This window comes from Oncorhynchus mykiss, chromosome 17, assembly GCF_057628025.1.
Source record: "Oncorhynchus mykiss isolate SJ-2025 chromosome 17, ASM5762802v1, whole genome shotgun sequence".
In the NCBI taxonomy this organism is placed as follows: domain Eukaryota; kingdom Metazoa; phylum Chordata; class Actinopteri; order Salmoniformes; family Salmonidae; genus Oncorhynchus; species Oncorhynchus mykiss.
Window position 1 is genome coordinate 49796689 of NC_143038.1, and position 72089 is coordinate 49868777.

General features: G+C 44.3%; 1 protein-coding gene and 1 long non-coding RNA gene across 2 annotated transcripts; one reads left to right on the top strand and one right to left on the bottom strand.

The window, feature by feature from the left end:
• The first annotated feature begins 10000 nt into the window (after positions 1–10000).
• LOC149976072 (uncharacterized) lies at positions 10001–32636 on the top strand. Its single transcript, XR_016488000.1, has 3 exons — positions 10001–10064; positions 26621–26667; positions 32019–32636. It is a non-coding gene; the product is annotated as an uncharacterized LOC149976072 (long non-coding RNA).
• Positions 25233–49455, bottom strand: LOC110494416 (taste receptor type 1 member 3). The gene is made up of 8 exons (XM_021569423.3): positions 35239–49455; positions 34726–35026; positions 34114–34470; positions 33273–33695; positions 32956–33159; positions 32694–32814; positions 32032–32402; positions 25233–27191 (listed from the first exon to the last, which is right to left on the bottom strand). Exons 1-8 carry the CDS (start codon positions 35463–35465, stop codon positions 26559–26561), a joined length of 2637 nt encoding a protein of 878 aa, XP_021425098.3. The 5' UTR covers positions 35466–49455; the 3' UTR covers positions 25233–26558.
• Between the last annotated feature and the right edge of the window lie 22634 nt (positions 49456–72089).

Consider the following 72089-nt stretch of genomic DNA (forward strand, 5'->3'; position numbering starts at 1 on the left):
TAAAATTGTTTGTTGAATTGATTAAAAGAAAATGTGAAATAAAAATTTTAAGGAACATCAGACATATCATTAGATGCTGATCGGTGGATGGCCTACGTTCTCTCAGTAACAACCCCAGAACTCAAATCTTGTGTAATGGCGTCAGATGCTCAATTAAGTTCTCAGGGGAGATGTGTTAGAAAGATACCGGAACGAGGATCGGAAGCAGAGCGGTTGCCCCAGCCCCCTCTCTCTGCAAGTTTCAGCCAAGTCTATGGACCAAATGACCCCTCTCTTTCCGAAATTAGAGAGACGCAAGCACGTGCGAATCGTGATTTGTGATGAAGAATCTGGATACGGGAACAAAGTGTCTGTCCAGAAGAGATTTCCCCAAGAATAATAACAATCGAGTCACTCACTGTAGGACAACATCCATCTAACAGGACAGCTGTACTCACACTCCCTGCACATCCTCTCCTGTTTATTTGGATTCTGTTCACTACATACACTCAACATGCATGACTGTCTGTGTGTACTTGAGACAAGTTTAGCCTGAGTTGGGCTACCCTATCTCAACTGCCACGACAGACTTTTATTGGTGCTGATCTGAGGGGGGGGGGGGGGGGGGGTACTACCGTCAGTGGCAACATCACACACACACACACACACACACACACACACACACACACACACACACACACACACACACACACACACACACACACACACACACACACACACACACACACACACACACCGGCAGCAGCAGCAGTAGAGTAAGGCATTACCATAAATTCATTAGAGGACCAGGGCAGTGTTTATAAACACGTAGGGATGTTGTTTAAAATGTCTGACTGAACAGATTACTGATATAAACGTTTTTTAGAGGAAACAGCCAAGACATACTCCATGTTTACACTAGGAGATGGAGAAAGATGGAGGGAGAGAGGGAAGAGTGAGGGGTGAGTGGAGAGAGGTATAGGGAGGTGAGGGGGGAGTGGAGAGACAGATAAAGAGGTGAGAGGGGAGTGGAAAGAGAGAGGGAGAGGGGAGGGAGGAAGAGGTAGCGGGAGGGGAAGAGAGGTAGGAGGGGGTGAAGAGAGAGTGGAAGAAAAAGGGAGGGAGGGGAGAGATGGAGAGAGGGGGTAAATACGTTTGGGGAGGACAGGGGGAGGAACAGGTAGAGAGAGAGAGGGAAAAGTGGAGGAGTGAGTACACACATCCCTCCACAGGTTCCTAAGTGGCATGATTTACAGAGTGAAATAGCATCCAATAAAATAAACACCAGTGCACTCTGCTCTGCATTGCTGCTCCATGCTGGACTGGACTGGACTGGGCTGGACTGGACTGGACTAGACTGGACTGGGCTGGACTGGGCTGGGCTGGACTAGACTGGACTGGGCTGGACTGGGCTGGGCTGGACTGGACTGGGCTGGACTGGACTGGACTAGACTGGACTGGGCTGGGCTGGGCTGGGCTGGGCTGGACTGGACTGGACTGGGCTGGATTGGACTGGGCTGGACTGGACTGGACTAGACTGGACTGGGCTGGACTGGGCTGGGCTGGACTAGACTGGACTGGGCTGGACTGGACTGGGCTGGACTGGACTGGACTAGACTGGACTGGGCTGGACTGGGCTGGACTAGACTGAACTGGGCTGGATTGGACTGGGCTGGACTGGGCTGGACTGGACTAGACTAGACTGGGCTGGGCTGGGCTGGCCTGGACTGGGCTGGGCTGGACTGGGCTGCACTGGGCTGGACTAGACTGGACTGGGCTGGGCTGGACTGCACTGGGTTGGGCTGGACTGGGCTGCACTGGGCTGGGCTAGACTGGGCTGCACTGGGCTGCACTGTACATGGCTGGACTGGGATGGGCTGGGCTACACTGGGCTGCACTGGACTGGACTGGACTGGGCTGGGCTGGACTGGGCTGGACTGGACTGGGCTGGACTGGGCTGCACTGGGCTGGGCTGGGCTGGGCTGGACTGGGCTGCACTGGGCTGGACTGGACTGGGCTGCACTGGGCTGCACTGGGCTGTTCTTCACTCTGGGAGAACTCAGAAAAACAAACCTTGGTGTCTGCGTGTGTGTCTAGGGAAAAAGGTTGGATGCAGGGAGGGGGGACAAGGAGGGTTGAGTGGGGCACGAGAGATGGAGGGAGTTGGTCATTGGTTTTGAGGCACTTAGCTTTGTGTGTCTGCCTGGGGTGGGGGTGATGGGGGCGGAGGTGGCGCTGGGAGGGTTGTTGAGGGGGCGAGAGGTGCAGGCCAGGGCCGGGTGGCTGGTGGTTTTGGAGTGGAGCTCTCTGGTTTCCAGGATTCTGTCTACACGTCCTCTCATCTGTCAACCCCTCTGGTGCTGCTGGGAAAAAACACTGCTGGATGGGTTTCAAAGCTGCTTCCTTTAGTCACCACAAACACACTCATACACACACCGACAACACACAAACACACAAACAGCACACATACACAGAGACAGAGGAGGGAGAGAGAGAGAGAGAAAGAGAGAAAAAAGGGGTGAGAGAGAGGTAGGTAGGTATGAAGTTACAACACTAATGCTAGATGCCTGTAGGGCTGTGAGGAGGCCTCTTGGCCTGGTACTGAGGGAAGCATACTAAAGCAGCACTTCAGAGGGGTAATAAAACTCACACTCAATTAAGGCAAAGACATAGTTAAACACAAAGACAACACAGGGAGACAACTATAGGTGCTCCCTCAAGCTCCAATAATTTTGTATGTATCCATAGTGAAGGTGTGTGTGTGTGTGTGTGTGTGTGTGTGTGTGTGTGTGTATGTGTGTGTGTGTGTGTGTGTGTGTGTGTGTGTGTGTGTGTGTGTGTGTGTGTGTGTGTGTGCGTGCGTGCGTGTGTGCGTGTGCGTGTGTGTGCGTGTGTGTGCGTGTGCGTGTGTGTGCGTGTGTGTTTGTGTTACAGTTACTCATACGACAGCCAATACTGTCCCATACCTAACCGTAGCAGACAGGGGAGGAGGAGGAGGAGGAGAGAGGGAGATAGTGGGTTAGAGCAGAGAAAAGAGAAGAGGGAGAAAAGGGAAAAGCAGACAGGTTGTTCTGTGAGAGCACACACAGACGTACTCTGTTTAATGTCTCCCTGACATTTGTGCAGCCCCCCTCTCTCCCATCTCCCTCGCTCTATGGAGACGGATGGGCAGAAAGGAAAAAGAGGAGGAAGAAAACGGTGGGGGTCCAGAAAAAGATGTGACGTGGTGTCTGTACATGAAGCAAGGTCAGGAGACCCAGACAGGGTTAGAGGTCAGGGTTCACAGCAGGGCCAGCCAATCAGAAGGCAGCGGAGAAGGTGGTATTCACTCACAGAGATGCTTTCTCCCTCTATCTTTTCTGCTCACGTACAGAATATAAACAAAAGTATGAGGACATCCCTTCAAATTAGAGGATTTGGCTATTTCAGCCATACCCATTGCTGACAGGTCTATAAAATCGACCACACAGCCATGCAATCTCCATAGACAAACATTGGAAGTAGAATGGCCTTAATGTAGAGCTCAGTGACTTTCAACGTGGCCCAGTCATAAGATTCCACCTTTCCAACAACTCAGTTCATCAAATTTCTGCCCTGCTAGAGCTGCCCTGGTCAACTGCTAGTGCTGTTCTTGTGAAGTAGAAACATCTAGGAGCAACAATGGCTCAACCGCAAAGTGGTAGGCCACACAAGTTCACAGAACAGGACCGTTGAGTTCTGAAGCTCGTAGCGCGTAAAAATGACCTGTCCTTGGTTGCAACACTCCCTATGGAGTTCCAAATTGCCTCTGGAAGCAACGTCAGCCCAAGAACTGTTCGTTGGGAGCTTCATGAAATTAGTTTTCATGGCCGAGCAGCCGCACACAAGCCTAAGATTACCATTCGCAATGCCATCTTAGCTCGCCGCCATTGATCTCTGTAGCAGTGGCATCGAGTTTGATGGAGTGAGGAATCACGCTTCACCATCTGGCAGTCAGACATGCAAATCTTGGTTCGGCAGATGCCAGGAGAACGCTACCTGCCGAATGCATATAGTGCCAACTGTAATGTTTGGTGGAAGAGGAATAATGGTCCGGGGCTGTTTTTCATGGTTTGGGCTAGGCCCCTTAGTTCCAGTGAAGGAAACTCTTAATGCTACGGCATACAATGACATTCTAGACAATTCTGTCCTTCCAACTTTGTGGCAACAGTTTGGGGAAGGCACTTTCCTGTTTCAACATGAATATGACCCCGTGCACAAAGCGAGGTCCATACAGAAATAGTTTTTGAGATTGGAGTGGAAGAACTTGACTGGCCAGCACAGAGTTGGACCTCAACCCCATCGAACACCTTTGGGATGAATTGGAACGCTGACTGCAAGCCAGGCCTTATCACCCAACATCAGTTCCCGACCTCACTAATGCTCTTTTGGCTGAATGGAAGCAAGTCCCCACAGCAACGTTCCAACATCTAGTGGAAAACCTTCCCAGGAGACTGGAGGCTGTTATATCAGCAAAGGAGGTACCAACTCCATATTAATGCCGATGATTTTGGAATGAGATGTTCGACGAGCAGATGTCCACATAATTTTGGTCATATAGTGTACTTTTCCTCTCCGACTGTCTTTCGCTCTCTTTTTATCTCCTGTTTCATTCTTCTGCTTTTCACTCTCTCTCTGACTCATCCTCACAGACTCTCTACCACCTTCTCTCCTCCTTTCTGAAGGCTACAGCGGAATTCTGAGAGGATCTTTCAGAAAGGATCTTGACCCTTGTCTACACAGGAGCGTTCCCCATAGAGAGATAGGGAATACTCCACAGCACAACAAATCCAATCGCTTCTGTAGTAGCCTGCCTTCTTCTATAAGGCAGCTTTAAGGAGAGGCTACCTAATGCTTTGCTGAAAGTCCTTGAGTAAATTCTTGGTGCATTCCGTCACTCGCTTAGCGAGGCTTGTGGACATCGCTGATTCTTTCCCCCTGCTGTCACTAATGCAAGTCTGTTGTTCATTTCACTGCTTTAAAACAAACCATCTGTGTGTCTGACTGACAGACCTCGATACACAGTAATACCTTCACATATAGCCCCTTCCAAGAGGTCACTAAAAGTTTCCCGATCAGTGGCGGGCTTAAGAGGTTAGATCCAGTGGCCTTGCATTGACAGACTATCACAGTCTGGAACATTAAACTACAGTGGTGGAATCTCGCCCCAGTGAGCAGCCGAGCTGTAGTCCTGCTGTTTTTATGGCCGCGTCCCAAACCAAACAGCTGACACTCAGAGCCTGCCCTTCTCATTGTTTACCTAGTCCCCACTCCCTACGTAGTGTACACACCTGGCCCTGTACTGGCTCTATCAATATCGGTCAGCAAAGTTTTATGAATTTGCCCTTAGATACTGACTTTAGATCAGTTTTGCATGTAATAACTTGAATGGTTAAGGTGATGATCTGTACCTGGAGCGTTCTTACCTAGCAAAGCCCTGGCGCTAGCACGCACTACACCCTCCAAACACTACTCCTACTGCAGACACTACATAACCTGATCAGCACCAAGACAAATAGAGGCCTGATTGCTTCCCCATGTTCCATCTGGGTTCCGTTAGTGGTGACAGCAGAGAGCTGGAGGATGGAGGGGGGTGGTGGATGAGGGGGTGGAAGAGGTAGATGCCGACGGCTGCTTTTAAACAGCCACTTTGCAGAGCAGGGTTTTGAAACACGCCATTGACCAGGCAGGGGCAATTACTGCCAATCGGTGCTGTCGGCGGGACCACTTTCTCCCGTCAATAAAAACATTTTGGTTGGGACGGCTCGGAACTGTGTGGAGCGGAGCTGGAGCCAGAGAGCTGCTCGTCCAGAGTTCTAACATTCCAGATCGGAAGCATGCAGCATTCCAGAGCTGGGGAATAAAGAGCCCTCTGATTTAACAGAGGAAATCCAGGAGCGGCTTGCTTAAGATATAGCCACTGTAAGAGCAAGTCAAATGTGTGTGTGTGTGTGTGTGTGTGTGTGTGTGTGTGTGTGTGTGTGTGTGTGTGTGTGTGTGCGTGCGTGCGTGCGTGCGTGTGTTGAAAGGAACACTGCTTCCGGATGCTAAACAAACTGTCCTCTTTTTCCCCTGATGGTAAAGGTTAGGATTTGGAGATGGTAAGCTGATCCTAGATCTGTGCCTGAGTACCAATTATGTACATCTGGGGCAGTAGGGAGGAGCACCTGATTTAGCCCATAACCTCTGACCCCAAACCCCTGACACCTAACCCTCCACCTGTCTGTGGGCAGTCCACAACAGCCAAGTGTTCCATGACAACAATATTCGAATTGACATTGGTAGTAGTACTGAATAGTCTTCGAGCTTTTTGAGCCAACATGGTATCCATGACAATTATGTATCTCAGTCAGAGTAATCCTAGCTCCGTACAGCTAGGGCTCTAGTCCAAACTGTAAGGGACCAATGGTACTGTGTGTGTTGGTGAGACAGTGAGTGTCTCCTTGTCTTGGTCTGTTCTGGTCTGGTCTGTGTGTCTTAATAAAGTTATATTTTAAACCATTACCTATGGGATTGTCATCATGAAGAGCACTAGTGCATTACAAACACCGAGATGGTATTTGACTGAACTCAAACTGCAACTCTGACACAAAGAATCCTTCAAAATCACTGGTATGTTAACATTAGTCCCACTCTCACACTCACCCCTCCACCTGCATACAGTCAAACTAAAGTTGGGTTAGTTAGGCCCTCCTTCCACTTTTCCTCCACTGACTCTTCACCACCACTTACCCACAGCACCACCTTCTGGCCATCATAAGCATAACAGAGCGTTATACAAAAACAGGTATTTGTGCAACCATAGCCCCCAGTCTGTTCCAGTTCAAAAGTTGAACTTAGCACTTTTCCCCCCAATACAGTATGTCATTTTTCCTTATCTGTCCAGACATGCATGCAAGAAAACATGTAGGCACAGTTGCTGTCCTCCTTCCTCTTCCTCCCATCTCTCCTTTTACCTCTTTCAACCTCTACTGTTCCTTACCCTCTTCTCTCTCTCCTCCCTCTTTTCTATTCTTCTTATCTTTTTCTCTCTCCCTCTCTCCTTCCCCCTTTCTCTCTCTCTCCCTCCCCCTCTCCTTGGTCTGTCTTCAGTTCACTGCTGCGAATCTTCCAAACAGCAGGACAATAACAACTGCTTGTTGTCACCACGGATACACACTTCCATCCCTGAGCTTCCCTAGGAGCATCTGGCTATTGTTTGCCGTAGCCTCCATCTCCCTTACCCCTGACTGCCGTGTACCCAACATGTGTGTGTCTCTGTGTGTGTTTCTTTCTTTCTATATCTCTCACCATCTCACAGATGGATAGCAAGGATTAAGGCCACACAAACACACACACACAGATCCCTGATCAGTCTCCTTCCCTTTTCTCTCTCTCCTCTGCCCCAGCCAGGCCAGATGTGGCCTCTTATCAGGAGATGGAAACCTGAGCTCTAATCATTATCATCATTTCCCCATGCTAGATTTATAGACTAGTTGGGATTTATAGTTCTGACGGGCTGGAATTGGAGAGGGGAGGAGAGAGAGACACACACCACCCTGCCCTCTCTTTCCTTTTATCGTGTGGGGCTAGCCCTGCAGGCTGTAGCCACCTGCAAATTACAACTTAGTACTCGAAGAGTTAAGACTGTGTTCTTTCAGCCCATTGTGTGTGTGTGTGTGTGTGTGTGTGTGTGTGTGTGTGTGTGTGTGTGTGTGTGTGTGTGTGTGTGTGTGTGTGTGTGTGTGTGTGTCAGGGGGAGGCTCGTACAGCCTCTAGTAGAAAGCCTTTAATCCCGGGGCTGTCAGACCCAAACCCGGCTTGACGTCCCATTGATGTGTAACAGAACAAAACACAGGGCCCCTCACTAAGCCCCCGACCCGGGCCCCTCGGCCCCCAGCATCCCCCCCCCCCCCCCCCCCCCCCCCCCACTGACACTACAGGGAAGGGCATTCTGAGGCCGTACACACACACACAAATGGACGTGCACACAGGCGTGCACACACACACACAAAGGGGAGGGCATTCCTCAGCCACTAAGGGCCTCGTCTTAAAGACGAAAACGCAATCACTAAACAACAAACACTCAGAGTTAATTCAGCACTCTATACAACAACAACTAAACAACACAATATTATTCCTCAATGAAGGACTTCCATAACAATTCATTTTTTCCTCATATAATTTGTTTATAAATTCTCCACTGACAATGAAAGCATAAACAATAAAGCTAACCCTTAGTTGTTTTGGTAATGAAAAGGTGAGAAAGTTGTACTAATCAAAGTAAGGTATTTATTCTAAGTTATAAGTACTTAAGTTATATTCTTTACAATATTCTTCACAATTATGAACTTTGAGTACTGAGTAGGCATTAGCTTCGAGAAGTGTTGTGGTATATTTTTGTATTTATTAGGATCCCATTAGCTGACACGAAGGGTAACAGCTAGTCTTGCTGGGGTTCGACAAGTAATGACTAAGACATTACAGAGAAAATACTTTTTATAAATGTGCATACATTTAAAAACATTTAACATGTAGTGTGTGCCTGTGCATCTTTCAGTTACACATATTGTACATGTCAGTACATATACACATCAAGGAGGTCACATGGGGGAGAATCCTCAAACTCAACTCCGGACCTCAAAGCCAGTCCCACTGCAATTGTTCCCCTTAATTGCACCCACCATGTGAAACCAGCAAGAAAACCTGGTCCTTTCACAATACATTTTATGGTAAATGTGAAAGCGACTCATTTCTCTGAAAAGGGGAAAAAGACATTTGATTAGCTTAATAATTTCTCAGATATCAAATTACATTTCAACTAAATAATGTTGCATGAATGCTAATCTTATCTGTTTCTAACTACAGAAAGGATTTCAGAACAATCGGTCATGGTGGGTGTTGAAATCCTCTCTCTTGTGCTTTTTGAGGTAGAACCACCCGAAAGGGAAAACCAAAGGCTTCACTGTATTTGTATGTGTGTGTGTGTGTGTGTGTGTGTGTCACACTGACCATCCATTAACAACACAGCTCCACCTTAAATCTTGCATATTCATGAGACACATATTCAAATGCACAGGCATGACCCCTGTAGATCACACACACCTCTCGTTTGCTCTTTCTCTCTCTCCATCCATCTGTCTCTCACTCACACACACAGCCACTCAATCAGTACAAATTAAAACTAGGCCTTGGGTCAACGTAGTGCTGGAGCTTGGAGTATGCTAATGAGAGAGCAGAAAAACAGGTAGAGAGGGGATGGAACTGTGGTGCCATTGAGGAGTCAGGTTGAATAGACATGCACAAATACATACACATTATGTGTAGAGTTTCTATGGTGTTGAGAAGCAGCAGGGCTTTGACTGGATGAGAAAAAGAGAGAGACCTCTGTCTATGGTTAAGCTCTCCTGTTTGCAGCACTTATGATCCTTTTAACCTTGACTGTGCCTCAGTCCTTAGGTTTTACTAGGCAGACACAGGCTACATCCCAATTATCTCTCCTCCCTCCCAAAGTGTGCACTTGTTCCCCTCCAATTACTGGTATAAGAAATATGGTGAAAATGCACTCTAGCCCATGCCTCCACCAATCCAATGTGTTTCGTCAGTCCACTTCACTCTCTCAACAGCCATATTGTTCTTAGTTCCGGCCTTGCACACAGTTTGGTCATTTCATGAATTCATGTTCCCCCTTATTGCATGGATTGTATTATTTCCCTGTAATCAAATGCATGGCTACATGTTAGCTATCAGTACTGTGCTGTACAATTAAGTAACTTCATTTTCAGCCATTTTCTGGTATTCATGTTAGGCTACAATGTTTGGTTGGTTTCACCATAATGCTCTCACACAATCATTTGGTTTATGAAACTTTATTTGGCACTTAGTCTACATGGTCTGCTAAATATTATGCATTTTGCAGTCATTAAAAGTCATGAATTACTCACTGTAAAGACTGGACTAGAATGAATGGCACTTATCAAACATATGGAAACCACATTTGACTCTGTTCCATTGATTCCATTCCAGCCATTGAAGTGAACCTGTCCTCCTGTAGCTCCTCCCACCAGCCTCCTATAGACCGAGTCCAGGTAGGAGGGTTACCAAAAGGTGTTTATTCCAGTCTGTTTTAGACCTTTTGTGAATTGCAAATCTACTGCTGAACACAACAGACCTGAAAGATGGTTGTCCAGCACTTTCCTGCCATCTCCCCCTGGCCTGACACACATTAGGCTACTTTATCACTCATTTTTGTTCAGATAATGATCTAGGCCTACATTAGATTTTATTAAATTACTTAAATGTAGCCTAATTAACATAAACCCGAAATTAACCACATATTTCATTTGTGTCTCGATTTGTTTGATAGGCCAACTTGGCGATATCATGTCCCAAACTGTGAGGAATTATTTAGAGGAAGCATCAGGTTATGCTTCCAAACTTAATAGCTTGTAGTATTGTATGACTGTTATCAATAATGTAGCAAAATGATTTTGAGTCTGAGGGAGGTTATTGCTAGAGAGAGAGAGAGAGAGAGAGACTCTCCCTAACCTCTGTCTACTCCGTGGAACCTCCTGTGTGATGACTATCACTATAACAAGAGTCCAGACAGCTCCACCCAATATGGACGTGATGGAATTTATTTTCTCTTCAGGGCTCTTACTAACCTTAACCCCTCGGCAGCAGCCAGATGTTACCGGGAGACTGAAGAAAGATATTTCTTATTGCATAAAGGCATTTTTTTGTTTTCACAAATGTAAAACAAATGAATAGCCTACTTCTAAATTCTCCGTTTTGTGAACATTTAGGGGCTATATTTTCATGATTCATAATTTTTGTAGGTGTGTTATATGAGACTGCCACGATTTAATTTCTGTAACATTTAGGCTACCTGAACTGATAGAGGAATTGATTATAGATAACATGTCATTCTTGTTTCAATAACTGACTAAACTACTTTTAATCTAGACAAATTAATGATAGGCTATTTGTAGGACTAATCTAATAATCCACTAAATCGAATATAAATATACTTTTTTCAATAAATGCTCATTTAAAATACCTGATGAAATGTTTAAAACCCTGAAGAAATAATTGAGCTGATATCCTCCATTTTTGAGTTTCTCTTTATTGGCAAATAGTCTGTGCCATCTTGTGGGGTTCAAGAAATAGTTAAGTATTCAAACAATTAAACATTATTGTCGACTCTCTGCTGAAATATCCGAAACGTCTACTTTGAGTATTTCCCGTTAAAAACTTGTTAACAAAAGCCGTGTACCATCCTTACTCCGTCTCTGCGCTCACATTAACAATAGCCGTCTGGGCTACAATGGCCATAAATTAAATCCTCCATTTTGGCAAGTGTCCACACTTAGCGTTTCATTCTTGCCTGTTTCAGAAGTTGATAACGAAAATTAAGCTGCGGCTCGTGATTAAATAATTGCGATGAAAATGGCCATACATTCTGCCCAGACAAAAATCGCCTTTAGTTTGGAGGATTATTATTAAAACTTGAAACAGTAAAACAAGCTTTAAACACGCCAGAGGCAATGAGTGTAAAGAGAGGGAGAGAGGGCACGAGGATCTTTGGTCGCGCGGTTCTCCCGCTGCTGCACCCGTTCCCCGGTGGCTGGTGGTTCATGCCTCCACCGGACTTCCCTACTCATGATAAACACATTTGATGCCGGTTGTTTCCCAATAAAACCAAGCCTTTAGTAATCAGGGCGTTAAGGGACCGCATTAGAGCTGCGCTGCTCTATCCCTAATGGCTTCATTAGTGCTCTCCGATTCCCCACATTATTGTCGAAACAACTTTTATCCCGCGCAGTAATCAGCCTGCCCAGAAGAATAGAACGCACGGACTATGTAGTGAGGTTTTTCATTTCGTCTTGTCTCGTTGGGTAACAATAGACAGCTCACTTCAATACCAGACTTCATCACACAGTCATACCTGTAGCCATTTGGTAAATAGCCTAGTCTTAATCTTCAATCCAAAACTCCCATTCTGAAATTAGTTGATGCTTTTATGAAGCGGGGTGAAGACCAACATGTTGTTTTTATCATTCTTAATATAAGGGAATACAGTTTTCCAATGCCTAAAGGTGAATGCTTTCGTACAAACCACTACATGTTGTGCTTCATGTTTAAGTGATCATATTATCCCTATTAAAATGTTAAATTATTCTGAAGAGAACTCAAGCACCGACCTCAATGAAAGTTTCATTTTTTCAAACGCAGTAAAAAAAAAAGTGCTTATTATTCCAAATTGCTCAAGAAATTGGATTCATTGAGTGAATCTTTATCATGCATTAACGCTGTTAGATATTAGCCTACTATGCACATTAGGCAGCATATGACAGACGGACACTGTAGCCTAAATATATTAATGGACAATTATTAAGAGCGGGTCATGTTCGAGGGCACCGGATTTCAGGTTAACGCAGCTTCCACATCCATGTAATGTGTCATAGAGGTGACTTATCGATGTTAATAACCAGAGGATATATCCGTATTTAGTTTCAGCTAACCATGTAGGACAGGTCTACCGGACTATAGCGCATAGGTTCATTACATCGGCCTGCCTTTCAACAACAGAAAACGTAAAGTTGAGCACGACATTGCAGAATTGAGGGAAAAAATAATCAAATGCTTATAGTGTTATGATTTATAGTTGACGGATTTGGTTTTTCATTTTGGTTCAGCATTTTACCGTTTAAATCTTCAAACTCATAGGTTGAAATAGACATAGAAAAGGTCAAACATGCCAGAGGCTAACAGCAGATTAACCACAACAATTTAGTGGGCTGTATTAAACATCTTCCGTATTCAATTATCTGTTGCTTAATTCACTCAGATGTACATATAGCTTAGGCCTATCACATCACTCAATTGATTCTTAACACAAATGATTCATCAAAAGTGCAATAGGCACTTCATAGCTGCATCACATCGTTATAGTATTTAGTGAAATATTGTGTATTTTCACGAATAGGATGATCACACCAACCCATTATAATGGAATCAGATGTTTTATTGTAAAAGTCATTAGACATAAACTATTCAGCTAAATCCACACTGACCCTAAGATTTTCCCTAATGTCTTTTTGTCTGTTTATGGCTGATAAATTGTCTGATTGCGTCCTCTGGTGGGTGACCTAGCAAACTACATCACTGATCATCTCTGGCAAATGCAGTAAGCCTGTTTTACACCTCATAGCGCATCATCTGGTTGAACACCACTTCCTCCTTTACATGCACGTGCACAGATAGGGCTCCACCTGTGTTGTGGTCCACCCCCCCCCCCCCCCCCCCCCTCCATTTATTTTGTATAAATGTTTTGTCATTGTTGTACTGGACCCACTACCCCCAAGTTATCGACCACCCACCCCATCCGTTGATCTGCCCTGTACGGATTACGCTGGCGCCCAGTTGCGCCTTTCCCCCAAATATAGGGTCCAAGTGTGGTTGACTGCATAGTTAAAGTCTGTCTGAAATGGGGCATTTCAAAAGAAGTGGGAGGCTCAACAGCGATGGGTGTAACATCAACACTGCATTATTGGTTAAACCAGCCATAGACAGGTGCTCCTCTGGTCAGCTTAATGTGTTCATGGCAGGGTAAGAGAACTAATGTACCAGGTTAACGGAATTAACATAGCAGGTTAGGATAATTACTGCGGTAGGTTAGGAGAAAGAGGCTAAGGTTAAGAAAAAGGTTAGTGTTAGCTAAAATGCTACAGTTGTCAACAATGGCTGGTTGTGCAGCTCAATCAGCCTCGCAAAACGGTCTTGAGTGGCACAAATCTGGCCAATTAGCTGATTCGCGTTCCATACACCCACAGTTACCCATGACTCTGCCCTGTATAGAGTACCACAGTACGAGTCATAATACCCGTAAAACCTTACATAAGGGCTGTGTTTCGTGTAGGCTTACCCTGGCGTGACATTTTGATAACCGTATAAGTCTCTCTAGAACTAGGTGAATTGTATCAATATATTCGCCTGTATTAACCCCCCAAAATGAAACGCTAATTAGCTGCTAATGTGGCTATCATAAAGAACTACAAATGCCATGATGATCTGGACGAGACTGCCGAAACAAGGCAGATGTACATTTAGTAATTCATGAATTGGCTACATTTCTTTAAATTGACAATTCTGTGAACTGTCTTGTGCTAGTTTTAAATTGACACGATGCTGTTAGCAAAGATGTAAACTACGTGCAGGAGATTGCAGGGATTTGTAGTCTTGCATGATGTTTACTTTGATGCCAATTAGGGACAGATCGAAATTTACTGGGGGGAGGGGCTGGTCCAACTCAAGGTGTCATAAAAATAAATGTACCAATATTTTTTTTTTTTTACATGACCCTCCTTTTGTATTGTAAAATACATTTTGGATGGCACACAGAGCTATGGGCCAGAAGGAGTTTTCACTGACCACCACATACGAGCTACCTCTCCCTGCCTGTTTCATTACATTACGATCAGAGCCGGCAGCAGATAATGATCAGCTTGGGGGAAATGAGATTTTCAACATTTTGATGCCAAATTTTCCACCAACAGGTTTCTGTGCCAATGCATGACACACCCAATAAACAAAGCATACCGACTTTGGGTACTTCAATATCATGGTATGTGTTTTCAACACCACAATAATTAGACTATGTCAATCTCCACAAACAGAAAATACATCCCTCCCTACCTTGTAGGCTTCTCCAGTACCAAAGGCTTGGCTTGACAATCTCTGAATGTCATTAAACTTGTTGGTGTTTTGTAACTGTTGTCTCTTTCCATTCATCTATTGGCTGCTGCACAGTTTGGATTGATCGATTGACTGATTTATTTTGTCAGTTAAAAAAACTCATATTCAGTGCATCCTGAAAGTATTCAGACCCCTTGACTTTTTCTACATTTTGTTAGGTTACAGCCTTATTCCAAAATGTATTAAAAATACTTTTACCTCATCAGTCTTCACACAATACCCCATAATGACAAAGCAAAGCAAAAGGTTGAAATGTCACATTTGCATAAGTATTCATACCCCTCACTCAGTACTTTGTTCAAGCACCTTTGGCAGCAATTACAGCCTCAAGTCTTCTTGGGTATGTTGCTGGGCCACCCAAGGACATTCACAGACCTGTCCCGAAGCCATTCCCGTGTTGTCTTGGCTGTGTGCTTAGGGTCGTTGTCCTGTTGGAAGGTGAACCTTCAAATGAAATGGAATCAATTTTTATTTGTCACATACACATGGTTAGCAGATGTTAATGCGAGTGTAGCGAAATGCTTGTGCATTCCGACAATGCAATAATAACCAACGAGTAATCTAACCTAACAATTCCACAACTACTACCTTATACACACAAGTGTAAAGGGATAAAGAATATGTACATAAAGATATATGAATGAGTGATGGTACAGAACGGCATAGGCAAGATGCAGTAGATGGTATTGAGTACAGTATATACATATGAGATGAGAAATGTAGGGTATGTAAACATAAAAGTGGCATAGTTTAAAGTGGCTAGTGATACATGTATTACATAAAGATGACAAGGTGCAGTAGATGATAGAGTACAGTATATACATATGAGATGAGTAATGTAGGGTATGTATACATTATATTAAGTGGCATTGTTTAAAGTGGCTAGTGATACATTTTTTACATCAATTTCCATCCATTTCCATTATTAAAGTGAGCTGGAGTTGAGTCAGTATGTTGGCAGCAGCCACTCAATGTTAGTGGTGGCTGTTTAACAGTCTGATGGCCTTGAGATAGAAGCTGTTTTTCAGTTTCTCTGTCCCTGCTTTGATGCACCTGTACTGACCTTGCCTTCTGGATGATAGCGGGGTGAACAGGCAGTGGCTCGGATGGTTGTTGTACTTGATGATCTTTATGGCCTTCCTGTGACATCGGGTGGTGTAGGTGTCCTGGAGGGCAGATAGTTTGCCCCTGGTGATGCGTTGTGCAGACCTCTCTACCCTCTGGAGAGCCTTACGGTTGTGGGCGGAGCAGTTACCGTACCAGATTGTGATACAGCCCGAGAGGATGCTCTCGATTGTGCATCTGTAGAAGTTTGTGAGGGCTTTTGGTGACAAGCCGAATTTCTTCAGCCTCCTGAGGTTGAAGAGGCACTGCTGCGCCTTCTTCACAACGCTGTCTGTGTGGGTGGACAAATTCCGTTTGTCCGTGATGTGTACTCCGTGGAACTTAACTTAATACCCTCTCCACTACTGTCCAGTCGATGTGGATAGGGGGGTGGTCCTTCTGCTGTTTCCTGAAATCCACAATCATCTCCTTTGTTTTGTTGACGTTGAGTGTGAGGTTACTTTCCTGACACCACACTTCGAGAGCCCTCACCTCCTCCCTGTAGGCCGTCTCGTCGTTGTTGGTAATCAAGCCTACCACTGTAGTGTCGTCCGAAAACTTGATGATTGAGTTGGAGGCGTGCATGGCCATGCAGTTGTGGGTGAACAGGGAATACAGGAGAGGGCTCAGAACGCACCCTTGTGGGGCCCCAGTGTTGAGGATCAGCGGGGTGGAGATGTTGTTACCTACCCTCACCACCTGGGGACAGCCCGCCAGGAAGTCCAGTACCCAGTTGCACAGGGAGGGGTCGAGACCCAGGGCCTCGAGCTTGATGACAAGTTTGGAGGGTACTATGGTGTTAAATGCTGAACTGTAGTCGATGAACAGCATTCTCACATAGGTATTCCTCTTGTCCAGATGGGTTAGGGCAGTGTGGTTGCGATTGCGTCGTCTGTGGACCTATTGGGGCGGTAAGAAAATTGGAGGTGTCTAGGGAGGTATCAGGTCTAGGGTGTCAGATAGGGTGGAGGTGATATGGTCCTTGAGTAGTCTCTCAAAGCACTTCATGATGACGGAAGTAAGTGCTACGGGGCGGTAGTTGTTTAGCTCAGTTACCTTAGCTTTCTTGGGAACAGGAACAATGGTGGCCCTCTTGACGCATGTGGGAACAGCAGACTGGGATAAGGATTGATTGAATATGTCCGTAAACACACCAGCCAGCTGGACGCGGCTGGGGATACCGTCTGGGCCTGCAGCCTTGCGAGGGTTAACACATTTAAATGTTTTACTCACATCGGCTGCAGTGAAGGAGAGTCCGCAGGTTTCGGTAGTGGGCCGTGTCAGTGGCACTTTATTGTCCTCAAAGCGAGCAAAGAAGTTATTAAGTCTGTCTGGGAGCAAGACATCCTGGTCCGCTACAGGGCTGGTTTTCTTTTTGTAATCCGTGATTGACTGTAGACCCTGCCACATACCTCTTCTGTCTGAGCCGTTGAATTGCAACTCTACTTTGTCTCTACTGACGCTTGTTTGATTGCCTTGCGGAGGGAATAGCTACACTGTTAGTATTCGGTCATGTTTCTGGTCACCTTGCCTTGGTTAAAAGCAGTGGTTTGCGCTTTCAGTTTCGCGCAAATGCTGCCATCAATCCACGGTTTCTGGTTTGGGAATGTTTTAATAATTGCTGTAGGTATGACATTGCCAAAGCACTTTCTAATGAACTCGCTCACCGAATCAGCGTATTCGTGGAATCAGATTGGTCGGACCAGCGTGAACAGACCTTCTTGTTTTAGTTTCTGTCTGTAGGCTGGAAGCAACAAAATGGAGTCGTGGTCAGCTTTTCAGAAAGGATGGCGGGGGAGGGCCTTATATGCGTCACGGAAGTTAGAATAACAATGACCAGGGTTTTACCAGCCCTGCTTGCGCAATTGATATGCTGATAGAATTTAGGGAGTCTTGTTTTCAGATTAGCCTTGTTAAAATCCCCACCTACAATGAATGCAGCCTCAGGATATGTGGTTTCCAGTTTACAAAGAGTCAAATAAAGTTTGTTCAGGGAGATCGATGTATCTGCTTGGGGGGGGGGGGGGGGGGTTATATATACGGCTGTGATTATAATCGAAGAGAATTCCCTTGGTAGATAATGCGATCAACATTGGATTGTGAGGAATTCTAAGTCAGGTGAACAGAAGGACTTGAGTTCTTATATGTTGTTATGATCACACCACGTCTCGTTAATCATAAGGCATACCCCCCCGCCCCTCTTCTTACCAGAAAGATGCTTGTTTCTGTCGGCGCGATGCATGAAGAAACCAGCTGGCTGCACCTACTCCGATAGCGTGTCTCGAGTGAGCCATGTTTCGGTGAAACAAAGAACTTTACAGTCTCTGATGTCTCTCTGGAAGGCAAACCTTGCTCGGATTTCATCAACCTTGTTGTCAAGAGACTGGACATTGGCGAGTAGTATGGTAGGGAGTGGTGCGCGAAGTGCCCGTCTCCGGAGCCTGACCAGAAGAGCGCTTCGTTTGCCCCTTTTACGGCGACGTTGTTTAGGTTCGCTGGCTGGGATCCGAGCCATTGTCCTGGGTGGAAGGCAAAACACAGGATCCGCTTCGGGAAAGTCATATTCCTGATCGTAATGATGGTGATTTGACATTGCTCTTATATTCAGTAGTTCCTCCCAACTGTATGTAATGAAACCTAAGATTACCTGGGGTACCAATGTAAGAAATAACACGTAAAAAAAACAAAATACTGCTTAGTTTCCTAGGAACGCGAATTTAGGCGGCCATCTCTGTCGGCGCCGGAAACATTGCCCCAGTCTGAGGTCCTGAGCGCTCTGGAGCAGGTTTTCATCAAGGATCACTCTGTACTTTCCCTCGATTGAGACTAGTCTCCCGGTCCGTGCCCCTGAAAATCATCCCCACAGCATGATGCTGCCACCACCATGCTTCACCGTAGAGATGGTACCAGGTTTTCTCCAGACGTTTCCGTCTGGCCACTCTACCATAAAGGCCTGATTGGTGGAGTGCTGCAGAGATGGTTGTCCTTCTGGAAGGTTATCCCATCTCCACAGAAGAAATCTGGAGCTGTCAGAGTGACCATAGGGTTCTTGGTCACCTTCCCCAGATCCGTGCCTCGACACAATCCTGTCTCAGAGTTCTACGGACAATTCCTTCGACCTCATGGCTTGGTTTTTGCTCTGACATGCACTGTCAACTGTGGGACCTTATATAGACAGGTGTGTGCCTTTCCAAATCCTGTCCAATTGATTGAATTTAACATAGGTGGTATCCAATCATGTTGTAGAAATATCTTAAGGATGATCAATGGAAACAGGATGCACCTGAGCTCCATTTTAAGTGTCATAGCAAAGGGTCTGAATACTTATGTAAATAAGGTATTTCTTGTTTTTTGTATAAATTTGCAAAAATGTCAAAAAACCTGTTTACGCTTTGTCATTATGGAGTATTGTGTGTAGATTGATGAGGGGAAAAAATGATAGTATCCATTTTAAAACGACGCTTTAATGTGGAAAAACGTGGAAAAAGTAAAACGGTCTGAATACTTTCCAAATGCACTGTATACACAAAGATTGTGACTGGGGATTGCACAATTCTCAACCTCCAATATGAGTATGAGGGGGGTGTTTAAGTACAATTCTTACAAGCTTGTTTGACTGGTAGCTTATTATTTACATGCTGGTAAACCATGGTGTGCAGGCATAATCAAAGTGACGCTGGACTAGCACACTTGCCAGTCCAGTCTTTAGGGTGTCTATAGCTAGGCTTCCATCCAATTGGTGACAGGCTTTCAATGTGAATATGCGATTTCAGAGTTTCCTTCAGGAAAATGTGGCCCCCGACAACATGAAAGGGAACAATTTTATTCGAGAAAATGTTAAGGACATCCATATGCATTAAGATCCGACCTGCCAACGCCAAATTTCCGTGTCCTTAAAAACAGCCTATAACAAATTACAAAAACACTATTTCGATGTGTAGCATATGCAAAACTGTTTTATTGTTTTTTAGGCTATTTTCCTAAAATAATAATAGTCCTCCTCATGGTTCAGCTGTCAGAGATTTGAGTGCTAAATGCATCAGGGCACTGCAAGCATAGGCCTATAGGCTTAGGTGTCCACTGTATGATATTAATATTTTTATATAATATACAGTACCTGTCAAAAATGTGTACACACCTACTTATTCAGGGGTTTTTCTTTATTTAGACATTAAAACTGTGAAATAACACATATGGAATCATGTCGTTTCCAATAAAGTGTTAAACAAATCAAAATATATTTTATATTTGAGATTCTTCAAAGTAGCCACCCTTTGCCTAGATTACACCTTTGCACACTCTTGGCATTCTCTCATCCAGCTTCATGAGGTAGTCACCTGGAATGCATTTCAATTAACAGGTGTGCTTTGTTAAAAGTTCATTTGTGGAATTTCTTTCCTTCTTACTGCGTTTGAGCCAATCAGTTGTGTTGTGACAAGGTAGGGGTGGTATACAGAAGATAGCCCTATTTGGTAAAATACCAAGTCCGTATTATGGCAACAACAATTCAAAGAACTTTGAAAGTTTCACAGAGTGAAGGAAAAGCAGCCAAAAATTGCTCAGCATATGTGGGAACTCCTTCAAGACTGTTGGAAAAGGCATTCCAGGTGACTACCTCATGAAGCTGGTTGAGAGAATGCCAAGAGTGTGCAAAGCTGTCATCAAAGCAAAGGGTGTTTACTTTGAAGAATCTCAAATATAAAATACATTTGACTTGTTTAACACTTTTTGGATACTACACTACAGTTCAAAAGTTTGGAGTCACTTAGATATGTCCTTGTTTTTCATGAAAACATACATGAAATTAGTTGCAAAATTAATAGGAAATATAGTCAAGATGTTGGCAAGGTTATAAATAATGATTTTTAATTGAAATAATAATTGTGTCCTTCAAACTTTTCTTTCATCTAAGAATCTTCCATTTGCAGCAATTACAGTCTTGCAGACCTTTAGCATAATAGATATCAATTTGCTGAGGTCATTGGAAGAGATTTCACCCCATGCTTCCTGAAGCACCTCCCACAAGTTGGATTGGCTTGATGGGCACTTCTTACGTACCATACGGTCAAGCTGCTCCCACAACAGCTCATTAGGGTTGAGATCCTGTGACTGTGCTGGCCACTCCATTATAGACAGAATACCAGCTGACTGCTTCTTCCCTAAATAGTTATTGCATAGTTTGGAGCTGTGCTGTAGGTCATTGTCCTGTTGTAGGAGGACATTGGCTCCAATTAAGCTCAGTCCTCAGGGCGTATGGCGTTGCAAAATGGAGTGATAGCCTTCCTTCTTCAAGATCCCTTTTACACTGTACAAATCTCCCACTTTAAATCAAATCAAGTCAAATGTATTTATATAGCCCTTCGTACATCAGCTGATATCTCAAAGTGCTGTACAGAAACCCAGCCTAAAACCCCAAACAGCAAGCGATGCAGGTGTAGAAGCACGGTGGCTAGGAAAAACTCCCTAGAAAGGCCAAAACCTAGGAAGAAACCTAGAGAGGAACCAGGCTATGTGGGGTGGCCAGTCCTCTTCTGGCTGTGCCGGGTGGAGATTATAACAGAACATAGCCAAGATGTTCAAATGTTCATAAATGACCAGCATGGTCAAATAATAATAATCACAGGCAGAGCAGTTGAAACTGGAGGTGGACTGGGGACAACAAGGAGTCATCATGTCAGGTAGTCCTGAGGCATGGTCCTAGGGCTCAGGTCCTCAGAGAGAGAGAAAGAAAGAGAGAAAGACAGAATTAGAGAGAGCATACTTAAATTCACACAGGACACCGGATAAGACAGGTACTCCAGATATAACAAACTGACCCTAGCCCCCGACACATAAACTACTGCAGCATAAATACTGGAAGCTGAGACAGGAGGGGTCAGGAGACACTGTGACCCCATCCGATGACTTTACCAACACCAAAGCACCCAAGACCATCACATTGCCTCCACCATGCTTGACAGATGGTGTCAAGCACTCATCCAGCATCTTTTCATTTTTGCATCTCACGAATGTTCTTTTTTGTGATCCAAACACCTCAAACTTAGATTTGTCTGTCCATAACACTTTTTTCCAATCTTCCTCTGTCCATTGTCTGTGTTCTTTTGCCAATCTTAATATTTTATTTTTATTGGCCAGTCTGAGATATGGCTTTTTCTTTGCAACTCCCACCTAGAAGGCCATCATCCTTGAGTCGTCTCTTCACTGTTGACGTTGAGACTGGTGTTTTGCTGGTACTTTTTAATGAAGCTGCCAGTTGAGGATTTGTGAGGTGTCTGTTTCTCAAACTAGACACTCTAATGTACTTGTCCTCTTGCTCAGTTGTGCACCAGGGCCTCCCACTCCTCTTTCTATTCTGGTTAGAGCCAATGTGCGCTGTTTTGTGGAGGGTGTAGTATACAGCTTTGTACGAGATCTTCAGTTTCTTGGCAATTTCTCACATGGAATAGCCTTCATTTCTCAGAGCAAGAATAGACTGACAAGTTTCAGAAGAAAGGTCTTTGTTTCTGGCCATTTTGAGCCTGTAATCGAACCCACAAATGCTTATGCTCATGATACTCAACTAGTCCAAAGAAGGCCAGTTTTATTGCTTCTTTAATCAGGACAACAGTTTTCAGCTGTGCTAACATAATTGCAAAAGGGTTTTCTAATGATCAATTAGCCTTTTAAAATGATACATTTGGATTAGCTAACACAACGTGCCGTTGGAACACAGGAGTGATGGTTGCTGATAATGGGCCTCTTTACGCCTATGTAGATATTCCATTAAAAAATCTGCCCCAAAAAATCAGCCAAAATCAGCCAAATCCAGCTACATTAGTACTACACTGGGGTGCACTGCCTTCATATCATAGGCCAGCATTAGCTAAAGCCTAATAATAGCCCCACCATACCAAACTTTCACAAATGTTTCTTAACTTTATCAGGGTGATATCAAAAGTAAGTAAAGCCAATGTTTATAGGGAAAATACAAGCAGTGTAACGTGTGTTGTTTGAAGGAGACCAAGGCGCAGCATAATTTGTGGTAATCATATTTATTTAAATGAGAACCAGCAACAAAATAACAAAGTGAAACCAAAACGAATGTACCGTTCCGTAGGATACAAGAGCTGTACAAAAACAAGATCCCACAACATAGGTGGGAAAAATACTACCTAAGTATGATTCCCAATCAGAGATAATGATAGACAGCTGCCTCTGATTGGGAACCACACTCGGCCAAACACAAAGAAATACAGAACATAGAAAGCCCACCCCTGACCTCACCAAATTGAGAAATAAAACGTCTCTCTGAGGTCAGGCCGTGACAGTACCCCCCACAAACCTGAACCTATAGGGGAGGGTCCGGGTGGGCATCTACCCTTGGCGGCGGCTCCGGTTTGGGGCGTAGACCCCGCTCCACCTCTTGCTCCCCCCACTTTGTTGGCGCCTCTGGTGCGGGGACCCTCGCCGCAGGCCCCGGACTGGGGACCCTCTCCGCAGGCCCCGGACTGGGGACCCTCTCCGCAGGCCCCGGACTGGGGACCCTCTCCGGAGGCCCCGGACTGGGGACCCTCTCCGGAGGCCCCGGACTGGGGACCCTCTCCGCAGGCCCCGGACTGGGACCGTCACCGGAGGCTCCGGACTGGGGACCCTCGCCGCGGGCCCCGGATTGGGGACCGTCGCCGGAGGCTCCGGACAGAGGATCAGCGCTGGATGCTTCGTGCCATGGATCCTCACTGCAGGCTCCGGACCATGGATCATCACTGGAGGCTCCGTGCAATGGATCATCACTGGAGGCTTTGTGCCATGGATCATCACTGGAGGCTTTGTGCCATGGATCATCACTGGAGGCTTCGTGCCATGGATCATCACTGGAGGCTTCGTGCCATGGATCATCACTGGAGGCTTCGTGCCATGGATCATCACTGGAGGCTTCGTGCCATGGATCATCACCGGAGGCTTCGTGCCATGAATCATCACTGGAGGCTTTGTGCCATGGATCATCACCGGAGGCTTCGGGCCATGGATCATCACCGGAGGCTTCGGGCCATGGATCATCACTGGAGGCTTCGTGCCATGGGATCATCACTGGAGGCTTCGTGCCATGGATCATCACTGGAGGCTTCGTGCCATGGATCATCACTGGAGGCTTCGTGCCATGGATCATCAGTAGAGGCTTCCTACGTGGAGCCGGAACAGGTTTCACTGGACTGAGGAGACGTACTGGAAGCCTGGTGCGTGGAGCTGCCACAGGGCTTACCAGGCTGGGGAGACATGCTGGAGGCCTGGTACGTGGAATCGGAACAGGTCTCACCGGACTGGGGAGATGCACTGGAAGCCTGGTGCGTGAAGCAGGCACCGGATACACTGGGCCGTGGAGGCGCACTGGAGGTCTCAAGTGTAGAGCCGGCACAACCCGTCCTGGCCTGATGGTTACTTTCGCCCGGCAAATGCGGGGAGCTAGCACAGGACGCACTGGGCTGTGCAGACGCACCTGAGACACAGTGCGCAGAGCCGGCGCAGGATATCCTGGGCCGAAGAGACGCACTGGAGGCCAGGAGAGCTGAGCCGGCACCATCCATCCTGGCTGGATGCCCACTCTAGCCCGTCCAATGCGGGGAGCTGGAATATAGCGCACTGGGCTGTGACTGCGCACTGGAGACATGGTGCACATCACCGCATAACACGGCGCCCCACGGTAAGCACGGGGAGTTGGCTCAGGTCTAAACTCTGACTCCGTCAATCTCCCCATGTGCCTCCCCCCCAAAAAAATGTTTTGGAGCTGCCTCTTGGGCTTCCGTGCCGTGACCCCTTGTATAGTTGTCGTTCCTCTAATTCCTCGTATCCTCGCCGTTCCGCTCTAGCTGCTTCTATCTCCTCCCTTGGACGGTGATACTCTCCAGCCTGCACCCAGGGACCCTTGCCTTCCAGTATCTCCTCCCATGTCCACTCCTCCAGAAAACGCTGCTGTCATGTTCATTATAAGGACCGGACAAAGGCGCAGTGTGGTATGCGTACATTCGTATTTATTTAAAGAATGAAACACTGAACAAAATAACAAAACGAAACGTGAAGCTATACAAACGAGTGCTGACAGGCATCTACACATAGACAAGATCCCACCAAACACAAAAGGGAAATGGCTACCTAAATATGATCCCCAATCAGAGACAACGATAAACAGCTGTCTCTGATTGAGAACCATATCAGGCCAACATAGAAATACAAAAACACCTAGACATACAAAAACCCTAGACAATACAAAACTAGCGTACCCACCCTAGTCACACCCTGACCTAACCAAAATATAAAGAAAACAGAGATATCTCAGGTCAGGGCGTGACAGCTGCTTGGTCTTTTTGTGGTGGGATCTTCTGTAACGTGCGTTGCATGAAGGAGACCAAGGTGCAGCGTAATTTGTGGTCATCATATTTATTTAAATGAGAACCAGCAACAAAATAACAAAGTGAAACCAAAACGAACGTACCATTCCGTAGGCTACAAGAGCTGTACAAAAACAAGATCCCACAACATAGGAGGGGAAAAGGCTACCTAAGTATGATTCCCAATCAGAGACAACGACAGCTGCCTCTGATTGGGAACCATACTCGGCCAAACACAAAGAAATACAAAACATAGAATGCTCACCCCACATCACACCCTGACCTCACCAAATAGAGAAATAAAACGGCTCTCTAAGGTCAGGGCGTGACAAGCAGAAGAGCGATTGTAAACCAGGGGAAAAAAAATTCACTACCTTCCCCAGTGACTAATAAAAAAATCACACAACCCTCCCCGCCAAAAAAACAAGTTTGACAACCCTCCCCTATTTTGGATCACCCCTCCCCCAGTAACTTACGATCTGACCCTTAGCAAGTTCGTATCTGAGAGTAAATAGAGCCTAATATATTGCTAAAAGTCCCCTTGTTCTTGAGAGATTGACATGGTTATCAAATGTCACGCCAGGGTAAGCCTACACAAAACACAGCCCTTGTTTTAAGTGATTCTAAAATTCCCTATGGGAAAAATTAATGGTGGAAAAATTATTGGATACCATTTCCCTGTTTGACCTCTAGGTTTTATGGGTATTATGACACCTCCACTGTGGGGCTCTATGGAGATTGCTCGTACCTGGTATGCAAACATGCATGGCTTGAGAGATGCGCTCACCGTTCTAGCATGTGTAGCTAACTAGCTAGTTTAAATACCAACAGTACTGCTACATAATCATAACATTTGATAAACACTTAATTTAGCCTTCATCATCATCAATATCTGGTCTGGTTGTCTGGTACACACAGTAGAGGTAGGCACAGAAAAATATAGAAAGGTAAATCACAATCACCAAAGGAAATGGAGCTACATAACTAGCATATTTACATCAATCATCAACATCAATGGTCAGCTGATAGCCCACCCTCTTTTCCCGATGTCAATCATATCTTTAGGAGGCACTGTTACTAGCTTCCTTACAGTTTGTGATGATGAGTGTGTTGTTGCAGAAATAAATAGGCCTATGCAAGAACAAAAAATTGTTAGAGATATTTGGTATGTTATTTATTTTTCATTTTGAGCACCCCCTGAAAGGTCTGTGCATGGCCCTGCTCCTTTACAGTGCGTTTACTCACAATTTCTGCAAAGATAAATAACTGAAATCATTCAAACTAGTATACATGCACATGAAATGTATAACATGCTAAATTAAATTGTATATATTATTGAAATATTAAACATAATACATTTCACTGTCCCTGTGCCTCCCCTGATACCTGTCCCTTCCCTGATACTTGTCCCTCCCCTGCAGGTCCCTGGTCCTGTTCCTCTTGAGTTCCTGGAGCTCCCTCGAGGAAGGTACGGAAATGCTCTGCTGTGTTGAGCTCAGGTTTCTTCAGCAGCAGGTGACATTTTGGCAGATAGTAGGCTGCCATCAGCCCCATGTTACTGAGCAAACTGACAGATACATGGACAATGGAGCGTTCCTTGTCATTCAGACCAGTGTAGATGGGGATGAAGACCACCCAAACCACACAGTAGGTCAGGGTGGAGAAGGTGATATCTCTGGCCAGGTTGTATTGTCGAATGGGCTTCACAGCCATGAAGGTACACATGAAGGATATGAGGGCAAGGAGGCCATTGAAGCCCTGCATCAGGCCAAGACATAAGATGGGCTCCACAGGGCATCGTAGGAACTTTCTCACAAAGGTCACCTTTATCTTGGCCAGGTACCGGGATAAAGAGGGCCCCTCCTGGACATAATAGCCACAGATCCCTGCCTGCACACCACAGCAGGCCAGTACCAGCAGCCAGCCTCCAGGGCCTCTCAGTGTATCCAGATGAGACGGAGCCTTCTCAGGGAACTCGGTCACATACACAATCTGTCAAAAGAGGGAGGAGGATGGACTATTAGCTAATCTTTGATTCAAGATACTCTGGGTCTTCCTCACTCATATTCATTAAAATGTCTCCTGGACTGTTGGCTTTCTTTTACATCAAAGAAAACCTGTTTACACTTTACTGTATATAGAAAAGTATGTTTTAGTGGATTTGGCTATTTCAGTCACACCCATTGCTGACAGGTGTATAACATCAAGCACACAGCCATGCAACCTCCATAGACAAACATTGGCAGTAGAATGATCTTACTGCATAGCTCAGTGACTTTCAACGTGGCACCGTTATAGGATGCCACCTTTCCAACAAGTCAGTTCCTCAAATGTCTGCCATACTAGAGCTGCCCCGGTCAACTGTAAGTGCTGTTATTGTGAAGTGGAAACTTCTAGGAGCAACAAAGGCACAGCCATGAAGTTATAGGCCACACAAGTTCATCGAGCAGGCCCGCCGAGTGCTGAAGCACGTAAAAATAGTCTGTTCTCGGTTGCAAAACACACTACCAAACTGCCTCTGGAATTGCTTCTGGACTGCCTCTGGACTCAATACCAAACTGCCTCTGGAAGCAACATCAGCACAAGAACTGTTAGTCGGGAGTTTCAGGAAATGTTTCCATGGCCAAACAGCCGCACACAAGCCTAAAATCACCATGCACATTGCCAAACGTCGGGTGGAGTGGTGTAAAGCTAGCCACCATTGGACTCTGGAGCAGTGGAAAAGCATTGTCTGGAGTGATGAATCACGCTTCGCCATCTGGCAGTCCGACGGACGAATCTGGGTTTCGCGGATGCCAGGAGAACGCTACCTACCTGAATGCATAGTGCCAACTGTACAGTTTGGTGGAGGAAGAATAATATTCCCGGGCTGTTTTTCATGGTCCGGTCTAGGCCCCTTAGTTCTGGGGAAGGGAAATCTTAATGCTACAGCATACAATTTTTATTTAACCAGGTAGGCTGGTTGAGAACAAGTTTTCATTTACAACTGCGACCTGGCCAAGATAAAGCAAATTAGTGCTACACAAACAACAACACAGAGTTACACATGGAATAAACAAACATACAGTCAATAACACAATAGAAACAAAAGTATATGTACAGTGTGTGCAAATGAGGTAAGATAAGGGAGGTAAGGCAATAAAAAGGCCATAGTGTGCGAAATAATTTAAATGTACCAATTAAACACTGGAGTGATAGATGTGCAGAAGATGAATGTGCAAATAGAGATACTGGGGTGCAAAGGAGAGAAAACAAAAGAACAGTATGGGGATGAGGTAGATGGATGGGCTACTTACAGGTGCAGTGATCTGTGAGCTGCTCTGACAGCTGGTGCTTAAAGTGTTGTGGCAGAATCAGAATTATTTTGGTAGCATTGATAAATAAGATGTTTTATCAATTTTCATAAGTATGCTTATGTGGGAAAAGTTAATGGGGAACCCGTTAGTTGGCTCCACAATGTCTGTGTGCCAGTCACTTCTCTCCGTGAGCTTGTCCAGGAGGGGTTGTATTTTTGTTGGGAGTATCTAGGATTGACAATTGATATATGCCATTGGATGGGGTAATGTTTTGGTCCTAAGTGGTACCAAGAACGAGATAAGAACCTCGTCTAACAGGGCAAACTGAATTATAATTTATAGCTAATGCTGGCTGGCTATAGGATACTCCTTTTTTCTGGTAAAAGGTTCTTTGTGTAATGTTCCTAAGATCTGTTATTTGTCATGTGAGTTTTGATGGGTGTGTCTTGGCTATAAATGATACTAAGGACTGTTTTGTAAGCACTCTCAGAGAATTCATGTATGGACACTGAATTGATCTGAGAAGCTCATATAATTAAAGATGGACTTTATGATAACTCTGACTTGTGTGTGGTTTGCTCTCTCATGATTTGGTAATAGAGGAAATTTCCACGACAAAAGTTAGTGAGGGAGATATGAGCTTCAAGCTTCAGTGATTTTTGCAATTTGTTCCAGTCATTGGCAGCATCTCTGGAAGGAAAGGCGGCCAAAGGAGGAATTTGCTTTAGGGGTGACCAGTGAAATATACCTGCTGGAGCACGTGCTTTGGGTGGGTGCTGCTATGGTGACCAGTGAGCTGAGATAAGGCGGGGCTGTACCTGGCAAAGACTTATAGATGGAGCCAGTGGATTTGGCAACAGATATGAAGCGAGGGCCAGCTAACGAGAGCATACAGGTCGCTGTGGCGGGTAGTATATGGGACTTTGGTGGCAAAATGGATTGCACTGTGATAGACTGCATCCAATTTGCTGAGTAGAGTGTTGGAGGGTATTTTGTAAATGACATTGCCGAAGTCAAGGATCGGCAGGATAGTCAGTTTTACGAGGGTATGTTTGGCAGCATGAGTGAAGGATGATTTGTTGCGAAATAGAAAGCCGATTCTAGATTTAATTTTGGATTGGAGATGCTTAATGTGAGTCTGGAAGGAGAGTTTACAGTCTAACCAAACACCTAAGTATTTGTAGTTGTCCACATATTCTAAGTCAGAACCGTCCAGAGTAGTGATGCTGGACAGGCGGGCTGGTGCGGGCAGCGATTGGTTGAAGAGCATGTATTTAGTTTTACTTGCATTTAAGAGCAGTTGGAGTCCACAGAAGGAGAGTTGTATGGCATTGAAGCTCGTCTGGAGGTTAGTTAACACAGTGTCCAAAGAAGTTCCAGAAGTATACTAAATGGTGTTGTCTGCGTAGGGGTGGATCAGAGACTCACCAGCAGCAAGAGGGACATCATTGATCTATACAGAGAAAAGAGTTGGCTCAAGAATTGAACCCTGTGGCACCCCCATAGAGAATGCCAACATGCCCTCCAATTTGATACACTGAACTCTGTCTGCGAAGTAATTGGTGAACCATACGAGGCAAGTTGCTGCAGGGGGTGCTGAGATGTTGGTCGGGGAAGGGGTAGCCAGGTGGAAAGCATGGCCAGCCGTAGAAAAATGCTTATTGAAATGATAGATTATCGTAGATTTATCGGTGGTGACAGTGTTTCCTAGCCTCAGTGCAGTGGGCAGCTGGGAGGAAGTGCTCTTATTCTCCATGGACATTACAGTGCCCAAAAAGTTGGTGCTACAGGATACACATTTCTGTTTGAAAATGCTAGCCTTAGCTTTCCTAACTGACTGAGTATATTGGTTCCTGACTTTTCAGTTCCCTGGGGGCTATTCAATGCTAATGCCGTACACCACAGGATGTTTTTGTGCTGGTCAAGGGCAGTCTGGTCTGGCGTGAACCACGGGCTATATCTGTTCCTGGATCTACATTTTTTGAATGGGGCATGCATATTTAAGATTGTGAGGAAAGCACTTTTAAAGAGTAACCAGGCATCTTCTACTGACTAAATGAGGTCAATATCCTTCCAGGATACCCGGGCCAGGTCGATTAGAAAGGCCTGCTCGCTGAAGTGTTTTAGGGAGCGTTTGACAGTGATGAGGGGTGGTCGTTTGACCGCAAACCCATTACGGACGCAAGCAATGAGGCAGTGATCGCTGAGATCCTGGTTGAAGACTGCAGAGGTGTATTTGGAGGGCAGGTTGGTTAGGATGATATCTATGAGGGTGCCAGTGTTTACAGATTTGGGGTTTTACCTGGTAGGTTCATAATTTGTGTGAGATTGAGGGCATCAAGCTTAGATTGTAGGATGGCCGGGATGTTATGCATGTCCCAGTTTAGGTCACCTAACAGCACAAGCTCTGAAGATAGATGGGGGGCAATCAATTCACATATGCTGTCCAGGGACAGCTGGGGCAGAAGGTGGTCTATAGCAAGCTGCAACTGTGAGAAATTTGTTTCTGGAAAAGTGGATTTTTAAAGTAGAAACTCAAATTGTTTGGGCACAGACTCTGACAGAACTCTGTAGGCTATATCTGAGGTAGATTGCAACTCCGCCCCCTTTGGAAGTTCTATCTTGTCGGAAAATTTTATAATTAGGGATGGAAATTTCAGGGTTTTTTTGTGGCCTTCCTAAACCAGGATTCAGACACGGCTAGGACATCCGGGTTGGCAGAGTGCGCTAAAGCAGTGAATAAAACAAACTTATGGAGGAGGCTTCTAATGTTAACATGCATGAAACCAAGGCTTTTATGTTTACAGAAGTCAACAAATGAGAGCGCCTGGGGAATGGGAGTGGAGCTAGGCACTGCAGGGCCTGGATTAACCTTTACATCACCAGAGGAGCAGAGGAGGAGTATGATAAGGGTACGGCTAAGGGCTATAAGAACTGGTCGTCTAGTACGTTCGGAACAGAGAGTAAAAGGAGCAGGTTTCTGGGCGCGGTAGAATAGTGCATAATGTACAGACAAAGGTATGGTAGGATGTGAATACAGTGGAGGTAAACCTAGGCATTTAGTGACGATGAGAGAGGTATTGTCTCTAGAGACATCAATTAAACCAAGTGAGGTCACCGCATGTGTGGGAGGTAGTACAAGAGGGTTAGCTGAGGCATATTATGCAGGGCTGGAGAAATTGACTGGCCTGCACAAAGCCCTGACCTCAACCCCATCAAACACCTTTGGGATGAATTGGAACCCCGACAGCGAGCCAGGCCTAATCACCCAATGTCAGTGCCCAACCTCACTAATGCTCTTTGGCTGAATGGAAGCAAGTCCCCGCAGTAATGTTCCAACATCTAGTAGAAAGCCTTACCAGAAGAGGGGAGGCTGTTATAGAAGCAAAGGGGGAACCAATTCCGTATTAATGCCCATGATTTTGGAAGGAGATGTTCGACGGTGCAGATGTCCACATACTTTTGGTCATATAGTGTAGATGTATAATATCTCAATGATTCATGTTTTTCTGATGTTCTACAGGTCTAGGCTTTACCTGCAGTGAGAAGGCTAAGATGGTGGACAAGGTGACCGTGTGGAAGATGGAGCTGAGGGGAAGCTGCAGACGACACACCATGTCTCCTGGCCGGACCAGGAACAGCAGCAGGCAGGCACAGCCCCCCATCATGCTGAGTAGGGACACACCACCCAGGGGCCCCCCAGAGGCCCTCACCAGCGGAGAACCCCGGTGCTGCAGGAACAGGACCCCCACAGCCCCCTGACAGACCAGCAGCACCAGCATGGCCAGCAGCAGCCCCAAGGACTCAGGCTGGCCCCAGGTTAGGAAGTCAAAGGTAGGCTCGGTGCAGTTGGTGCTACGTACCAGGGACCACTGGCCCTCTAGACACTGGGTACACTGGATGTCCACTGGAGTCAGGGAGGGAGCAGAGACATGTAGTTAGAATTATAGAACCTGATAAAAGTAGAAAGTCTTAAGGCCAGTTTTATAATGCCACCGCTCACACCTTTCAGTTCGGTAGATGTATTGAGCTTTTTTTTACGTAGCATTTTTTTATGCAGCGTTTGTCAGCATGTGAGAAAAGTGTAAAGCTGATGTCCATGTCGCTAGAGAAAAACAGCAAATAAATCTACAAAACATAATCTCAACAGTTATCGAGTTTTAATGCATAGATTGATGGAAGTCTGTGAATCACCCACTTGTGCCATTCTGGAAGGTGCCCGGTAAACAGTCAATACAGTCAAAGCAGCAGGAATGGAAACCTTTCACTCTGCGCACCTGGCCAGGGCCACACTCAGAGGAACAGGTAGACTCAGGGGCCTGCAGCAGAGGTGGGGTCAGAGAGAACCACTTTGCAGAGCGTAGCTGGCACATTGAAATGTTTAGTCCCAGAGGGGAAAAATGTGAAAAGCCGATAAAGTGCAACATAATGTTTGATGAGGAGATGCGGGCGGAAATTACCTTAGCGCATACTGTATGCCATTGGATGAGGGTGTTATTGATTGACAGGTTCTCGTAGAAGGTGCCGACATCTTTGAAACTCAGACTGTTGTTTCCCCAGACCCACTGTAGTATGTTGTAGCCAATGTTTGGGTTTCCATTACTGTCAAACTCAAAATGACTTCCATTTAGACTGAAGTTAACCTCCTTGAGCACTTCCAACAGCTGCCGGGTGTCAATCAATGTGTTATTTATCTTTGTTAATTGCATGTGTAAAGTACCTTTCACAGCTTCACATAATCAATGTATGGAGAGAAAAAAACTGAGAGAGAATGTACCTGCCAGGGGTAGAGTTTGCTTTTAGTGTCCCTCAGGCAGCTCTTAGCATTGCACCTGAGCATGGTGTGCAGTGCGTGTGCAACACTGTAGATGGCAGCATAGACCCTGAAAGCTGACCTCTGCAGTATGGGCTTTGTCACTAGACTTATGTTGTCTAGGGACAGGTTCCAGCAGTCTGGGCATGGGTTCATACTATGGGTTGGCTCTGTATCTGGACCTGGTGAGGGCTGCCTGGCCCTCTCCTCTCTGATCCTGGAGAAGAGTTCCCTGGTGTAGGGTGTGAGCAGGCCCAGGATCTGGCTGTGGACTGTGAAGGCAATGATAGTGCCCACAGTGTGGATGTTTGGGAGAGTTGACACGTCACTGTTCAGGGCCCACGCATCGCTGGCCACCCAGACCCCTGTCAGATTCCTCCTGATCACCTGATCACAAACAGCATGTTGGGATCTGACGTTGTCCCAGTTCTTACAGACAAATGTATTATTCAGAGGAGGCTGGTGGGAGAAGCTATAGGAGGACGGCTCATTGCAATGGCTGGAATGCAATGAATGGAACGGTATCAAACACAACAAACATCTGGAAACCACATTTGACTCTGTTCCATTTATTCCATTCCAGCAATTACATTGAGTCTGTCCTCCCATAGCTCCTCCCACCAGCCTCCACTGGTATTAGTGTATACCTCTAATCTGAATTTAGATGCTATAAATGAATAGTATTACTGTACTTAAAAGCAGTCAAACCAACGGCTGCATAAAGCTTTTTGAAAAGCTTCTGAGAAACCTTTTACAACATTGTCAAATTCTCTAGACCTCTTGTGTGACTTGCTGTCTTACTGACCTCAGTAAAGAAGGCTCTGGCGGGCTGGGAGAGAGAGAACACCACCACCACACCCACTTTGCTCTCTATGATGCGGTCCAGCATCTCTCTGACCACAGGCTGTGGGTCTCTATAGATGGGGATTAACCCCTCGTACGCCACACAGATGGAGCTCTCTGCTGCCAGGGTAGAAAACTGGCGCTGGCCCTGACGTCCATACTCATCCTCACTGCCCACGACAGCCACCCAGTTCCACTGGAACCTGTTCATCAGACGCACCATGGCCTCCACCTGCCTCTTGTCACTGGGCACTGTGCGCAGGAACGATGGGTACAGACTCTTGTCACTGAACTTGTCACTGGTGGCACTGTAGCTGATCTACAGGGGGCACATGGTAATGAAACAGATGAAACAACAGTAGATTAAAAACAAACGGTTATGTCTATACTCATTATAGTTGTATCTCATATGTTCATCTTAGTTTCACCACAGCACACAGTTCAATCGAAATGACATTTAAGGGATTGTTGTAGAGGGGGAAAAGCTGTATTGTTAATTTTTTTATCGCCTTGTTTTTTGAGGATGTTATTGTTTGCATTGATAGACAACTTTCCAACATGTGACCAAACTAACCTGTGGCATGAGGAAGAATCCCAGTAGTTTTCCTATGACTGAGACCATCTCTGAGGTGGAAGGGCCGATGACAGCCACCACACGGGTCACGTAGTCCGTGTAGTTACACATGATGGCCAGCTCCCGGCTGGAGCCCTCTGTGAGGAAGAAGAGGGTGGGCTTCACGATGACGGCAGACTGCTTGCAGGTGTCGAAAATCTCATAGCCCAGCCTGATGCCAGGGAGTAGGGTGGAGTTGGCGTTGATCTCATCCACTGTGTACTTCATCACCAGGGCCATACCCAAACCAAACGTATTAATACTGCCATGCCAAACACAGGACAGGGACGGGCTGTTATAGTGCTCTCCATGATCAGATGATTCAAACATATTAGAAGCAAGCAATAATTAGAATGAAACATGTGGAATCTGCGAATACGATTACAGTATAAAGGCACTAGACATAGAACAAACATCATATTCAGACAAAAGTACATTAATCATTCATTATAAGGGGGTCTTGTGTTACTGTACCTGTCACAGCTAATGCTGTCCGGCTCTACTCTCTGGCTCAAGTTGCTGGTGAGATCATTGATGGGGAAGAGCCCCCCGAGGAGGATGTCTCCCGAGGAGTTGAACAGAGTTGTAGTGATGTTCTGGAACCATGGTGGAGAGCTCTGACTACACCCTGCTCCAAACAGCCAGCATAGAACCAGCAGTCTCAATGGCACTGCCATGCTGCTGAGGGCAGGAAGAGACATGTTGAGAGGACATGGCAAACATCAGAGAGTAAAAAAGGCATCAACAAATGAGAGTTTAAAGAGATGCATTGATAGAGAAATAAAGGGTGAAAGGGAGAGAGAGAAAGAAGAGACAGAGTCAGCAGCTGATGCTGTGAGAGATTGGAGATAATTATTGCCAACCAGTTACAGAGTGATGGAGAGGCTCACCTGTATGGGTACTTTCACAGCCCAGCGAGTCAATGGGGAGAACTGTTCTATCAGTCTGTCTGCACCTCCTGTGTCTCCTGTATTGTGATGAGTGGTGAACTGAATACCTGGGGTCAGGCTGTCCTGTGCCAGACTACAGGTCTCATCACAGGTGTGCAGTTGCTGTCAGCATGACTCCGGAGGTGCATTTGCATTTAAATTGATGGTGCATGTGAAGATGTTTGAAATGAGACACCAACATATGAAAATCACCAGGTGACAGGTTCTTGTCCCACACTTCCTGAGCATTTTATTGATATTTGCTTGTGGTTGGCTGATCAGGCCTCGTCAGTGTACTGCATTGTTGGGGGTTAGAAGATATCAGCACTTTAAAACCACAAACCTGATTTGCACCAATTTTATAAGATAGTAAAACCTCACTGGTGACCATGTGTGTGTTTGATGAGTCCCTCGTATCTCCATTTCATAGATCTATAATATTTAGGAAAATCAGATGTCAGGTGGCAAATCAACCTGTTCTTTTCTGCTGCCGGGGTCATTTCATGTTTTCATGTGTATCTGAACTATTGCGGTTCAGGCAGGCAGAAATACAGCCGGTATGACGAGTTTCGCATATGATGAAACAGCTCAGATACACATGAAAACATGAAATGACCCCGGGAATCGATAGAACATCGCTCAGAGATGCACCAAAATGATGTAACATTCAAAATAGGTCAACCTTTTCTTTAAGGTTGAGTTGAAGTTGCAGTTGACAGCTGAGCATTTCTATTTTCTCTCTTTAAGATTTTTGCATATTTGTATTAAGCCCGTATTAAGGTTTGTGTTTGGACACTAGTTAAAACAGGCACTGTAGTCTTTCCTCTATCTTGTCTGAGATCTTGACGTGAGCAGGTTGGCACATTGTGATGAAACTTGGTGTTTCACTTTAGTACAGGTTGTCTACTTTCCACCCACGTTTTCCCTTTCCACCTTCAGTTCATGACATCAAGTGCTCTAACACAGAGACAGTGTTTTACATTTCTGCTTGTTTGCACGTGTACACTACTGTGAGGTGGCTTTTATTGTTTGTGCATCTGTGCACAACAGGAGGTTGGTGGCATCTTAATTGGGGAGGACGAGTTCATGGAATTGGCTGGAGCGGAATTAGTGGAATTGTATCAAACACATGGTTTCCATGCATTTTATTCCATTCCAATTGCTCCGTTCCAGCCATTATTGTGAGCCATCCTCCTCTCAGCAGCCTCCACTGCTGTGCACATTGTTGATGTATTTTAGCAAGATGTTGCGCGGGCAGTAGACTCAGATAAACATCTTGTTTGTTTCTTCGGTTCTTCGGTAGCCTAAGCCATGAATCCACCCACAACCTTCCTAAAACTTTCCAGTGATAAGGTTCCAGGACACACACACACACACACATTTTCAGATGAAAGACAGATCTACTGTATATATTTTAGCACAACACAGCATACCGTTTCACCACTAGGTGTCAGGTGTGGGTTTATAACACAATGATACACCACAAAAAAACAGGAAGAATGCCTGATTTGCACTGTTTTTATAAGACAGTAAAACCTCACCGATGGCTTTGTGTGTGTTTGATGTGTCCCTGTGGTATCTCCATTTCATAGACTGGTCACACTTCATTTGGATTGTCCGGATTTTCCATATGTAGATGCTCTACTGATCAACAAATTATCTGTTTACTATCAACAAATATGTTACTATCAACAAACTGTCGGTTGATAAGCAACCGCTTGCTAAGTTTACGTTTATGGTTAGGGTTAGGTTTAGAATAAGGGTAAGGTTTAGTTTAGGATTAGGGCTAGGGTTAGGGTAAGGGTTAAGTTTAGGGTTAGGATAAGGCTTAAGGTTAAGGTTATGGTTAGAGTTAGGGTTAGTAAATAGATAGTTGAAACTTTACTGATAGTCTGTAGAGCATCTACATATGGACTATCCGTATAAAATGTTATCCATAGACAGGTGTCAGGTGGCAAATCAACAGAAGCCTATTCGTCTCTTTCCTGTCCTTTTCTGCTGCCGATACCACTCTGTTAGCACAAGCTGTTCAACATTTGCCAAAATCAATATTAGCATACTATATCTACTTCTACCATTATAATCTTAAAGTTAAGTTGGAGTTGAAGTGTGATAGTTGGGTTTGTTTTCTCTCTCTATGACTTTTGCATATTTCTATTAAGCCCTAGATACTAGTTTTACCAATGTTTTGCATTCACCTTTGCATGTCATTTTGTCTATTTTCATCTAGGCAGAACATCACATTTCCAGCTTCCTCCAGGTACTTTGCATGAAACAATAAACACCTTTTAAACTTATAGGGGCAATCTGTAGTTGCTACAATACTTTTTTGAATTATGAATTCATGTTATGTACCCATTGATTCTTGAAGAATATAACTTATAAATGCCTCATGATCTTATTTGAACTGTCGTCCCCCTTCAGAACCCAAAATATAAGCTTGTTTTACTCCAATGTTTGTAAACAAAGTAGATGTAAACAAACACTGTATAGCCTCAACACATGGTAGAACTATGATTTTGATATCATGGATCATGAATTTGCGTATGGTTACATGTATCCAGCCACATCCCTCAGTTTTTTCCTGAAACAGTGGCAGGGACCCACTTTGTTATTTCAACTGCTGATTGCCCCTGTAACACCCTTCTTTGAGACATTTTACTCACTGTAATGATCAATGTGATAACTACACCCTTTACTGTATACAATACAGCTATGCTTAAATGTACTTATTCACAGCTCTTTAATTGGGTGACAGAGGATGTCTGACAGACAATACATACATTGTTGGTGTGTGGTTGAATACTGGTTCAATCAGGTACTGTGGTCTTTCCTCTATCTTGTCCGAGATCTTGATGTGAGCTGATAAACACGCACCAATGTTTGTGATGAAACACTTGATGTTTCACTTTAGTACAGTGTGTCTACTTTCCACCCAAGTTTACATTTTTTACAGCATACTACTATTTCCTTTTTAACATCAGTTTGTGATATAAAGTGAACTATAGTGAAAATGCTATACAATATATTTCAAATCAAATCAAATCAAATTGTATTTGTCACATACACATATATGAGGTGAGTTTTATGTGTGTGCATCTGTGCACATTCTTCCTGTGTTGCAGAAAGATGTTGTGCGGGCAGTAGACTCAGAAAAACATCTTGTTTTTGAAAGGAAGCACGCACACCGTCAGAAGAAAGACAGATCTATATATTTGAACACAGCATACCCTTTCACCACTAGGTGTCAGGTGTGGGTTAATAACACACTGACACACCACAAGAAACACTAAGAACTCTACATGGGGAGAATTTCCTGTAACAACTTTTGATGTGGGCATTCTTTTTCACAAAGGTAGGATATTTATCTTATTCGTGGTGGTCAGAGCCCTGATGTGGGGAGAGAATCTGAGTTCATGTGGTGGAGGTGGAGGTTGTGGGGATTCCAGGGTTTCTGTCTGTGTGGGTAGTGTGTACACATGCTGGCTGTTTGGACAGTTGATAACAGAGGTGAGTGTACCTGCCTACTGGGAACCAATGGTTGTCTTTCCTCACTGTACAAGACTGGTTGTTCTGAACAAACATAATGGTCCTGCAAACGAAAACAACACGTTTTGATTAGTCTGTTGTTTCCCATTGGTCAACGTTACGACCTGCATAATAGGATTGTAGCTATTGGTTAATTGTAGACATGTTTTACAGATGCAGCAGAGATGACATTTGCATTGAACATAAACATAGAGGAGTGGGTACACTCTAATCAATAATTGATTGTGTGTGTTTTCACTTACATGAATAAGGTCTAAGGGCCCAGGGCTGGGTTTCTAATAAGCTAACATATGGAATTGTTTTAAGAAGGTCATTAGGATCATTTAGCTATTTTATTACAATTTTTAGGACTCCTGTAAGTGTATAAAAAAAAACATGATTTGATTAAATATTGAATTTGGCCATACTGCTATTAGCCCATAAAAGCTCATTGAATAACATATTCATACATGTCAGAACAGATCATCTAAAAATAAATCAAAAGTGTCTGTCCTGTATCTGAGAGATACACGTATAAAATATCTACACCTTTTTTTTGTCACTTTTTTGTACTTCCATATATACTTTTTAAACTGGTACCAGGCTACCTTCAGACGAGTCTTGTGAGGCTTGTGGGTGAAACAACCGACATGTACTTGTTCGTGAGAGTCTCACCTTACGATGGTGGGGTCATAAAAGTGTGAAGCCCAAACTGTTCGGACGCTACAGATGTTTTCACGAGGAGACCGATTCTCTGGATATCTCCAGATCAGACAAACATCTCTGTAGCTCTGCCACTTTCCCCCGCTGATGTGGAAGGCCGACATCGGAGGATGTGGTGGATTGAGATGCAGCCCATGCAAAAAATATATCTCTAGACTGACGATTTTGAAGAGGATTATTTTTATTTTTTTATGCGGACACCAGTTAAGATTATTGTGCTAGTAGTGTGTGCGCGTGTGCGTTCGCGCGCGCGTGTGTGTGTGTGTGTGTGTGTGTGTGTGTGTGTGTGTGTGTGTGTGTGTGTGTGTGTGTGTGTTCAAAGCAGTGTTTACATAGCTGGCCTACAGAAACTATGGAACTACTGCTTTGCGAAGGCTGAGACTGTTGCAAAACTCTCTGACCGCTCCATTCAGTCTTCTGTGAGCTGAGAGAGAAACAGGCTTAGTGCCCACCCCCTTCACTCATCCCCACCTTCCCCCCTGGCCGCAGAATGGCTGGATCAGCCTCGCTCTAATCTCCATCGTTGGCCAGAGGAACAGTGGGCCTGTTGTCGACATGCTGGCCTCGTACCCCACAGGACCTGACAAATTATTAACCAGCCATAGCAGAGCAGGCAGAGCAGAGGACAGCCGGCCCAGCCCAGCCCAGCCAGGAAGCGGAATACTAAAATGTGCTGCTGAACATGAGTTCATCTGTCTTGATCAGTGCCTGACACTGCATAGTGAAAGTGTGGGAAAGTGGGGATCCTGCTGTGCCAAAGCAGGGAGGCCAAGCAGCACCAACCCAGCTGTGCTGTAGAGTACACCATGCAGTTCACAACACACTGCTCATATTAATGACTACATCAACAACAGTAAATCAAACCAGCCCATCAGTATAGACCAGTCTGTCCTTGACAAAACAGCTTAAAATGACTTCCTTGCCTCTAAGGCTTACGACTGTGCATTTTACCTTGCCTCCAAGGGTTAAGCACACAATTCACCGTAGCGTCCTGCCCGCCTCCTTTTCAGTGGTCCAACCTGTTCTTCCGGACTTCAAAGTATGTGGGTGTGTGTGTGTGTGTGTGTGTGTGTGTGTGTGTGTGTGTGTGTGTGTGTGTGTGTGTGTGTGTGTGTGTGTGTGTGTGTGTGTGTGTGTTGGAGTTTGCATATTTATCATATATCATACAGCTGCAGTATACAAATATGTTATATGTAAATTAATGAAGCTAACTACAGTTGTAAGTTAGTTCCACATGAATGCATACCCTTGCACGGACTATTGCATAGAGTTAGAAATATACCGCGACAGGTTGATGTTTTAACCTGATGCTGAGCTGTAACCTCCATATCAGAGTAGACTGTTGTAATAACTTACCAAAACAGCAAATGAGAAAAGTAAGAGTAAACAACAGTGCCAATTAACCAAATCCTTAGAATCCACTTTATCTGATGTTGTTTTATCATGTCCATGACTTAGGACCAATCCTGTCCTAGAGTGTCTAACCAGCAGGTTGCAGGTCAGGGAGAGGTTTCCCTTGCCACTTACTTCACAACAGGGTTTGCAGTACAAGGGATATGGGATATGTGTGTGTGACTCCATCTCTGTCAGTGGCTTCTTCACTTTGTAGTCTAACACACTGGAGAAGAGGGTGAGTGAGTTTATTGACCCTTGTGGGTATGAGAGGCTGGGATACTGTAGCATGAGAGGAGGTATGCACTCTGCAATGGTAAGAAAGGAAGTGTGAGTGTCTAAAGAGATATCAGTGACAGAGTGAATGCCTGGGGAAGAGGCATGTGACAAAGTGTGTAGCTGGATGAGTGGGTATTGAATGTATGACAGTGTATGTGAGGATGAAAGAAAGGAGAGAGTGTATAAGATGGTGGAAAGGAGAGAGTGAAAGAGTGAGTGGGTTGAGAGGTCGCAGAGGGAGCAATGATTGATTGAGTTGCATGCCTGACTGTTGATACTGCATGTTGGCTGATGTTATCAGCAGCTGTGCAAACTTTGGGGACATTAGCTAAACTAGTGTTCCTTTTACTGTAGCTAGCTAATTCCTGTGACCTGCATGATGCAACACACTCCCTAACAGACTCCTTGCACAATAACACCCAGGACAGTAGACCTGTTTGCACCTGTTCTTCATTACATCAAATAGAACATGCGTTTTTCGAGAGGACGTTTACATTTACTGTCGACTTTGTTTTGACATGAAAATGATCTTTCTCATAAGTGGAGAAGGTCAGATAGTCAGAACTACTGTACAGCAGAAGTTACTCTATGGTCAAATGGATGTCATTCTCAGTGATCATTATTGGCATGTGTCTTTGTCTCTTCCCTCTTCCCTCCTAGAAACTTCCTCATCCATCCAGACCTCATATAAATCAAATCAAATTGTATTTGTCACATGCGCCGAATACAACAAGTGTAGACCTTAGTGTGAAATGCTTACTTACAAGCCCTTAACCAACAGTGCAGTTCAAGAAGAGTTAAGAAAAGATTTACCAAATAAACTAAAGTAACAAATACTAAAAATTACACAATAAAATAACAATAACGAGGCTATATACAGGGGGTACCGGTACCGAGTCAGTGTGCGGGGGTACAGGTTAGTTAGTTGAGGTCATTTGTACATGTAGGTAGGGGTGAAGTGACTTTGCATAGTCCAGTAGCCCCAAACTGAGGTAGCCCTGTTGTGAGCAGCTGGAAAAACATCCCACAAGTGGGCGGCTGGTTCTGAACTGTACCAAATTGTTGTGGCCACAGGGAAATGGGGGAGCGGGGAGCGAGCGAGTCAGTGAGTGAGCTGTGGAATTTGACCACGTCAGCCTTACGTAAGAGGCTGAGAAGCCATGGTGAAGAGGCAGGGAGGTACACTAACAGTCAGGCAGCGAGAGAGAGACAGAGCAGAGGGATACAGGTTGACAGGCAGGGAGGTACACTAACAGTCAGGCAGCGAGAGAGAGACAGAGCAGAGGGATACAGGTTGACAGGCAGGGAGGTACACTAACAGTCAGGCAGCGAGAGAGAGACAGAGCAGAGGGATACAGGTTGACAGGCATGGAGGTACACTAACAGTCAGGCAGCGAGAGAGAGACAGAGCAGAGGGATACAGATTGACAGGCAGGGAGAGAGAGACAGAGCAGAGGGATACAGGTTGACAGGCAGGGAGAGAGAGACAGAGCAGAGGGATACAGGTTGACAGGCAGGGAGAGAGAGACAGAGCAGAGGGATACAGGTTGACAGGCAGGGAGAGAGAGACAGAGCAGAGGGATACAGGTTGACAGGCAGGGAGAGAGAGACAGAGCAGAGGGATACAGGTTGACAGGCAGGGAGAGAGAGACAGAGAAGAGGGATACAGGTTGACAGGCAGGGAGAGAGAGACAGAGCAGAGGGATACAGGTTGACAGGCAGGGAGAGAGAGACAGAGCAGAGGGATACAGGTTGACAGGCAGGGAGAGAGAGAGAGACAGAGCAGAGGGATACAGGTTGACAGACAGGGAGAGAGGTATAGGAAGAGGCAAGAATGTTGAGCGGGATGAAGAGTGTTCTGTATGACCGCTCAACTTCAAAGCAGCTTTGAAAGTATAAGAGATGGTGTCTCTCTCAATAATTCACTTTTTTCTTTCTCTGTAAACCTTTCACCCTTTTCCCTCTCTCCCTCATTCCCTCTGTCCTCTCTCGCATCCTCCTTTCCTGTTCTCGATCCACACGTGAGTCAGTGACAGTCTGTCACTCAGTGGGTGATTTTATGCTGGTTTATTAGAGCGAGGAGTGCCTTTCTCTCTGACTCAAGTAATTGCCTTCCTCTGAAGACAGACAGGACTTAGCATCTGCTGTGGAGAAAAAAGGAGGAGGGGTGTCTGTTTTTAGAAACAGCCCAACTGACACAGTCTGACCCTCAGGGTGTCTGTCTCTGTCATCTCCAGTGCAGGTTGGGATCTGCCAGAACCATAACCACACTCCCAGTTATTCCTGGGTAGTTCACCTAATGCTGCCCGCCCCGTAATGCACCGCAAAGCACAGTCATTTCCTCCTTCATACTTCCCACCTCCAGCTCGTTATAAGGTAGATAGTTCATTGCAATTATTTCTTAATCACCAGGTGAGCATTTAGAAACAACACAGACACGCATTATTAAGCTCTTGCTGATTAGTTAAATGTCAAGGTTCTATTTGCCCATAAAACTAATGTAGTCTTCTAAATGGGGTAGAATATAAGGTAGATTGTATCATGTATGTGCGATGCCCCCTTTGACACAACAGCCTCTCATCAATTTTGATGTTCGTTTTGACATGGAACACCATCATTCCGGAATCCAGTCACAGGTCACAGTATCCCTTGCTGCAGGACAGAGAAGCAGTGCCATTCGCTGCATTGACTCCTATCATTACCATTGTTACTCTATCATTATAGCCCTCTTATTCCCCTGTCCATTCAAACAGACAAGGTTTTCCAGGGCCCACTGATGAAATGGAGACAAAGGCATATTTACGCAGCTTCAGCCTCTCTCATTAGGAACACTTGAGAGGGTATCACTATTTAAATGGTTTTTAGTGCTGTCGGCCCAAGGGCAGCAGAGAGAGAGAGAGAGAAAATAGGGATAGAAGGGAACAGAATATGGGAGGGAAATAATCTGTCGGAACAGGAAGATGATAAGATGAAAAGGGTGAGACTGACATGGAGAGATCTGCTCTCTCATGTGATTTAAAGTATCAACTTTCAGAGGGATTAAAACCCACTTCATGATTTACTGTATTGGTGGTGTGGGACAACCTCGTATTTTATGTAGCTTCCAGCTGACAAAATGACTGATATGGTAGATATTGCAGTGAATGCTGTGGTATTGCACCTATACCTCCTACTGTACAGTACATGCTAGTTTTTAAACTTTGTTAATGATCATAGTTTGCAAATTTGTGCAAATATTGCAGGCCATAAATTCATTTGAGAATAAGCTTGGAGAAAAATGTGGAAATATACTGCAGAATAAGACCCAATACATTTTATTAGGCATGTTCATGGGTTGCATGTCCATCACTCGGTCTCGTCGTTGCCATTGTTATCAACGTTCTACAGGTGCCGCAGCATATTGACGTCCGACTGATGCTTGATGCTCAGTCTTTCTGAACGGGAGCTAATTAATGTTTAATAAAAATTACACGGTAAGGGTCTGGAAATATGATGACATTGCTAAAGACAAATACATAATTAGTAGGAAACAATTTTGCCATCATTATGATGTGGTCAAGTTTACTAGAGAGATGGCAATGTTGCCATGAGCTAGTAAAGTTTGTCAGAAATAGCTAGCAATTCTAACGTTAGCTAGCTAAAAACGTCAGTGCTCCCCTCAATCTTAGCTAGCTAAAGTTAAACTGCATCTACTGTCAATCTGGCGACGTCACAATAATGACAAAAGCTTGTCCTACTAATTATTTGCCTCCTTTTGGAATGTCATCATGTTTCCAAGCCACAATAATACACTTTAGTCTGAGACTCCATTGAGTAGAATGCTCAGCTGGGCATCAGTCCTAAAATGAATATTCAAAACAATATTGTGAGGAAACTTGCAACCCATGAATACTTTTGACAGAGTAATGTTATTGTTCTTTGAGATTGCTCAGACTGTTTGTATAATATTGACACACTTGCGTGGGCCTTGATAAAGTATATACATTGTTTGTGAACAAAGGCATCAGCTTTAATAACAACAGATGTTGTAGGACTGTATTTCCCGTTTTACAGAGAAATATGACTCAGTTGGGCTCTTTAGACACTGAGCTTTTACGTCACTTTGGTGACCTTACAGGAAAATCCACATTGCAGTACTTACAGTAGGTGACATGAGTAGTCATCACCATTGTCATGCATAAAAAATGTATCAGGTGTTGACAACATGTGGCATTGGGACACAGGGGAGGTCACTGTAGGGAATAACAGCTAACAGCTGTAAGTCAAACCCACTTTCAGTTGGTTTCTCACCAGCTGTGTCTGTTATCCTTAACCCTAAATATTAACTCAGCAAAAAAAGAAACGTCCTCTCACTGTCAACTGCATTTATTTTCAGCAAACTTAAGCACCAGCTGTCAGAGCAGCTCACAGATTACCGCACCTGTACAAAGCCCATCTATAATTTAGCCCAAACAACTACCTCTCCCCCTACTGTATTTATTTATTTTGCTCCTTTGCACCCCATTATTTTTATTTCTACTTTGCACATTCTTCCACTGCAAATCTACCATTCCAGTGTTTTAATTGCTATATTGCATTTACTTCGCCACCATGGCCTTTTTTTTGCCTTTACCTCCCTTATCTCAACTCATTTGCTCACATTGTATATAGACTTATTTTTCTACTGTATTATTGACTGTATGTTTGTTTTACTTCATGTGTAACTCTGTGTTGTTGTATGTTTCGAACTGCTTTGCTTTATCTTGGCCAGGTCGCAATTGTAAATGAGAACTTGTTCTCAACTTGCCTACCTGGTTAAATAAAAATTAAGTTTTGTTGGCGCATTTTGTTCAGTAATCCACTGGCTCAAAGGTGGTCAAAACATACAGACGAATACATCATAATAGTAACAGTAAAGTTCGTCGAAACATGTCAAACGATGTTTATAATTAATCCTCAGGTTGTCAATTGTCTAAATAATGGATAATATTTCAATCAGACAATAGCGTATTCAATAGAAAGGAAAAACAACCACTCGTTCACGCGCGCAAACCAGCACTATATGATTCTACAGCCCACTGACAGAAAGGTCCCATTCTTCTTAATTTTTCAGAAAACAAGCCTGAAACAATGTCTAAAGACTGTTGGCATCTAGTGGAAGCTATAGGAACTGCAATCTGGGTCCGAACACATTAGATACTCTAAAAGCATTCAATTGAAATCTACCCACATCAAAAAAATGGCCCTAGCCCTCACCATCTGATCCAACAGGTCCCAGACGTGCTCAATGGGATTGAGATCCGGGCTCTTCACTGGCCATGGCAGAACATTGACATTCCTGTCTTGCAGAAAATCACGCTCAGAACGAGCAGTATGGCTGGTGGCATTGTCATGCTCGAGGGTCATGTCAGGATGAGCCTACAGGAAGGGTACCACATGAGGGAGGAGGATGTCTTCCCTGTAACGCACAGTATTGAGATTGCCTGCAATGACAACAAGCTCAGTCCGATGATGCTGTGACACAGCACCCCAGACCATGACGGACCCTCCACCTCTAAATCCATCCAGCTCCAGAGTACAGGCCTTGCTGTAACGCTCATTCCTTTGACGATAAACACAAATCCGACCATCACCCCTGGTGAGACAAAACCGCAACTCGTCAGTAGAGAGCACTTTTTGCCAGTCCTGTCTGGTCCAGCAACGGTGGGTTTGTGCACATAGGCGACGTTGTTGCCGGTGATGTCTGGTGAGGACCAGCATTACAACAGGCCTGTAAACTCAGTCCAGCCTCTCTCAGGTTATAGCGGACAGTCTGAGCACTGATGGAGGGATTGTGCGTTCCTGGTGTAACTCGGGCAGTTGTTGTTGACATCCTGTACCTGTCCCGCAGGTGTGATGTTCGGATGTACCGCTCCTGTGCAGGTGTTGTTACAAGTGGTCTGCCACTGCGAGGATATCAGCTGTCCGTCCGGTCTCCCTGTAATGCTGTCTTAGGCGTCTCACAGTACGGTCATTGCAATTTGTTGCCCTGGCCACATCTGCAGTCCTCATGCCTCCTTGCAGCATGCCTAAGGCACGTTCACGCAGATGAGCAGGGACCCTGGGCATCTAACTTTTGGTGTTTTTCAGAGTCAGTAGAAAGGCCTCTTTAGTGTCCTAAGTTTTCATAACTGTGACCTTAATTGCCTACTGTCTGTAAGCTGTTAGTGTCTTAATGACCAATCCACAGGTGCATGTTCATTAATTGTTCATGGTTCATTGAACAAGCATGGGAAACAGTGTTTAAACCTTTTATAATGAAGATCTGTGAAGTTATTTGGATTTTTAGGTTGCACCTCTGTCACTTGGTCGCGTCATGCCGTTGTTGTGAACGTTCTCAATCCGCCCTCTGCCGATAGCGTAATAATGGTTGCCTAAAGTGATGACGATCGCAGTCATTCTGGACGGAGGCTAATGACTGTTTAATCTAAGTTACAATATAGTGCCTGGAAATACCTTGACATTGCTGAAGTAGTCAAATATTTAGTAGGACACCATCTTTGCCAGCATTATCATGTCGTCAAATTTACTTTAGATAGCAATGTTGTCATTAGCTAGCAAAGTTCGTCAAAAATAGTTAGCAATGATAACGGTAGTTAGCTAAAATCCTCCCCTCAATCTTAGCTAACTAGCTAACATTATACTTCATCTAAAGTCAATCTGGCGACATCAAAATGATGACGAAAGGTTTTCCAACTAATTATTGCCGTTGTATTTCCAAGCCAATGTAATTCACTTTTGAGGAAATTGTCATCAGTGCTCATTGACGATGCTTTGAGTAAAATGATCAGTTGTGCATCATCCAAAACAAATGTTCAAAACAATATTGTGACGAAACATGCAACCATGAATAAAGCTAAAATAAGATGGAAGGTGTTCAAAGGCCTCCCTTAGTTTGCAAAACAGCTGTATCTGACTAAGCATATACTAATCATACATCTCCACACAGCACAGCAGACCACTGCCTGCCCCAAAGAGAGAGAGAGGAGAGACAGAAAGATAGTGAGAGAAGGAAATGAAAGGATAAAAAAAGAAAGGTAAGGAAATAATGATCGACAAAGGGAGAAAGAGTTCCGGAGCCTGTCTCAGCTTGAGTCACTTATTACAAGCTTAGTGATTCAATATTGATTCAATATATTTAGATATACAGTAGATGGCTACAGGCCATTACTGTCAAATTGTGTCATTCCAAAATCCATGACTGTACCGTCTGACTCATACAGTTGCTAGACCACATACAGTATAACCGGACATTAATTCATTTTGTGACAGCATAAAACGAAACATCTATTTCATGTAGCCAGGTGCAGGGCTTTGCTAACCTCCTCTCAAGATGTATGCAATGTGTGGACCACCATATTGAATGAGTCATTCCATCCACACATCCTGGAATACAGGCAAGTCACGTTGTTCAGATAAAGTCAATATTTCCTAATTACTACCTGTCTCTATGTGCTTGCCCCCATACAGGACTCCTGGTAAAAGTCTGTAGTGGATTAGACATAAGGTGGCTAACTCAGGGAGTGGTGGTTGGTCTGCCAGCAGCATCCAGACCTGACCAGTAGGCAACTGGGTTGGATATACTGTACTGTGTGTGAGGGTAGGGCTGTTACGTGACCATCTTACCACCACACCAGCGGTCATGAGTCATGACAGCAGTCAAATTTCACGTGACTGTTTAGTCAGGTAATTAGCCTTCTCTAATCTCTGACGCTGCTGATGTTCATTAGTAGCCAACCAAACGTGCTAACTGCCTGGTACTCAGCTATCTATTGTCCCTCTAACCACTCTGACATCAATGCAAATGTAATTGAAAATGTAATCAAACACTTAGTGAGAGCCCATGAGCTCATGTTGCGCAACATTTCTATAGGCCATGTAATTACATGAGAAAACAGAGTCATGGCCTCTACTAAAAAGAGGAGGATCCCATCAGTATTCTATAGACTAGGCCTATTATATTTATTTCTCAACTTTCCTAATATTAAGCACATTGCTTTACTTTACAACAGGAGTATAGCATACCTTGCTGGCATGAAAATGAACCACAGAAAAGCCTGTTCCATTTGCTATTTAAGTGCATAGATTACATGTTTTTTCCGCTGCTCCTGTTTTGAGACAGGTACATGATAATGGTCCATTCTAAATCAACACAAATTTCACACATACATGATTTAGTATATTTAAAGACAACATTAAATCAATATCAATCAATTTGGGGCGGCAGCGTAGCCTAGTGGTTAGAGCGTTGGACTAGTAAATGGAAGGTTGCAAGTTCAAATCCCTGAGCTGACAAGGTACAAATCTGTTGTTCTACCCCTGAACAGGCAGTTAACCCACTGTTCCTAGGCTGTCATTGAAAATAAAAATTTGTTCTTAACTGACTTGCCTAGTTAAATAAAGGTAAAATAAATAATAATATCTTAAGGCAAGAAACAGCACATGCTTTTTTTTCAATTATGTTTAGTATGTATCACAACTAGTGGCCAGATCATTTCTTACAATGGAGCACACTAATCCACTTTCCAACCGGTGTAGTGCCTAACTAGCATGCATATGTAGTGCGTAAGTTTCAAGTGTGGGGAGATCATTTCACCATAGAAATACACCTTTATAATAACAGCATTACTTGCATAATCACATTTGTGGTCCCTTTGAGAATGGTGTTTACCTGCTAATGGAACATTCATGCTTATAGCCTACTGTTGTGTACGCATTGCTGCGTTTATAATGTGAAGAAATAGCCTAATAGTTTATCAACGTTTTAAGCTAAATGTTCTCATCTGTTGCGTCAGGTTCATTGCTTAAAACAGTTTCTGCTAGTTGTTGTATTAATTTGGGATCTTTCACATCCCACAACTGTTTGGAATATTTATTTCTCGCACAGAATAGATCAACTTTTGTACTGTGGGGGATAGTAGATTGAGATAGGCTAGTGCTTTTTCTGTTCGTTAGGCCTAAACATCTTGTTGGCTCATGGAAAGTAAATGTGGACAGTTCTTCCTATATCTTCAATATACACCTCAGAATTGGATACGGACGCAGGCAGTTGCATCCCCGATGTATCTGTCTTTACTTGTAGCCTGTGAGAAAGACCCGATCACGTGACTGAGAGCCCTGTGAGTGAGAGGTGCTTCGGCATGCATCCAGGAGAAATCAATTATAATTATTATATTCAGCCCAAGGGCAGAACGGTCACTGTCCGCAAAAGTCATGGATTTCTTTAAGGGGCGTTAAGGCCACACAAAGGGATGCAGCCGGGAAATTTGAGGCATTATAAAGTGCTTGTCAAATTGTGAATGAGAGACTGATGAGGTGTGTACAGCCTGCATCAAAAAACAAAGCAGAGCTCATACCTTTCATGCTGCTTTTTTAAGTCATCATTAGATGCATCATGAAGCCTTAGAATGTGTAAAAAATCTCAACAAATAGCCCAATGTGTCACATCCTAACCTTAGTTCCTTTTGTATGTTTCTATTTTAGGTTGGTCAGGGCGTGAGTTGGGGTGGGCATTCAATGTTTTTGTTCTATGTTTGGTATTTCTATGTGTTTAGCCTGGTATGGTTCCCAATCAGAGGCAGCTGTCAATCGTTGTCTCTGATTGAGAACCATACTTAGATAGCCTGTTTTCCCACTCTTGTTTGTGGGTGGTTGTTTTCTGTTTAGTGTATGTCACCTCACAGAACTGTTTTCGTTTCTTCCATTTCACTTCGTTATTTTGTTTTGTGTGTTCAGTTAATAAATTAACATGGACACTTACCACGCTGCGCATTGGTCCGATATTTCATACTCGTCGTCAGACGACGAAGAGACTCGTTACAATATGTTTGTATTATGAGTGAAGTTACATAAATAACTCTAAATGAAACATATAGGAGTACCTGTTTCTTTGTTAACCTCTCATCACAGAATATCCACTGACAGAACAATGAGACAGATATTTCACCGGATGTATAAATGTGAAGCATCCGCTTGGCGTTTCCACTCCCTACCAAATATGGTAGTGAAAGGAAGCTCAGTGGTCGGCAGTGGGAGAAGATGGAACGAGATTTTGAGATTTTGACCGACATTCTGAAAATGTTCTCATCGATGAAACATTTGACCTCAATACAGTTCCCAAAACGAAAATCTGTTGCGAACAGAGTGGACAAGGTTTTGTAGACCTTACCCTTTGCCAAATTTCCCAAAAATGGCATTGTTTGTAAGCCTATAGCCTATGCTATTCTGTTCTTCTGAAATAGATTACATTTTCATCATATCATGTTTCTTTAGACCTGTCTAAAATAAAGAATGGATTGATTGTGATGGTTTAGGATATATTACATGGATTTATTAGACTTTTTAAAATGTAGATGTTCCAAAGGTCTGCTTGTAGGCTATGCGTGGAAGCCAGGAGATGCTAAACAGCCACAGCCCTATGTGAGTGCTACATTACTGTGGTCCTTCAATGATGAACAATGAGACAAATATGAAGAATGACCTGTGTCTGTGTGTGTGTGAGACTATTAAAATACAAAGAGATGTTATGCTTGTGTGAAAGAGCTTGCTTTTACTTCATGAGGTTGTTGGTGACTGGTGCTTGTAAAGGGAGAAAATGTGCAATATTGTATTTGATTTACAAGCAGGTTTCAGTTTGTGTGTTTTATAGATGTAAATGTGTAGTGTACGGTGAGAATAAAGTTGATTGTTGACGTGTGGGAGTGTGTGGCAGGCATAAAATTGATTGTGGACGTGTGTAGTAGGCCTGGGAATTGCCAGGGACTTCACAATACTATATTATCACAATACTTTTGTGCCGATACGATATTATTGCGATTTTCACGATTCTCACAATTCTACAAAATCAATACTGTGATTTTATTGCAACTCGATGTTCCAAACATTGCTCACCATATGTCTGCAAGTTTTAATCAGTCATGGAAATAAAATAAAATAAATTGGCTCCCTATTTAAAAAAGAAGATGGAAAATAAGCTATGAAGGAAAAATACTGGAGTTTTGGTGCAGGTACAGCTAACTAGCGCAAAAATAATATTGTGATACTGTAAAAACTATACGATACTTCGTCCAAAATAATATCCAGATATGTAACTGTATCGATTACATTTTTTCCCGTCACTAGTGGGTAGGCTAGTACTTGAGTCTGTATGTGTAGGTGTGGAGTGTATGTTTATATGGCATGTGGGTGTATGTGTGACTGTGTGTTGGAGAGGGGTGTGCAAGAGAGTGTGTGTGTGTGTGTGTGTGGTGGGGGTAAAGTGGATGGTTGACTCCACTGGAATGCGGCGCTGACTCAGTTCGTCTGGCAGCCATAGTCTTGCTCACTCTGTGGACTCATTCACGCTCTACACCCCCCTTTTGGGGTGGGGGGGGGGGGGTTGCCTGTTGCCTCATGTCGGATTTCCGGCAAGTGTCTTGGAATTTCAGGGAACGGAGCTCCAGGAAGCCCAGGGACGCTGCCTTGTTTGGGTTCTAGTCAAGTCTGGCCTCAGTTCTCTGCCGTAAACAAACCAATCCCTTGGTTACTGCTGTATACAGTATAATAACAACACACACTCACTCCCCACTGTGTGTCTCAAAGCCTCAGCATAGCCACGGGAAGATGTTTGGAGGTGGGGGTGCTGCGATTGTATTTCTCCGGGTGGGCAAATATACATGTTTTGCCCAATTTTTTTATTCTTGTCTTTCAAGGGGTGCAGCAGCACCCTCAGCACCCCTACTTCCAGTGGCTATGAGCCTCAGTCAGTCTTAAAGGGCAATTCTGCCACTTTTCAACCTCATATTCATCATCTCCAGCACCAAACCAGTGTCTACATGTGTAAAAACAGCGTGTTTCTATGATCTTTGATTAAAAAGATTAGAAGAAAGGTTCTAAAAAATGCTTCACTGTAACATCACAGTGTAGGATTAAAAAGGCTGTCATTTTTTTACATCTACAATGAGTTTCTAGTCCAAGGGAGGGTATTTTGTTGCTCCCCACATCACGGCAAATCTCATAGTGTTTGAAAATCACAGTTTTTTGTTTTTTTTTTACTTTTGATAATGTCATTGGGTAGAACTTTTTTACTTTTAAATTTTTGTTCTACAAAACGTAGGAATTTGACATTTTTTGACACTGGTATTGTGCTGGAGATGATGAAAATGAAGTTGATAAGTGGTGGAGTTGCCCTTTAAAGGCATTTATTCTCAGTGCAGGTGGTTGGTAGTGCTATGATATAACTTGCTTTGTTCTATCAAGAAGAAAAACACTCTGTCTTCTCTCAGTCCCACGCCTGTCCCACCACCCACCATGGACAGACAGAGAGACCTGCTGTGTCTCCCTCTACGGGGCCACTGGCCACCTGCCCACCCTGCCTAGCTGCTGCAGTCCAGACTGAGCAGATCGTCTTTCAGCCAGGGATTAGCTACACCTCTCACTGGACTGTCACAACAAAACATGCTATCACACAGCAGTGGCTAGCTTATAATACACCAAGAGGAGCTTCTGACATCCCAATCATTTGACAGACACTGACCTAGAGTTATGATTCACTTATAAAACTGAATGTACTTAAACCAATGCAAATTAAATGTTAAAGCTTTAAAAAGACCCCAAATCAACTATAGAGCACTTTCCTGAAATCGACTCTGAAGGATCAAGCACACGGTTATTTCCCTCAGCACTTTTGTTTCAACTTGCCAGGGACCGTGAAACAGCTTTCTAGAATTTCCCTACACACTGTCCTGTATATTAGTACTGCTGGTGCCTGCTTATGGGGGAGGGGGGGGGTTGGTTCTTCTATCCTTGTGGGGACCTAAAATTCCCAAAAGTCCCCACAAGGATAGTAAATCAAGGACATTTCTCCCTTGTGGGGACACTTCCTAAGTCTCCATGAGGACAAAGGCTATTTTAGGCTTATGGGTTAGGTTAATGGTTAGGGTTAGGGTTACAATTAGGGTTAGGGTACGGAGGTAGTGGTTAGGTTTAAGATTAGGGTTAGAAGTTGGGTTAGGGTTAAGGTTAAGGTTAGGTTTAGGGTTAAGGAAAATAGGATTTTGAATGGAAATAAATTGTAGGTCCCCATGAGGATAGAAAAACAAAACGTGTGTGTGTGCCTGTGTGTCTCCCTGTGTGTTGAGCATGCCACAAACTGCATTCTGTTAGTGTAAAGAAGCATTGCAGGAAGGGTCCTTAATGCAGATATGCATGCATATGCAAACACACAGACGCACAGACACACACATACACAGTAACTGGGGCAGAATGCCAGCGGGCTGGTAGAATGTGACCTGATGACCTTTGCCTGTAGACTTCCACATGCAACCCTCAGGAGGGGAGGCCTGAATAGACCCGGTCTTCGCTAATGGAAGACTCTCTGTTTGTAAACTCTGACCACATGACACATGCAGAGCGGTAACACTGGGGCAAGCACTGCACACTTACAAACACTCAAATAAACACACACACACACACACACAGGCGAACCCAGCGCACACAAACATATGTATGTATGTTCAAAATAAAGGAGAGGGAAAGATAGGGAGCATGGAGGGGAGGTTATTATCAGCGGGTATGTCTTGTGTTGTACAGCACTTGGTGAACCTCGCAGCAACACATTTTACTGCTTTCATAAATCCTGACTTACCTGTTTGACATTTTTTTTCAAACACGTGCTCAGTTCAGTGAGAGGCTGTGCTTGATTTATTCAACCTTAGAAATAACTTTACATACAAAACCACAAAACTTAAACTGGTGGTGAAAGTGTCCAGGTAAATATTACACAATACATCCACACATGCATGGACAGACGGTCTAATTTTAGTACACATGTACACATGCATGGACAGACGGTCTAATTTTAGTACACATGTACACATGCATGGACAGACGGTCTAATTTTAGTACACATGTACACATGCATGGACAGACGGTCTAATTTTAGTACACATGTACACATGCATGCACACCCACAGACACACAGACCCAAGCACACTCTGAGGTAAATATGAAGGCAATCTATTGCACAATGAGTTAGGAAGCATGATGTTGAATGCCTGTCCAAGCAGTCACACAGTTCCACTGCCTAAAACTAACTGCACCACAACATGGAACTTGACATGCTGTGTACATTGGATTTCAGCTGTAAGGATGCTCTACATATATTGAATGATCTTATGGGTTTAGAGATCTGAATGCCCCTGAGGTGAGGAACTCGTCTTCTGTTGTACAGTATATGGAAGAGGGGACTATCCTATGTTGTCTCAAACAGACAGGGTATGGGTAAACCCCACCCTCTGTGCAGGGAGAAAGGACACTAATAGATCTGACAGGTCTGGTTCAACCGGTCACAGATGACAAGCCTTTGGAATTGCTCCAAGTTGATCTGACTCAAGCGTGTGCATTCTCTGAGTGTGAAATCACACTTATTAAACTCATTTGCATTTGTGCCACATATTAAAGACAAGACCTTGTTACCTTGATTTGATTAATGACCTATTTTGATAGGCATGAGATGACTGGAATCCAGTACTGTGGCGAAGGGTTATACATTTTTTTTTTTTTTTTTTTTTGTGACCTCTAGGTTGTCTACCGGTTGGAGTCCCTCTGATTCCAGACTTTTTCCCAGTAATAAATCACACATATGTCCACTTTGTCACTAATGTGACTTCGATATCAGATCCACAACTGATAATAACCAGTGCCATTCTACACAGCACCTGTATTTGATCTTACTCATGAAGAATCTGTAGAAATCAGGAGAGACTCAACCTGCGTGAAGCTGGTAGCTGTCTCCAGAGCTCAGTCTGTATGGTTGTCTGTGTCATATCTCTCCTGTTAAATCCACAGGTGCAGATCCAACCTGGCGAGAGTCAGACAGGCTGGTGCCAAGGGGCCATAAAACAATCAGGAGATGGCCATATATATATCCTGCCTATCAAATAGCTAACAGAGCAGAGATGGGCCCATTCAGTCAGGTCACGTAGGAACAAACAACAGGGCCACTGCCCCTCCCCGGCCCCTCAGCCGCTGTCACAAGAGAGCCTCTATGGCACACAGACACCCAGTCTTCCTCCTTACAGTGTAAGGTTACCAATCCCATACTCACAGCTCTCAGACTGAGTGAACATGATGTACTGATCTAATCTATTAGAAAGGGTTTGCCCAATACACAGCAGTGGGAAATGGTAGTGCTGAAAGGGAATGAGCTAGACAGGCCCAAAGAGCTGCAGCTCCTATTCTCTGTTGCTGCAAATCTGTTGATGCAAACAGGACTCTGGCTCTCAATCTGATTAGTAGCCTAGCTACACATCCACCTAGATATTTGGAAAGCCAGGAAAGTGTACCTGCGATTGGATGCTTGCAAAGGGACAAATGTATGAATGTCTAAAGGGTCCACAAGTGCACACAAATAATGCTAACTAGCGCAAACACCCTAAGACATGTATGGCTTTGGATGGGCCCTATTCAGTGTTGTTATCAGGGGAGGTATGTACATCTAAAAGATAATGCTCAGAACAAACTGACGACAACTCTTCCCCTGATTCATCTATTCAGTTCCACTACTGAGGGGTGACTCTATCACTAGGGCAACACGTCAAACAAACAATGTGTGGGCTTGTATGTGGATGAAACCCTAGACCCACCACAACTGCCTTCTGCCACACAAAATATATTGAGATCTGAAGTCATCACAGAAGACCAGAGTAATTAATAGACTCTAACACAAGTCCTGTTCCTTAGAACCAACCAAGCATGTGGGTGGAATGGGTTTCTGGGATAATGGCTGTTTAGGTTATCTCTATGTTTACCAGAATTGTGAACTCTGTAAATACAGGATGTGCCACAGGGTTATTATTCTCCCAAGGCTTTGTGTTCTCATCCATGGCTCATTGACTGGCCCACACAGCCCAGTGAGGAGGAGGGGGTGAGCTGTGGAGAGGTTTGGTTGAGTTGGCTGCATACTGATTATCTATTCCCAGGCCTTTGGGAGCATGATGGCATAATGATCATCTCCATTGTTTCTCTGAATCCCTGTACCAACCATTGAAATACAAGGGGGAAGTGTACATCACAATTCTGTAATGTTCAGCCTTTTAGTCACTCTAAAAAAGGGGAGTAAACAGTTTGGGGTCACATGGGTTGGAAGGTGGGGGTTTGTTACTAGACTGATAAATGACATTATCCATCCGAACCTTTGCCACCTAGAAAATGTGTGTGACCGGACCTTCTCAAATAGTGCTTGAGTACCCAGCTGGTTTAGGTGTTGGGTTATGCCTACGCTGGTACATTGATTGTAAAAGGTTCACCAAGAGAAAACCTCAGGGAGGCACACTGCACACATGCCACCTCCCACTCCTCGCCTATCACAAACAAAAATCTAGGATCAGAAACATTCATTTTTTTCTGCCAGTAGTTGACTCATAGTCACATAGCGAGAGCTGCAATTAGTCAAATGAGGGGGTACCCAATGACAAACATAACTTAACCTCTGGGCAACTGAGTAAGAGTTAGCATGTGCATTCAATGAACAGAGTTCTTAGTCCGTGTGTCACTCTGTTCCTTCCATAGCCAGAGGGGATTTCATCTGGTCCCATCAGTAAAGAGCCTGGAGTCTTCCCCAGTGCTGGGAAGGGAACCTATTGGGGCCACATGTGTATTTAGTCTTGATGAGACTACAGACTGGGCATTGGCCATTGTCTGGTTGTCCATATGAGAACTGAGTGGTTATCAGGCCTGCTGTGTGGTAGGTAACAGGATGTACTAAGACACTGAGGGATTGTAAATACACTGGGGACACAGTGAGAGGTAAACAACTAGAAAGCGGAAGTTAAAGGCGGAAACAAACACAGAAGAATAGGAGTTATTAGCATACACTCTTTGGAGTCAAAGGAAACAACAATGAGGGAATTAAATTCACTGGGGACAGAGATGGGCCAAAACAGATGAGAAACAACATAAGAACTAGATACTCAGGGGACAGTGCAAAGGGAGAAGCACAATTAGGACAACGTGAATAGTACACTCCAGGGACACAGCTTTTGTTCTATGTGAGTGTGAATGGATATTGGGGAGATACATGCAGTACAACATTAGTGTTTTGAGGAAAGTGTGTTTGAGAGACAGTGCAGGTCTAAGTATCTGGTTTCACTGTAGGTTAGTGTGATTTTATAGGAAATAGAAGGAAAATTAGCACTATTGTTCTCTGGTGGGTGACAGAGAATCCACACGTACATTTATAAGTATTCTCAAAGTAAAAAAAAGTACAGCAGTTTACATAGCGTTCTCTTCGAAGAGAGAGGATGGCACACTGGACAGTGTTGGACATTGTTCAGCAGGGAATGGCCCTGTTATGTAATGTGAATATGACAGACTGTGGAAACAGAGGGAACTTCAATAACAAGCTAGCACACAATGTGCCAGATGCTGAGGCCATGCAAACAACCACTTCTGACGTAGGCATTTATATGATTCGTTTGAATTAATTGAACCTTTATTTTAACAGGCAAGACATTCAGACCTAGCTCTCTCTCTGTGACAAATGTGCCTTGTATATACCATACCTGTCACACCCTGATCTGTTTCACCTGTCCTTGAGCTTGTCTCCACCCCCCTCCAGGTGTCGCCCATCTTCCCCATTATCCCCTGTGTATTTAGACCTGTGTTTTCTGTCTGTCTGTTCGTCACCAGTTCATCTTGTTTGTTCCAGCCTACCAGCGTTTTGTCTCAGCTCCTGTTTGTCCCTAGTCTCTCTTTTTCTCATCCTCCTGTTTTTTTTAGTTTTTTTTTTACCTTTGCCTGTCCTGACCCTGTACCTGCCCGCCTGACCACTGTCTGTCTCTGACCCTGAGCCTGCCTGTCCTGACCCTGTACCTTGGCCCCTGCTCTGGATTATCGACCCCTGCCTGCCTTGACCTGTCGTTTGCCTGCCCCTGTGGTTGCAATAAACATTGTTACTTCACACAGTCTGCACTTGCGTCTTACCTTGATTCCTGATAGTACCAGTCAAAAGTTTGGACACACCTACTCATTCAAGGGTTTTTATTTATTTATTAAACTATGAAATAACACATATGGAGTCATGTAGTAACCAAAAAAGTTTTAGACAAATCAAAATGTATTTTATAGTCGAGATTCTTCAAAGTAGCTGTCCCTTTGCCTTGATGACAGCTTTGCACACTCTTGGAATTCTCTCAACCAGCTTCATGAGGTGGAATGCATTTCAATTAACAGGTGTGCTTTGTTAAAAATTAATTCATAGAATTTCTTTCCTCCTTAATGCATTTGAGCCAATCAGTTGTGTTGTGACAAGGTAGGGGTGGTATACAGAAGAAAGCCCTATTTGGTAAAATAATAAGTCCATATTATGGCAGGAACAGCTCAAATAAGCAAAGATAAATTAAATTTGTTTAACACTTTTTTTTGGTTACTACATGAATCCATATGTGTTATTTCATAGTTTTGATGTCTTCGCAGTCATGGGAAGCACAGATAAAACATCACAAATCACCCAGAAAACAGTTAGATTAATTTTGCACGCCCAATTTTTCAGTTTTTGATTTGTTAAAAAAGTTTGAAATATCCAATAAATGTCGTTCCACTTCATGATTGTGTCCCACTTGTTGTTGATTCTTCACAAAAAAATACAGTTTTATATTTTTATGTTTGAAGCCTGAAATGTGGCAAAAGGTCGCAAAGTTCAAGGGGGCCGAATACTTTCGCAAGGCACTGTAAGTCCCCAATCAATACTTTAAATTGCCCAAACGGCACCAGAAGAAGATGAAACATATTTACAATTTTGTGCCAGCAATACGGTGCATTAAAACTAAAAGCAGATTTACCTTGCTCGGTGGAGACCCTAGGAACCTCAAGGGTTAACCAATCCTGTGAACGGGTTAGGCAACTCAGGTGTCTATACTTTAACAGCAAAGTTAGATGAGACGGAAGTTTATGAAGTAGGGCCTTGGAAACGAAAAGGGAGTAATTAGAAAAAATGGCTCCGACAGAGAGGGCAGCCTTGCTTCTAGCTCTTAGGAAACTTTGCAGTATTTCGTTTTTTTACATTATTAGCCCAGAAAATGTTTTGTGTTGTTACATACTGCCGGAAAGAACTACTGGATATCAGAGAGGGGGCTCCTTTGTTCACACCCCCCAGGGCAATTGAACTGATTCCAGAGGCCGACCCAAAACAACGCCGGAGGAGGAGAGGTACTAGGGGTGGTCTTCTAGTCTGACTTTGGGCACACCACCCACCTCCTCCGAGTATATTACTCGCTAATGTTCCGTCTCTGGATAATAAAATTGACGAGCTCAGGGCGAGGGTTTCTTTCCAGAGAGACATCAGGAATTGCAGCATACTCTGTTCCAAGGAAACATGACTCTCTCGGGATATACTGTCTGAGTTGGTACGGCCAGTTGGGTTCTCAGTTCATCGCGCAGTCAGGAATGAATATCTCTCCGGGAAGAATAAGGGCGGGGGTGTATGTTACATGATTATAGACTCATGGTGTAATTGTGATAATGTACAGGAACTCAAGTCCTTTTGTTCATCTAACCTAGAATACCTCACAATCACATGCAGACTGTATTATCTCCCAAGATATTTTGGGGGGGTTATAGTCATGGCCGTGTATATCCCCCCTCAAGCCGATACCACGACGGCCCTCAAAGAACCTCACTGGCATTTATTAACAGCGCTAATTTTAGGAAAAGGCTGCCGAAGTTCTATCAACACATCGACTGTAGTACTCGCACTACTAAGACACTCGATCACTACTACTCCAACTTCCGGGATGCCTAAAAGCCCCCGCCCCCCTCTCCGCCCTCCTTTCGGCAAATCTGACCACGACTCCATTTTGCTCCTCCCTTCCTGTAGGCAGAAACTCAAACAGAAAGTACCCGTGCTAAAGACTATTCAACTAGAGACTAGTCAAGGATCATACCACCTTTACCTTACCTGTCACCCTAGACCCACTTCAATTTGCTTACCACCCACAATAGATCCACACGATGCAATTACCATCACACTGCACACTGCCCTATCCCATCTGGACAAGAGGAACCTATGTAAGAATGCTGTTCATTGACTATAGCTCAGCATTCAACACCATAGTACCCTCCAAGCTCATTAATAAGCATGAGGCCCTGGGTCTGAATCCCGCCCTATGCAACTGGGTCCTGGACTTCCATTTAAGAAATGGAACACTAGTCACTTTAATAATGTTTAGATATCTTGCATTACTCATCTCATATGTATATACTGTGTTCTATACTATTCTACTTATCTTAGTCTATGCCGTTCTGACATTGCTGATCCATATATTTATATTTTCTTAATTCCATTCCTTTACTTAGATTTGTGTGTATTAGATATATGTTGTGATATTATTATATTATATGTTTAGATATTACTGCACTGTCGGAGCTAGAAACACAAGCATTTCACTACACCCTCAATATCATCTCCTAAACACGTGTAGGTGGCAAATAAAATTTGATTTGATTTGAGATTTGGCCTATCGAGGCATCAGAGCTCAGGCCTATCGAGGTCAACTTATTCAATAAAATAGCATGATCAACCGTATCAAATACTTTTGACAGGTCTACAAATAAAGCAGCACATTTCATTTTAGTGTCTAAAGCATAGAGAAGATCATTAACAACAGTCCAGCATAGTCCAAACCTACCAAAACAAATCATAAGTGCAGTATAATTATAAAATAAATATATGGCCGAGCACAGGACTTAACAACCACTCATTGGTGCCTGGGAGCTTACACACCCATAACTGAATGGAATAAGGGGTGACATCCATGACTGTTTTCTCCACGGTCACATTGAATTATGTGGATAATTGTCTGTCTCCCCCATGTTGATCTTGAGATTGGCATTACAGTATGGCTGGTTTCAGAGTGGGAGCTGGGGTTTGTGTTGAGATGATTTAAACGGAGGGCCTCTGGCAGAACTTTGTCTCTGGGCTGGCCACTTCCCCTACCCGTCTTGTGTGCCAGGCAGCCAAACTATGAGTCAGAACTCTGTGGTCAGTGTGGGAGGCTACTCTTCTTGTGTCACCCCAGTGACTAGTCTCCTCTCCCCCATTCCTTCCTTCCCTCTCGCTCTCTCTCTGTTTCCTTCTTCCTCTTTCTCTCTCTTTTCCCTCTGAATCACCAGGGAAGAAGTCAACGCCTGCTTGGCACATAATATAACTGCCCCCACACACTGAACGTGCTTTGATTCATTATTTGCTAATATTACTGTACAATACTACACCACTGAACAAGGATGACGTAGGACTGTTTGCCCATGTCTTATAAGGACTATGACACAGGAGTGAGGACATGTGCCTGTGCCCACATTCCAGAACACAATTGCCAGCGTGCAGCAGGGAGGGAGTGCCCCATTTATTGGACTGTGTGTTTGTGAGGTGTTAGGCTCTGGTTAGCATGTCTCTGAGAATCCTGTCTCATCCCTATCTATCTCTACTGACTCTCCTGACCTCGCTCTGTTGGGAAACACGGTGATACTTGGTTTCTCAGGGTGACAGAACTAGCTCTGGACTAGGAAAACATGACTACACTAGTGACATGTCTCTTTAAAGGCCTGTTTTCTCTCACAGAGATATTGTTAACAATATGCTGACACTCTCCCACAAAGTGCTCTGTCTCTCTCGGGGGTTTTGCCCATCCTGTGCTGTCGTTGTTTGTACAGTAGAATCCCTCTGCCTCTTACACACTACTCTCTTAACACGTAGCAGGATGCTGTGTCTCCTTCCTGTTGACACAGCCCCAGAGCTGGGAAAAGGAAAGCAAAGGGAAGTGGAGCTGTTGTCCCCTATCAGTGCTGGGCGCTCCGGGCAGTGCTCTTCCTGTCCTGATAGAGGGGGAAAGAGGAAGAGATGGCCGTGAAAGGAACTTTTGGAATAGGGAGGAATCGCTGGGTGCTTTCAATGACTTCAATCTTCTCTGAGTGGAGTGTGGTATGAATCCACTACAACACAGCAGAATTTGGGAGAGGGGATTGGTGCCTCTTGGCTTCCCTACCCACCTCTAGTAATAAGGCTAATGAGAATAGATTTAGAATAAAGCAGAAAATAGGACACTATTGAGTAAAGTCAACCGGTCAACCTTTCCAACCACACACAGCTTTGTATTCTGGCTCTAAATCTGAAAATAGACAACCAATGTGTTGGTTGGTTTTCACTGTGTTCCAAGCTGCATTTCCAATGAGTTCGGATGAGAGCTGTAATTAGTATGACCTTGATGATATCCCGCTGGTGGGAACATTTTGCATATAGATTTCAAAAGGAGGCAAATTACAGGAACTGGGGAAAAAAACAGGTTTTACAGTATACTGAACAGTATGTTTGTGTTTTATGCAACATGTCTGTTTTATCAGAAATATTTTTTAACATTCTCTTTGCACTAACCACTATGTTTTATGTAAGTCCTCTATGTAATTTCGATAGGACCAGTCAACTCTAACCCAGCCACAGTCTATCTTTGTCTCTCCCTTCCACCGTCACGGTCAGACAGCCGTGAAATAATCCTTGACATCGTTATATTCTCTTCAATGAAACACAACATTATGGCATATGCAGACAGCACAGTACCATTATTCCAGATGGTTACCTGTCTCTTATACAAACAATCTAAGAAAACATTTGGAGGTGGCCTGTCTGTCTGTCTGTCTGTCTGTCTGTCTGTCTGTCTGTCTGTCTGTCTGTCTGTCTGTCTGTCTGTCTGTCTGTCTGTCTGTCTGTCTGTCTGTCTGTTTCTCCTCCCCTCGCTCCCTAGTCATGGTTCCCTGGCCCTGGCTCCCTGGTCGTGGTTCCCCGGCCCTGGCTCCCTAGTCGTGGTTCCCTGGCCCTGGCTCCCTGGCCCTGGCTCCCTGGCCCTGGCTCCTTGGCCCTGGCTCCCTAGTCGTGGCTCCCTGGCCCTGGCTCCCTGGCCCTGGCTCCCTAGTCGTGGTTCCCTGGTCCTGGCTCCCTGGCCCTGGCTCCATAGTCGTGGTTCCCTGGCCCTGGCCCTGGCTCCCTGGCCCTGGTTCCCTGGCCAGCATTGCGTGTGGATGATAGCTGGACGTTGTATCATGCAGTGAACTTAGGAAGGGATGGGTTTATCTTGCCATGACAGTTGTGGTTTTCCTGATGGACTGTTCGCTGGACTGTTCGCTGGACTGTTTCATTTACACAACACTCACTTGGAAACATGTAAGGTTATATTACCTGGAAACGTTGGAGACCCGCACAAATAATACATCCAAAACTGAGGCTTGAATGCAAAATAAAGATGTTTATTAAAACAGGTTCTAGTACCTGACATACAATAAGAAGCTAAAAAGGAATAGTCAACTGTTTTCTTTGCATTACAACCAATGTCATTTGAAGCTCTAAACGATAGAATGTTTCAATCAAAATGATTCCATCGTCTTCCTCAGTACTCCAGAGGTGAAGTATCACACCTTCTGTTTCTGTGAACTAGGTCTATGTTGAATAAAACATATGTTTTACCAACAGTGTGGAGCTTGAGGGAATGATCAGCATACCACACACAAGCACACACACACGCACACACAGTCATGTCTGAAACCTTTTAGCTTTTGGACTAAACTAAGCCTGTCTCCATACACATCATTGTAATTTTGTACAGTAGTTAGATGGTAGCACTGCTGCTTAATTAGAGGGTAGAAATAATGAGGATGTAGGAGTCATTTGGGAGCAGACTTCAGAAACACAAAGAGAGGCTGCCAGCACTTTGTTGGAAGTCTGTTGTGTTTGATCTCCCTGAAAACCTCAAATAACCCAACTCAGAACAAAGGCTGTTCTCACTACTTTCTCTGAAGTCATGGGAATACTCTCTTCAAGAGTGTAAAGGAGGGCACACTGTATTTGGGACAAATTAAAGATTTTAAAAAGGATGCAACATTTTGCTCTATGCACAGTTGAAGTTCGAAGTTTACATACACTTAGGTTGGAGTCATTAAAACTAATTTTTCAACCACTCCACACATTTCTTGTTAACAAACTATAGTTTTGGCAAGTCGGTTAGGAAATTTACTTTGTGCATGACACAAGTAATTTTTCCGACAATTGTTTACAGACAGATTATTTCACTGTATCACAATTCCAGTGGGTCAGAAGTTTACACACACTAAGTTGACTGTGCCTTTAAACAGCTTTTAAAATTCCAGAAAATGATGTCATGGCTTTAGATGCTTCTGATAGGCTAATTTACATCATTTGAGTCAATTGGAGGTGTACCTGTGGATGTATTTCAAGGCCTACCTTCAAACTCAGTGCCTCTTTGCTTGACATCATAGGAAAATCAAAATAAATCAGCCCAGTTTGACCTCTTTAGAGTGAGAGAACTAGACTGATTTTTATTTCAAAGAGCATGTATTGTCCATCCACCACAAGTTCTGCAAAATGCAGAGGTGTCTTGGATGACATGACTTGGACTCGAGTCAGACTGAAGTCACAAATTTGATGACTAACAACTCGACCTTGACTTTAACACCAATGACTCGTGGCTTAACTTGGACTTGAGCCTTATGACTCGACCTGACTTGATACCCTCCCCAAGCCCAAATTTTAAAAAATGATGCTATAATGCTATTGTGTGCAGCGCATCAACTCTTCATTTAATGGATTACAGTTTGAATCGGACAGCAGCCAATCAAATTGTGCCAGCTGAGAAAAAGTTGTGAGTGACAGTGCAGAGGAACGTCGGCGGGTGAATTCAGATGGAGCCCTTGGAAAGATGATACCCAAAATTATTATTTTCGGATATAAAGACGACGCTGTATCAACAAAATACATATTGCAACTTTCAAAATATGCGGGAAGAAAATTACAGACGGAGGGATAACAATTTCCAACTTTGTTCGACATTTGAAGCTGCACAAGAACGGTAAGTCGTACTTTACTGGTGTGTCATGTGGGCTAACGTAACGTTAAAGCAATGAGCCTCCACACAGTCAGGAACGTGATCATTGCAGCCAAGATTGAGCTACAACTGGCTAGGCAACTGGCAGCCTAAATCCTGCCTGATGTTACTGCTGTTCCTAAAACTGCTGTTCCTACTGTAACCAAACAGAGAGAGAGAGAGAGAGAGAGAGAGAGAGAGTGTGTGTGTGTGTGTGGGTGCGTGCGTGCGTGCGTGTCTGTGTGTGTGTATGTTAAGGTTGTGCGATTGTGTACAAGCCTACATCGCCTAATTGCGTCCCATAGCGATCCTCGATAGTCGATCACTATGGGGGGGTGTCTTTCTCATAGCTACCCATGTATTTCCATTGAAATATAATGTTTATTTGGAAAGTAATAAATATATAGATATTTTTAAAAGCATTCATGATTTGTGTAAATGTAATATACTATTACTCTTGTTAAAAATATGAAATGGTATTACATTTGGTGAAGAGCACATTATGACTTGTTTAGGACTCGAAACTCAAAATGTAGGACTTGAGACTTGACTTGATACTTGACGGTCTTGACTTGAGACTTGACTCGGACTTGCCTGTCTTGACTTGGGACTTGACTTGGGTGCTTGGGACTTGAGTGCTAAGACTTGAGACTTACTTGTGACTTGTAAAACAATGACTTGATCCCACCTCTGGCAAAATGTACCTTGGTATTTTTTCAAAAGATTTCAGCGAGGAATCTCTGCTGAGTTGTGTGTCTGTGTGTGCGTTTTTTATTTTTGCATTAAGTGTACAGTTGGTGTGTACAGTATGTCTGTTATTTTGCTCAAGGGTAAGTGAGTGGTGCCTTGTGAGCTGTGGAAACCTCCCACACGCCCACACCTCCAGGCACCAGAGGAGAGGCCCAGTGTGTTTGGCCCAGAGCAGGGCAAGGGCAGGTCGGCTCAGCTCCCCCGGCTGGTCTACTTCCTGCCAGGGACCACGGCTGTGTGGAGGCGCATGTCTCTTGATTTGCGGGAGGCCGGAAAGAAGGCTAGAATAAACTAAAGTTGTTTAATTTACAGGCCCGCCAGGGCCACACTCCCATAATTCAAACTGTCTTTAAAGCATGGCACCTACATTTGGTGATCGAGGCCAGCTGTGTCTGTGTCACTGTCTGTTTCACTTCTGCACAGACAGCATACTGTATAATCCAATCCACTTGTAATGTGCTATATATATACCGTTGACATTGGCCTGCACATTGTAAAAGAAGAACAGAACAGGTTCAGAACAAAGCATGTTCTGTGTTAAAAAGACAATCTGTTTCATGCTTTAGTTCATAAAAAAATAGTTCCTTAAACAACTGATGGTGGGGTCTTGGTAAGAAGCACATACAAACGTTACAGTATTTTTCATCCAACGCTCTTGTTACATAATTCAAAAAGAAGTTGCATCGCAACAACAATCCAGAGAGAATGGGTGATAACTGCAATTGTTCTCTGCATGGCTTGTCCATTCTGAGTTATTAATACTATGAAATGTTTCATAGTATTAGAGAGAACCTCTTTGAAATGTGGCATAGGGTTCTTTCCTTGGCCCATACATTATGCAATGTGTTTTCAATGAAACACCACGATTGCCATTAGATCCAGGTGAGTGACTTGCATTAATGCATGAGGGCCGACCACAAAGGCTATTGTGGCACGGACAGTGGTTTGGTTATTCATGTGTATTGGCTTTCAGCATGTGACCCTTCGGCTCATAGTCTCCATGCCCTCAGAACGAGAACGTGCATTTGCATCCCCTCACAAAACCTTCTCTGGGACACGTTATTTCCCCTGAATGAATGCATTCACACAGCCCTCCCGCTGTACAGCGGTGGAAAATTAGAGTTGGGCAGAGACAACATGCCCCTGAGCCCGTAGGCCTGCCCATTAAGAAGTCCAGTGAGCACAGAGCCAAAGCAGCTCCAGTGTCAGGAATGAATGTGGATGCAGCCCTGGATCAGATTAGGTAGCCTCACTGACTTCAGAAGAGGGCCTAATTCCAGTGGAGACCGGAACAAAAGCAGTCCTGACAATGCACATACTCTGCCCTGGATGAGTCAGACACTGTCATCAGCACACACCAACGCACGTTGTTTATTTGACTAATCCTAACTAATCTGTGTGCTTTAGATGTGTTCCTCCTCTTTAGAAACATGTGTTTTTCCCCTCCACACAGGTTATGTCAAGCTCATTGCTTTTCTAACCTTGAGGTTATTGATCTATCCCTCAGTCCATTAGCTCTGCCCCTTTGAAGGTATGTGCTCTCCAACTCCTGAATGGAGAGAGCATCTGAAATCTTTATCAGTGACACAGGGAGCGAGGGTCCTAGTGGGGTTCTGTGTTTGCTATATCTCCCCCGAGAGGGCATATATCACAAAGCCAGGAGAGAGCTGACTCCCCTAGCTATCAGCTTTTGCTTTAGATTAATATATTTCTACATTAGCAAAGCCTTGACCTCATCTTTAGGAGACTTCCATTGGAAAAACAGGAAACCCTGGGATACTCATCGGTTGCATTCCAGAAACTTCTGGGTTAACCATTACAGCACCAGCTCCAATGTTAAAACAGTAAAGTGTTAGTGAGAAAATGTAAAGGGATTTTAGAGTAATAGACAAACAATACTATAGCATGTATTTATGCTGTTGAGATGAATATTTTATCCTCTTTGACAGCATGTAAAACAGACTGAATAACATGTACTAGCTACAACATAGGCATACTACATTATACACGCGTTGTTATTAGGTCAAACTGCTCCGGAAACAAGGCCTATTAGGTCAAACTGCTCTGAAAACAAGGCCTATTAGGTCAAACTGCTCCGGAAACAAGGCCTATTAGGTCAAACTGCTCTGAAAACAAGGCCTGTTAGGGCAAACTGCTCCAGAAACAAGGCCTATTAGGTCAAACTGCTCTGAAAACAAGGCCTGTTAGGTCAAACTGCTCCAGAAACAAGGCCTATTAGGTCAAACTGCTCCGGAAACAAGGCCTATTAGGTCAAACTGCTCTGAAAACAAGGCCTGTTAGGTCAAACTGCTCTGAAAACAAGGCCTGTTAGGTCAAACTGCTCCAGAAACAAGGCCTATTAGGTCAAACTGCTCCGGAAACAAGGCCTATTAGGTCAAACTGCTCTGAAAACAAGGCCTATTAGGTCAAACTGCTCTGAAAACAAGGCCTGTTAGGTCAAACTGCTCTGAAAACAAGGCCTGTTAGGTCAAACTGCTCTGAAAACAAGGCCTGTTAGGTCAAACTGCTCTGAAAACAAGGCCTGTTAGGTCAAACTGCTCTGAAAACAAGGACTGTTAGGTCAAACTGCTCTGAAAACAAGACCTGTTAGGTCAAACTGCTCCGGAAACAAGGCCTATTAGGTCAAACTGCTCTGAAAACAAGGCCTGTTAGGTCAAACTGCTCCAGAAACAAGGCCTATTAGGTCAAACTGCTCTGAAAACAAGGCCTATTAGGTCAACCTGCTCCAGAAACAAGGCCTATTAGGTCAAACTGCTCTGAAAACAAGGCCTGTTAGGTCAAACTGCTCTGAAAACAAGGCCTGTTAGGTCAAACTGCTCTGAAAACAAGACCTGTTAGGTCAAACTGCTCTGAAAACAAGGCCTATTAGGTCCAACTGCTCCGGAAACAAGGCCTGTTAGGGCAAACTGCTCCAGAAACAAGGCCTATTAGGTCAAACTGCTCTGAAAACAAGACCTGTTAGGTCAAACTGCTCTGAAAACAAGGCCTATTAGGTCCAACTGCTCCGGAAACAAGGCCTATTAGGTCAAACTGCTCTGAAAACAAGGCATATTAGGTCAAACTGCTCTGAAAACAAGGCCTGTTAGGTCAAACTGCTCCGGAAACAAGGCCTATTAGGTCAAACTGCTCCGGAAACAAGGCCTATTAGGTCAAACTGCTCTGAAAACAAGGACTGTTAGGTCAAACTGCTCTGAAAACAAGGCCTGTTAGGTCAAACTGCTCTGAAAACAAGGCCTGTTAGGTCAAACTGCTCCGGAAACAAGGACTATTAGGTCAAACTGCTCTGAAAACCAGGCCTGTTAGGTCAAACTGCTCCGGAAACAAGGCCTATTAGGTCAAACTGCTCTGAAAACAAGGCCTGTTAGGTCAAACTGCTCCGGAAACAAGGCCTATTAGGTCAAACTGCTCTGAAAACAAGGCCTTTTAGGTCAAACTGCTCCGGAAACAAGGCCTATTAGGTCAAACTGCTCCGGAAACAAGGCCTATTAGGTCAAACTGCTCCGGAAACAAGGCCTATTAGGTCAAACTGCTCTGAAAACAAGGCCTATTAGGTCAAACTGCTCTGAAAACAAGGCCTGTTAGGTCAAACTGCTCCGGAAACAAGGCCTATTAGGTCAAACTGCTCCGGAAACAAGGCCTATTAGGTCAAACTGCTCTGAAAACAAGGCCTGTTAGGTCAAACTGCTCTGAAAACAAGGCCTGTTAGGTCAAACTGCTCCGGAAACAAGGCCTATTAGGTCAAACTGCTCTGAAAACAAGGCCTATTAGGTCAAACTGCTCCGGAAACAAGGCCTGTTAGGTCAAACTGCTCCGGAAACAAGGCCTATTAGGTCAAACTGCTTCGGAAACAAGGCCTGTTAGGTCAAACTGCTTCGGAAACAAGGCCTGTTAGGGATATACTTTCATCTGTGTCAGCAAGTCTTACTGAATTCCTTTGGTTTTGTAAGCTCAGTTGGCTATGAACCAGAGGACTGAGAGGGTCTGTCCAGCAGGACATACGGGATTAGACCACAGCTGTCCGTCTCACAGCTTCTCCCCAGAAGAAACATTTCAGTAATAACATCATCAGACACACTGGGCTGTGTGAATCTGGTAGGAAGAGCACAGGCGAGGTGACAGGGTACACACTTCACCCTAGTCATCATCTCTCCAACACCAACTATTCCAATAGTATAGTGCAGACAGGTGGCTTATACAGTAGAATGATGGACACTCCTTTGTATAAATCGTAAATGAAAGGACAGTATTGCCTTTGGAGGTGTGCCTGTGGGTGTGTTGGAGCCCACAGGTCCTCATACCCCCTACTGTGAAAGCACATTATAACACACAAACACACACACACACAATTGGGAGACAGCATAGAGTAGCACTGTAATTTAATGCATTTCTCAAAGAGAAACGATTCATTTTGGGGACAGATCTTCTGTACTCTCCCTCGCCCTCTGACCATAACTCCATCCTCTTAATTCCTGCTTACAAGCAAAATCTCAAACAGGAAGTACCATTGATGCGCTCAATATGTTGTCCGATGAAGCGGATGCTAAGCTACGAAATTGTTTCGCTAGCACAGATTGGAATATATACCGAGATTCATCCGATGGCATTGAGGAGTTTACCACGTCAGTCACTGGCTTCATTAATAAGTGCATCAACGACATAGTCCCCACAGTGACCGTACGTACAAATACTAACCAGAAGCCATGGATTACAGGCAACATCTGCACTGAGCGAAAGGCTAGAAATGTCACTTTCAAGGAGCAGGACACATATCCTGACGCTTATAAAA

Excerpts from the sequence above, each read along its gene's own strand:
- LOC110494416 (XM_021569423.3), bottom strand. The coding sequence starts at position 35,465 with ATGTCTCTTCCTGCCCTCAGCAGCATGGCAGTGCCATTGAGACTGCTG. Across the intron at positions 35,027-35,238 it reads GACAGCATTAGCTGTGACAG|TATTAATACGTTTGGTTTGG; the intron begins GTACAGTAACAC and ends TTGGCATGGCAG. Across the intron at positions 27,192-32,031 it reads TCTTAGCCTTCTCACTGCAG|ATTGTGTATGTGACCGAGTT; the intron begins GTAAAGCCTAGA and ends CTCTTTTGACAG.